The 72,089-nt window shown below is 32.1% G+C and overlaps 5 protein-coding genes, 1 long non-coding RNA gene and 1 pseudogene across 15 annotated transcripts in view; 2 read left to right on the top strand and 5 right to left on the bottom strand.

Moving 5' to 3' along the window:
* Positions 1–591, bottom strand: part of LOC105777067 (receptor-like kinase TMK4) — a 4,506-nt gene extending 3,915 nt beyond the window's left edge. For all 3 annotated transcript variants that reach the window (XM_012600125.2, XM_012600124.2, XM_012600123.2), the window contains exon 1: positions 1–591. This exon is cut by the window's left edge and continues 1,814 nt beyond it. In XM_012600125.2, coding sequence (XP_012455579.1) covers positions 1–434 — 434 coding nt within the window. In that variant the 5' untranslated portion in view covers positions 435–591.
* A 33,813-nt stretch (positions 592–34,404) lies between these two features.
* Positions 34,405–36,663, top strand: LOC105778589 (uncharacterized). 2 transcript variants are annotated; one of them, XR_008189701.1, is made up of 2 exons: positions 34,405–36,278; positions 36,373–36,663. It is a non-coding gene; the product is annotated as an uncharacterized LOC105778589 (long non-coding RNA). The 2 variants fall into 2 exon arrangements; XR_008189702.1 differs by having other exon boundaries at positions 34,405–36,283.
* Positions 36,664–42,087: 5,424 nt separating this feature from the next.
* On the top strand, positions 42,088–43,772 carry LOC105776562 (uncharacterized). Its single transcript, XM_012599288.2, has 3 exons — positions 42,088–42,795; positions 42,984–43,133; positions 43,286–43,772. The coding sequence occupies exons 1-3, from the start codon at positions 42,145–42,147 to the stop codon at positions 43,580–43,582; spliced, it is 1,098 nt and encodes a 365-aa protein (XP_012454742.1). The 5' UTR covers positions 42,088–42,144; the 3' UTR covers positions 43,583–43,772.
* On the bottom strand, positions 43,646–47,007 carry LOC105776565 (pentatricopeptide repeat-containing protein At1g62930, chloroplastic-like). 2 transcript variants are annotated; one of them, XR_008189933.1, is made up of 3 exons: positions 45,109–47,007; positions 44,818–45,008; positions 43,646–44,412 (listed from the first exon to the last, which is right to left on the bottom strand). XR_008189933.1 is itself a non-coding variant. In XM_052622140.1 (2 exons), the coding sequence occupies exon 1, from the start codon at positions 45,942–45,944 to the stop codon at positions 45,234–45,236; it is 711 nt and encodes a 236-aa protein (XP_052478100.1). In that variant the 5' UTR covers positions 45,945–47,007; the 3' UTR covers positions 43,646–44,412; positions 44,818–45,233. The 2 variants fall into 2 exon arrangements, 1 of the variants encoding a protein (XP_052478100.1); XM_052622140.1 differs by having other exon boundaries at positions 44,818–47,007.
* Positions 47,008–49,909: 2,902 nt separating this feature from the next.
* LOC105775377 (dehydration-responsive element-binding protein 1B-like) lies at positions 49,910–52,262 on the bottom strand (annotated as a pseudogene).
* Positions 49,910–54,613, bottom strand: LOC105776561 (pentatricopeptide repeat-containing protein At1g63080, mitochondrial-like). 6 transcript variants are annotated; one of them, XM_052622138.1, is made up of 4 exons: positions 51,674–54,613; positions 51,318–51,416; positions 50,645–50,742; positions 49,910–50,547 (listed from the first exon to the last, which is right to left on the bottom strand). In XM_052622138.1, exon 1 carries the CDS (start codon positions 54,057–54,059, stop codon positions 52,605–52,607), a length of 1,455 nt encoding a protein of 484 aa, XP_052478098.1. In that variant the 5' UTR covers positions 54,060–54,613; the 3' UTR covers positions 49,910–50,547; positions 50,645–50,742; positions 51,318–51,416; positions 51,674–52,604. The 6 variants fall into 6 exon arrangements, with proteins under 6 accessions (XP_052478098.1, XP_052478096.1, XP_052478099.1 ...); XM_052622136.1 differs by having other exon boundaries at positions 49,910–50,742; positions 51,674–51,751; positions 51,839–54,613; XM_052622139.1 differs by lacking the exon at positions 51,318–51,416 and having other exon boundaries at positions 51,674–51,751; positions 51,839–54,613.
* Positions 54,614–56,510: 1,897 nt separating this feature from the next.
* LOC128033918 (pentatricopeptide repeat-containing protein At1g62930, chloroplastic-like) lies at positions 56,511–58,161 on the bottom strand. Its single transcript, XM_052622418.1, has 4 exons — positions 57,938–58,161; positions 57,622–57,746; positions 57,239–57,503; positions 56,511–57,133 (listed from the first exon to the last, which is right to left on the bottom strand). The coding sequence occupies exons 1-4, from the start codon at positions 58,159–58,161 to the stop codon at positions 56,551–56,553; spliced, it is 1,197 nt and encodes a 398-aa protein (XP_052478378.1). The 3' UTR covers positions 56,511–56,550.
* Between the last annotated feature and the right edge of the window lie 13,928 nt (positions 58,162–72,089).

Raw genomic sequence — 72,089 nt, 5'->3', positions numbered from 1 at the left:
AAACCGGCATTGTCACTCAAACTCAGCTTTTGCAAGCTGGTTAATTCGGAGAAGGCGTTTGGGGATATAGAGGTGAAGGCGTTGCTGTCAAGGTAAACCTCTTGTAAGCTGGAGAGGTTGGCCAAAGATGGGATGGTCCCGGACAAGGCGTTGCGTTGGAGTGACAAAGTCTGGAGCTCCGACAAGTCGGCGATGTCGGGGGAAAGGGTCCCAGACAGGGATTTGGAAGAGAGGTTGATGGAAGTAACGCTGTTGGATTTGTCGCAATTTATGCCAGGCCACTTGCAGTAGTTGTCTGAAGAAGTGGAAGACCACCCAGTGGGAGGAGGGCGGAAGGATGAAGCTATCTTGAGCATGGTTGCGCCGTCGTCCCCGGCGGCGAGAAAGGCGGAGAAAAGGAGGATGGGAAGGAGGATATGGTGGCGGTTAAGCATTTTTGCTTTTGGGTTAGTTTCGGAAACCAAAACAGTTGGATTATCCAACAACGATGGTGTTTGTTGGATTGTTCTTTGAATATGGTTTTTTTCTTTTTTTCCTAACAGTGAAAAGAAAGAACAGTGTTTTAGGGCAAGGGAATACTTGGGGGAAAGACAAAAGAAATAATGAAAGGGAATTTTCTTAGTTGGAATTTTTTTAAAAGAGAGAATATCTTACCTGTTTCTTTTTTTTTTTCCTAAAAAAGTTAATATGTAAAGTACTAAAATAGTTTAAATTTCACATACATCCCTATCAATTTCAAATATGAGCAAAATGGTCCATCTAAAAATAAAGTACTTATGTCCCGTACTTTTAAAAATGGATAAGAAAAAAATGAAAATAGCGTCAATTATTATCCAATCCAACTCTGAATTTTGACTTTTTTAAATATTATATAATAAGAAAACAAAAGTCCGTACATTATTAAAATTAAAAACTAATAAAATTATAAAAAAATGTTTTAAAATTTTATATATGAAAAATAAAAAACAAATAGATATTACTAAAATACTCCAAAGTTTTGAGAAAAAAAATTTTGTAAATAGTATCGCGTAACTTTTAAATTTTAATAAAAAGCGTGAAAATTCTAAAACAAACTATAAGAATTCAAAAGATCATAAAATCCAATATATGTGTATATATATATATAAATGTTCGAAAAATATCTTCAGAATATGAAAACAAATAAAATAAAAGCTCCAAAGTTTGAAAAATTATAAAATTTTCCAACAAATATTTTTCCTCAAAATTAAAAGGAAACTTTATATAATATATATGCAAAAATATTCTAAACTTTATAAAATTTAAAAATAATAGAAAATAATGAATTTTTGAAATTTTAAAAATAAAATTAATTTTACTGAATATTTATATATTTTTATTTTATAATTTTTGAAATAATTTTGGAAAATTTTAAATTTTAAATTTTATTTTTTCAGAAATTTGGTAATTTTAATTATTTTATTATTATATAAGTTTTTGAATGTTGGGCATTATTTTAGAAATTTAACAATGTTTTATTAAATTATTAAAAATTCAAATTTATACAATACTGTTTACAAAAAGAAAACTATCAAAATAAATATTTTCTTTTATAGAACTTTTAGTACTTTGTTCATATATTTCGAAAATATAAGTTAAAGATTTTTAGAATTTTTTAAATATTTTTAATATTTTTTGGGTGTTTATGTGTATCCTTTAGATGGGTGAAGCTGTGTATTTATATGATATGGTTACTATTCATAGATGTGATTTCGTAGGTAGGTTCCATGCATGTCGGCACGTACTCTACTCTAGGTTTAACATGTGTTTATACGATGTGGGTTCGCCTATGTGATGGTGTGTGAATCCACATCGTGCGGTCTCATAGAGGGGTTTGAGTGTCTTACATGCTAACTCATAGTGTCACGCAAACTTGAAGTGCGAACTGTGTAAAACTCGACCTAGACCCAATCAGGTTACGAGTCGGTAATAGTGAGTATCATAACAATTTGTCCCCCACCTGGTTTGAAGAAGAGTTATAAAGTGACTCTTATTGGAACCTGGTTCTATGAGATGAGAAGTAACACAAGAAGAAGTTTATTAAATACACTTTATACCTTAACTTGCAACATACACTTCACCATGTGTCAGGAAGGGTTACAACTATACGCAACTGATTGTGCCCTTATTCTCGGATATATGAATCGTTAAAGTGTAAAAAGCCCTTTTAAAAGGAAGTTACCTGAGCCCTAAAAATTACATTATTTGAATTAGAGATTTTGGAGAAGAAACCATTGTTGAGAAGAAAAGTTTCAGAGGTAATTTCCCTAAAATTTCCATCGTTCTTTTAATTTTTATCAGTTTTATTAGAACACCATGGCTAGGACTAGAAGAAATGGTAGTATTATTCAGAACATCCCTTCACGACGCCATGAAGCAAGTACCCCATAAAGGCTAAGGCCTATGTTTGCACCACGGAGGTGGAAGAAATGAATCCTATTTTGGCCGCTTGAGGAATACAAATACTAAACGTTTCTTATGACTTCTCAATCCCTAAATTGTTAAATCGGTTGAGCGACACCAATGACGGTAGTTTTTTACTTCCACTGCATGTGATAGAGGTAGGTTTCCATTTACCACTCCACCCTTTTTTTCTCACTTTCTCGATGAATACAGGGTAGCTCCGGGGTTGTTATCTTGTTTTTCATGGTGGGTTGCAATGGCATTCTTCATTGAGTGCAATCAGTGGGAAGAAGTGCCATTGATTATCATTTTTCAGAATTTGTACCAATTGAAGGCCTACAACTGAGGGGTTCGGTGGGTTTATTTTATTTCTCACCTTGCGAAGATGTGGAATCCATCATTACTAACTGGTCTTCGAACCTTTGCCTAAATCATTGCAAGTACATATGGGTTAAGTACAAGCTTAATAGTGGCTTTGACTTTCCAACTGAGTGGTCGATACTTGGTAAGAGTATGTGTCTAACAAAGCAAGAAATTATGATAGAAGTAGGTTGGGGATAGTATTATAGACTTCACAAGGGTCGCGTGCTAGATTTTGAGGAATTGCTAACTATCAGGAACATGTTTTAGCACTGACTTTTAAATCTAAGTCCCAATGGATGGAGGCAAGTTAATGTTGATGATGGTGCGGACACCGTTAGATTACTACCCGTACAGTTCGTCTGGCCACATAATGCTACTAATGAGTTAAGGCTTATATTGTTTAAGAGAAAAGAGGGACCTAGAAATTATTGTTATAGAATTTGTAAATTAAAGCCTCGTCCATAGTCTTCGAGATCTTCAGGGAATGTAGAAAATGGTGAAAACCCCCTTATGTTAACTGTTGGTACTGATATTACACTTGTTGGTGATACAGGCACAGTTCGTGGTATTGAAGAAAGTTAAAAAGTATCCATAAGCTTATCCAAGAAATCAACGAATGCATGGGTATGCGATCTTTTATGTAGAATGTGTGAAGTGATCCCTCTAGTACTACTATTGGGGAAGGGAGTGCGAGCAGTAGAAAGAAGCAAAAGACTATTGCGGGAACTGCCAACATTGTACTAAGTAGTGAAGATGAGTAGTCCAATAGGGGAGTTTCGTCGAAATAAAAGGAAAGATCATATTAGAACATCTAACAACTTAGCCCTTTATTACTACAGTTCCTGCCATAATTTCATCTTCTCTCGACTCTCCTATTGATCCTCTACCACCACCAAGACTAGCAGTTGATGATGCCTTTGGAGTAATTGTTGATTATGGCCTTCCTAGTGGCTCTATGAAATTCACTGCTTCTAATGGTGAGAAAGGAACATTATTTCCATGGAGCAAACATCTCAGCATGCAAAAGTTTCCCTACAGTCCTAGTGAGGTGAACAAACAATGGAAAAATTCCATGTCTGAAGAAGTGAATGAGCATTTCTATCCTTCTAGATCGTCAAGTTGTACAAGGAAACCTTCATTGTAAGAGTTTTTTCTTTCCCTCCAAGTTGTCTTAGTTGAAGCTAACATGGTCAGTATGGGGCTCGTTGAGGGTATTGGTGAAACAAAATTAAAAAAAGAAAGAAATTGAAAATGTTTATCACTCTACCATGGGGTACTAAAAAGGGCTCGCGAATTATATACAAGCTTGGATGAAGAGAAATAGAAATTGTTGGAGCAGAATAGAAGACTACAAGAGCGTCTCACCTTTATTGAAAAAGAGGTTGAAAAGTTACATAGGAGATTGTAAGTGAGTGAGCCGATAAATGTGTTTTTGGAAGCAACCATAAAAAGTATGGATGAATAACATAGAGTTGCTATGGCTAATCTGGTGAAGAGCCATGAAGAAGCTTTAGAGAAGTACAAGAGGGAAAATATGCAAAGCTTCCAAGACTACTTACCTGATTTAAAGTATAACTTCTTATTGCAAGCTCAAGTAGTTGACGGTCCCTTTGATGCTTATAAGGTAAATTTTGATGCTCTTAGTAATTTCACTGGTGCTCAATTAGATTTCGATGTTCACTTCCCTTCTTGAGCAGCTTGGGAAGAATTCTTGAAAAATGGAAGAATTCCAGCAAACTTTACTTCGCTGAAGATCCTGTTGAGACTAATATGGCTCCCACAGCTGAATGTGAAGGTGATGGAAGTGAAGGAGAAAACGAAGAAGATGATGAAGTGCTCGTCGATCCCCAAGATACCGGCAATAATTCTTAATTTCCTTATTTTTATTGTACTTGTTTCTTTTGAATATGAAATTAAAATTCTTTGTTTGTTTTGATTTGAAACGGTGTTATGTTTTGACTGCAAATTTATTTAAGCAAACTACACAATCAAGTTGTTAGCATAAATGAGCTAAGAAATAAAGATTGCAAAATCAACTAACATAGGTTGCGATTTGAACCAACGAACTTTAATAATATTAGCTACGATCTTAAATCAGCTAGGTCAAATAAAATTATTCATGGTCTTAAATCAAATGAACTTAGGTTGCGATCTTAAATCAACGAATTGTTCGGAGTTGTGATCTTAAATCAACTAACTCAAGTGAAATTGTTCATGAGCTTAAATCAAATGAAATTAGGTTGCGATCTTAAATTAGCTAACCTTAATGACATCAATCATGATCTTAAATCAGCGAGCTATTCGGAGTTGCGATCTTAAATCAACTAACTCAAATAAAATTGTTCATGATCTTAAACTAAATGAACTTAGGTTATGATATTAAATCAGCGAGCTATTCAGAGCTACGATATTAAATCAACTAACTCAAATAAAATTGTTCATGATCTTGAATCAAACGAACTTAGATTGCGATATTAAATCAACTAACCTTAATGGTATCAGCTGCGATATTAAATTAACGAGTTGTTTGGAGTTGCGATATTAAATCAGCTAACTCAAATAAAATTTTTCATGATCTTAAATCAAATGAACTTAGGTTACGATCTTAAATCAGCTAATCTTAATGATATCAGCTGCAATATTAAATCAGCGAGTTGTTCGGAGATGCGATCTTAAATCAGTTAACTCAAATAAAATTGTTCATGATAGATAAAATAGACAACATTTGCAAATAATGTATCTTTAATGAAAAAAGGATAGATCATTCATACATAAGATTTCATTAAGTGGCGTGCATTCCATATACGTGGTAGCATAGGAATCTCCATCTTTGTTATTTTGTAAACTTCATAACCTATCTTTTCTACCACTTTCTAGGGTCATTCTCAATTTGGGTTTATTTTTTCTTGTTGCAATACTAGAAAATTGACATTGATATTTCTTAAAACAAGATCACCAACTTGAAACTTCTTGTTCTTGACTTTAGAATTATAATATCGAGCAACTTGTTGGGCTTGTACAGCATTCTTAATATATGTTATCTCTTTCGCTTCATCAATGAGATCTAAGTTGAGTCAAATGACCTCTTGATTAGAACCTTCGACAAAATGAATTGTTATATGAGACCGCATCCAAGTGAGGATGCAGTCTCTTCTAACCAAGCACCTTTGGCATCATCAACCTTTTTATTCAAAGTTATTAGAATCTTTTTATTCATTGCTTTTACTTGACCATTTGTTTAGGGAGTCTTTACAGAACTTTGAGTGACAGCAATCTATAGATCCTTATAGAAATTTTTTAATTTTCCTTGAAATTGAGTTCCATTATCTGTTATAATCAGGCGTGAGATGTCAAACCCACAAACAATAAATTTCCAAAGAAAAGACTTCATTTCTCTCTGTGATTGTAGCTAAAGCTTCAACTTCTATCCATTTAGTGAAATAGTCTACAACAACTACTATGATTTTCTTCTGAGCTGTAGCTATTAGAAATGGGCCCAAAATGTCTATTCCCAAATTTGTAAATGGCCAAGGGCTAGACATTATTTCAAGTGTTTTACTGGTGACTGCTGCACCTTGAGCATATTTTTGGCAAGAATCACAAGTGTAAACCATATGGTGTGCGTCCTTTTGGATAGTTGGCCAGTAATTCCCCTATCCGAAGACCTTTTGTGCTAGCTTAGTTTAGCGAGCTCCTTCTTATTGAGATGGTGAACTTCTCATTGTAGAGCTTGTACAATTGGGGTCATCCACGTTTCTTCTTAGTTCAGACTAAAAATTTGTTGGACGTCACAGTTTGGGACATCTCTACATTCTAACAAAAACTGTCATCTCTGTTCAATAGTAATAGAAAATGTCAAGTTTGATAAAATATCAGCTTTGGTGTTCTCCGTTCTTAATAGTTGTCAACATGTGCTTTATCAAACTAAGTGAGTAGCTGAGCTGCTAGGGAGTGGTATTTCTTCAAGTTTGGCTCTTTTACTTCATACTCACCATTAATCTAATTCAATACAAGCTGAGAATCAATATGTATGATCAGCTCCCTTGCCCCTAGCTGTAGAGCCAATTGTAATCTTGAAATTAGTGTCTCGTACCCCGCAACATTCTTAGATGCTTGAAAGTAAAAAGATAGTCCATATAGCCACTCATTTTCATCAGGATCTACTAGAAGATCACCCGCTCCTAACCTAGTCTTCATTGTTGAGCCATCAACACAAACTGTCTAACACTTTAGCTTTGCAATTGAACTCATTTGCCTCTGTGACGAGCTAACTACTACATCTTGTGTGATGAATAGAAAAAGAATTTTAGAGGCAAATGTGTATTTATAATAAAACATCGTAAGACAAAGTAAGTATTTGTCAAGTAAAATTCTAATAATCTTGTGTGAATGATAATGTTCGAAATTAAAAATTACCTGCAAGGTTTGATGATTTATTAAAAGAGCATTCCACCATAAAATTGATTAAGATTTGAGCCTTGATCGTTATTCTTGAGGCATATTATATTCCAAAATTAGCTAATTCAATTCCACATTTGGTCATTCTACCTAAATTATCTACTCTAGACAGAATATATTTGACAGGCTGATTAGTCATGACAATCATAGGATGAGCCTGAAAATAAGGATGCAACTTGTGAGCTACCACAATTAAAGTGAAAATAAGCTTTTTTTGTCTTTGAATACATTTGTTCACCATCTTGTAACACATTGTTAACATAATCTATTGGAAATTGGCGAACCCCTTTTGCTTTGATCAAAACTGTTGCTATTGTTTTATCCGAGGTCCCCAGGTAAAGATAAATAGCTTTCCTCACACGCGGCAACGTCAAAAGCAATGAGGATGTGAGATATGACTTGAGCTTTTTGAAAGCAACCTGTCATTCTTCTGTCCAACTAAAAGAAGTTTTCAAGGCTTTGAAAAATGGTAAGCATTTATCTGCATTCTAAAGACGGACCTGTTAAGTGCAACCACCCTCCCCTTTAGGCGCTAAATATCCTTGAAGGTCCTCGGAGGAGGCATATCTAAAATGGATTGAATCTTTTCTAGGTTCGCTTCTACCCCTCTCTGAAACCAATAAGCCTAGAAATTTTCTCGCTCTTACACCAAAAACACATTTCTTCATATTTAACTTCATGTCATGAGCTCGCCAAACAGCAAAAGTATCAGATAAGTCTTGGATATGTCCCCTCAGAGTGGAGCTCTTTACCAAGATTTCATCAAAATAAACCTCAACACTGCATCTAATTTGCTCTCTGAAAATCTTCTTAATCAATATTTGGTAGGTCGCACATGTATTCTTCAACGCAAAAGGCATAACTCAATAGTAAAACAAGTTTTCTTCTTTGATAACGGCTGTTTTATCCTGATCTTCTGGGGCCATAAAATTTGGTTATAACCCGAGAATGTATCCAAAAAACTCACGAATTTATGACCTGAGGATGCATCAACCAACCAATCAATCGAGGGTAAAGAAAAACTGTCACTGGGGCAAGCTTTGTTAAGGTTGGTGAAATCAATGCATATTCTCCACTTTTCATTAGCTTTTTTCACCATTACAACATTCGAAACCCAATCAGGGTATGCCACCTCTTTGATGAGCTCTGCTGAAAACAGTTTTCCTATCTCCTGCCTTTTGGCCTCCATGACCTGTGGAGCTAATCTTCTTTTCTTATACTTAATTAGCTTGATCTCGAGAGATAAGTTTAACCTATGAACGATCACTTGAGGATCCACACTAGGCATATCTGCAGCTAACCATGCGAAAATGTCGGAGTTCACTCTTAAACACTGAACCAAGTCATCTTTTTCCTCCTCTATCAATGCTGAAGAAATTTTTACAAAATTATATGTGTTATCATACAACAACTATAAAGTTTTCGTGACTTCTACTGCTTTTGGCTTACGAATTCTTTCCTCACCTCTAACATCCAAACTATCCAAGTCTAAAACTTGACCAACCACCCCTGTCTGCTACGAAATTTGTCCTTACGACACCTGTTCGTGTGTTTGTTTGATTGATAACATGTGGCACTGCCTAGCTGTTCGCTTATCAGACTTCATAAAACCTATCACCGTCTTTGTAGGAAACTTAATCTTCATACAAAAGGTTACAACTATCATATTAGCCATTCTCATTATAGGATGTCCAACAATGACATTATAGGCTATTGGATAGTCTACTACAAAGAATTGAAAAAAAATTTATTGTGGTGTACTCGCTATTTCCCAAGGTAACGGGTAAATTAATACATCCTTTCACCTTGATTAGGTGGTTCACAAAACCATACAAAGGGCTTGCCATCTTTAAAGCTTGCTCTATCAACCCCATTTTTTGGTATGTATCCCAATTATCCCCTCAACTTCACTGCCACTATCAACCAAAATTCTCTTTACCTCAAACCCTGTCATAGTTGCTAACACAATCATTGGATCATTTCCTTCTTCATTACACACCAAATCTTTGTCCTCATCATTAAATTCCACTTTCTTTTTTTCTTGTTAACGTAGCCTTTTCAGGGAACTGATTAACATTACATTTCTAAGATGAGCCTTTCTCTTTGTATTAGAGATCGTCCACTCTTCATTTGTACCAATTATCATTTGTATTGTACCTTTAACTTTTTTCTTACCCCTATCATCACCTCGTGAAGTTTGACCTGACAATGTAGCATCTCAAGCCACAAAATCTTTAAACTTACCATTCCTCACTGCTTTTTCAATAACATATTTCAAAGAAGAATAACCTTCAGTCTTACGTCCTCCGTCATTGTGAAAATTACACCTATCCCTTAAGTTTGACCTTGACTGATTACATAGCATGGGTGGAGGACTTGACAAGCTGCCTAAACTTTTAACCTGGCTAAGAATATAGGCACGCGTAGCATTTAAGGGAGTATAGGTTTCAAATTTGCCATGAGGAACATACCTTATTGTGAGCTCAACCTCAAGTCTTTGAAATACCCTCGACAATTCATTCTATGAATAACTCATCTGTTGTCCCCCTTCTTGTACATGTAAACTCTGAGAAAGAGGGCCCTGATGACTGTAAACTCTCTGTCGATTTTTGAACTGTCTGTCATCCCTCCGAAAGGTATTGCGAGCCACTCTCTTAATTTCTTCTACTTCAGTGAACTTATGAGCTCTCTCATACAAATCTACCAAACTCTGTGGCCTATTATCAGTGAATGAATATTTCACATGTTCATTCTGAACACCCATGATAAAGGAATCAATAACCCACTGATCCTCTAAATTTTTTGTGTTTAACGTTGCTGCACGGAAACATTTAACATAATCTTGTAAGGATTCCCCATCTTTCTGCTTTACTAACATCAAGCCCATAAGAGTACTCATTATTGTTTTATGAGCTCGAAATCTTCCCAGGTTCACTTGGCCCAACTGTGAGAAGCTCTAGATGGAACCCTGGGGTAGAAACAGATGCCAATATTTTGCATTTCCTTTAAAGGTCGTCGAGAAGGCTTTACACTTATCAACATCATATGCCCCTAGCACATTCATGTAATTGTTATACTGCACGAAATGTGCATGAGGATCTATTCTTTCTTTGAACATTTCCTTTGGAACCTTAAACTCTGCCGGTAGACTCATAGTCGTTATCTTAGGAGCCAATGGATTGTTAGAACAAAATAACCAATCCATATCCTCGGCATCAGGATGCAATACTCACACATCTATACGCAGAGTGTCCATTTCATTCTACCACGGTTTTGCATGTGCCCTTACATCCTCCTCTTAGGTAGGTGTGACATGCTCTTGAAGATTGGAGTTGTCAAATTGCATTTTCCTTCTCAATTATCCGTTCTGCCTTAACAATTCCTACTGAAACACTTGTTGCTGTTTGAACCTAGCACTTTGTTGGGCCATTTGCACCTTCATCAACCTCAGCTGCTCTCGCAAACTGAATAATAGTTGTGGCGATGCTCCCTGATCAGAGGGAATAATGATCCCTAACCAGATGAAGTGTTAAGATTGAATGAGTTGGAAGAACCTACATGGCCTGAGTTACCCAAATTCTCTAGTCAGTCAGCAAACCAACCAGCAAAAAGGTCTATCTCACTAGGTTGATTGCCAGTGCCAAAACCTATTGCCTGGCCTGAAGAAAAATTAGTAGGGAAATTCTCATTGGGGTGAGTCATTTTATTTCTTTTAGCAATCTAAATATCTGAAAATAGGAAGTCTGTCCACACTCACCGCACCAAATTATTGAGTGTTTTTGTGCGCCCTTTAGATGAGTGGAGTTGTGTATTTATATGATATAGTTACTGTTCATAAATGTGATATCGTAGGTAGGTTCCATGCATGTTGACACGTACCCTACTCTAAGTTTAACACGTGTTTATACGATGTGGGTTCGCCTATGTGATGGTATGTGAACCCACATCGTGCGGTCTCATAGAGGGGATTCGAGTGCCTTATAGCAAACTTGAAGTGTGAACCGTGTAAAACCTAACCCAGACCCAGACCCAATCAATTTACAGGTCGGTAATAGTGAATATCATAACAATATTATATATATTTTTGGTAAGAATATTATATATTTTTAATGTTTATTATTTTAATGTATTTTATTTTTTCTGATTATTTTGAATTATTGTAATTACATTTTTAAACTTTGGAAAATTTTAGTAATTTTTATTTAAATAATTTTTTAAATTGTCAATATTTTTGTAATATTTTTAAAATATTTTTAAAATTTGAATTTTACTTTTTGAAACTTTGAAAAATGTTACTGCTTTTCTATAATTATTTATGATTTTTGGGGTTTTAGAATTTTTCTAGGTTATCTAATATTATATAAATTTTGAATTTTAAATATTTTAGAATTCAGCCAACCATAGTTGAATTATTTAATGGTCACAATATTTAAATATTTTTTCTTGTAGAATTATATAGTCGTTACACAGTTGCTGTAAATGTGGGGGAGTTGTTATGGCAGAAAAAAATGATAACTTGCATATATTTCACTTTTTATGGCAAAAAATTTCTTCAATTTTATAATCATGGAAATTTTTCGTCCACCAAGTAGGGGTGAAATACTACAATGTGGATTGAAGGAATATTAAAACTATATATATTTGATACATTTTCAATAATGTTTTAGACTTCACAAGTAGAGTTAGGGGTTGAAAAAGTGTTTTATGGTTATAATAAAATATAAAAAATATTTAAAAAAGATACACATGACAATTTTTAAAATTGCTTGTGAAATAAAAAGTACATTACCAATGTACCAAATACTAACCCTTAAAAAGTAAAAATAAATTAAAATAAACATGTATCATATACTAAACTCTAAACTCTACTTATGGAGTTAAAAAATTCCAAACCGTAGTGGACAAAAAATAGACTAAATCCATAAATATAAGATAATAAACTTAAAATATTAATGTTTTAGTTTTACTTAGGATTAAGTCATATTTTGGTTTAAATTTGATAATTTTTTTTTCACATTGGGTTTCAATTCTTTTTGTCTAAATTAGGTCTTGAATTTGATAATTATTCTCATATTGGAACCTAAACTTTTTTTTGTCCAAGTTAATTCTTGAAAATTTTAAAGTTCAAGCCCCAATGTGGAAACAATTGTTAAGTTCGGGGCTTAACTTGGACAAAAAAAATTTAGGCACTAATATGAGAAAAGTTACTAAGTCTAGATCCCAATGTAAGAATAATTACCAAATTTAGAACTTAATTTGGACAAAAAAATTCAGATCCTAATAAAAAAATACTAAATTTATGTCTCAAATAATGATTTAACCCAAAGGTATTTGAAAAGTGGGTTTAGGTTTGAAAAAAAATTGGATGTGCATACATTTTACATTAAATCAAAATATATTTTCATTTTCATTAATATTAATCATTAACTCATTAAATATTTTTTACTTGTGAGGTTAAAATTTTGAAGATGCACTCTCTTTTTCTTCATTATTTTCTATTAAAATAGAACAAAGTATATCATTACCATACAAAATAAGAATTTCGTACATAAAATAACTATTGAAATTCCTTAATAGATGTTGTTCCTAACTAACTAGAATAAATTATCATTCCAATCGGTATTGTTTAATTTATGAGTTAAATAATTAGTAAGTCAAAAGAATTTATTTCTCAATTTAAAATTTCGAATGAAATTATTTTTATTCCCAATAACAACTTCTTTAATTATAAGCATACCAACTTTTTTACATCATATTAGAGCCATCGGATGAATTAAAATTTATTGTCTTAATTTATTGATAAACTTTGAACTTGTTAATTTTATATTAAAGAAAAAAACCCTTAAATCATATATTTTTATTAAATTATTTACCATTAGTGTAATATTTCTTTAATATTAAAATTAATTTTCAATATTTAAAAACTCAATTAAATGAATGGATAAGTTAAATGAATAAAACAAAACTAGAAATCTTTGACATTCAATCCGTTATTTCTAACTTAAATTAGTATGGTTTTCTATCCACGCTTCGTGTTGGGTTCATCATTTTGGACTAAATAGTTAAAATTTAAAAATTATAATATGTTCCAAGTTTTTAAACTCTCGTATATTTAGAATTTAATCCCTATATTTTTATTTTTAGAAGTTTTATACATTTTAATTATAATAAAATATTTAGAGTAACCAGTGACATTATAAAAGTTGAAGTACTAAATTATGTTAAAAATTAAAACTTAAATTTGAGTATAATAAGGGACTGAAATTGAAATTTGACCCTTTTATATAATCTAAAGAAATAAAGGGATGAAAATTGAAATTTAACGATTACTTTTAATAATGTAAAAGAAAGAACACTTAATCAAAGAAGGCCTTAGGGCCTTGTATAGGTTTGGAATAAATACAAGTCTTGATGCAGACTGAATTATAATATCTCACTTCTGCCAACTATAATATACAATTTAGTGCAGATTCTTTCCAGGGCTCCACATTTTCCTTTTAAAAATATAATAAATACAACTACTTATAATCTCTCCTCACCCTTAAATAAGATAATAAATGCGTTTTAGTACACTCAAATTTATATTTTTACTCTAATAAGAATATCAATACTAACCAAAACTATTAAAGATGAGTACAAAATACATCAATTTCATATTATAAAGAATACTATATTAATATATAAGTTAATGACAATAAGTATTTTGTTTTATTTTATCAATTTATGTATTTGTGTTGTGATTGTGTATTCAAGTTGGGATTTTTATATTTATATGACTTTTGAGATCTATATATTATTATTATTACTATTATTATTTAAATTTATAATTGAGTTAGCGTCACAAGTTGATTGGGCATCAATTTGATTAGTGAAATTATGAAAATGTTCTTTCGTAATTAAAATAAGATATATTATTCGAATACTTTAGTTCCTATATATATATATATATATATATATATATATTTCAAAATTCAATAAAAATTTTGCATGTGCTGAAATTTGAACCCATACTATTTACATTAGTAAAATCTTAATTTTATCGATAAACAAAAGCTTATTTTAATAAAATATTTACATTTTAATTGTATTATGCATAATTTATTGCACCCATCAATTGTATATATTGATAATGTTGACTAGTTTGTGTCATAAGTTAACTCGACACTAACTCAAAATTGATGACAATAACATGATAAACAATTATAGTGTATTCAATATTCTTAATATTGTGTATTTACGTGTTTAAATTTCATTTAAACTATTTTTATTTTAATATTGTACATTTTTCATGCGTTATTATTAATTAGTTTCAAACCATACATTTTATTATTTATTATATGCTATTTTAAAACTAACATTTGTGTTTTAAATACGCAGTTTCTACAAGCATGAGTATGATAAAATTTCTAGTATTAATAATTTATGTTATTATTGCAAAAGAAAACTATAACTACAACTTCAAACAAAAGTAGGATATCAACAAGAGGAGGATTCATTTACACCGATGTAAAACTAAAGTAGTATTACATTTGTCCTTATATTTTTATACAATTAATATTTTAACAATCCAACTATCATATTTCATTTATATAGATGATGCTAACTTAAAATTTCTAATTGTTTATTTTATAAAAAAATTTTGAATTGTTCCATAAGCATTAATATAGATATTTTTTAGATCGAAATGATAGAAATATTGAATTGCTTTTAAAATTTTCATGCATGACAAGTATAATTATATTGATAAATTCAACGGTTTAATAATTAAAATATTAATTTTACAAAAATATAAAAAACAATATTAATTTAATTTTACATAAGTATAAATGAATAATTGAATATAAGCATATATTTTAATAATTATGGTGATAGTTTATAGAATAAAATCATATGGTGTCGAATACCACGTAGCGGCGTAGAGCGATAAAGGTGGAATTAGGTGGAGGAAATGCGGTGCGGTCCCACCAAAGGGACAGCACAGCTGTTTCTTAGCTTAAATACATACATATATAAAACAAATCAGCTACGCCAACGCACCTGCACCGCAGTTTTTGCCCTTCTTTGTTTCATCCGAATGCCTGAAAACCAATGGCCTTTTTTATGCCTTCAGCTCCTGTAATTTTTGGATCTTTAATATTTAGTCCCTTTATTTTTATTTCTAATAAATTTTTTATGCATTATTTCCAATAATTTAATCATTTTATTTTCTAATCTGAAAATTAAATTTCAATTGATATTATTTTAATGAACTTTTGTTAAATTTGAATATATGCTATTTTAATATTCAAAATCTTAATTTAAAATTAAAGTACACTTGGTAATATATATAAATTTGACATATGTCAATTAATAATATTATGAGTTGGACTTTCATTTTTAAATCAAACAAGTGGAGAAACTAAACTTCTGAAATTAAAAGCAAAGAGATTAAATTTCAAGTATTTGAAGAGTACAAGGACTAAGAGCATAATTATACTTTTACTCTCCTTTGCATATGGTTGGTCTTGTGGGTAACCGTTCTTTTCCGTTTTCATTGTCTTTAACAACTAGGGGTTTTTTACCCAAATAGGATAGAAAAAAAAAATACTGAAATGAGATATCAGAAAAAAAATTTACCAAAATAGGTTACTTTTTCATTGGAGCCTATTTGGTAGGCGTCAATGAATAAAATAATAATAATAATAATAAATTTAATAAAATATAATTTTATATTTTTTTAATATTTTTTTGAAAAAAATACGGGTCGGGTCGGGTGGCGCCTCTCAAGTAGGCGCCAATGAAGGAGCCTGATGGAGAGCGCCAATGGTAATGTATTTTTTAATAAATAATTTTGTTTATAATTTAAAAGGTTTATAGTTTGTGAATTTTTAGGATATATTTTAGAAAATATTGTGAATTTTTTATTAATTATTAATTATAAATTATCTATATTTAGTGTTTATAGTTTAGATTAGAATTTTGTATGAATATTTTAAATTTTTGTATGAATATTATAATTTTTTATGAATATTGTAATGTTGTATGAATATTGTAATTATTTTATAATTAAATTTGTATTTATAGTTTTGGATTAGTAATTTTTGTATGAATATTGTAATTTTGTATGAATATTATAAATTTTTGTATGAATATTGTAATATTATAGTTTTGTATGAATATTACAATTTTTTGTATGAATATTGTAATTTTGTAATTTTGTATGAATATTATATTTTTTAATGAATATTGTAGTATTATAATTTTGTATGAATATTGTAATTTTTTGTATGAATATTGTAATTTTGTAATTTTGTATGAATATTGTAATTTTTTGTATGAATATTGTAATTTTGTAATTTTGTATGAATATTATAATTTTTTATGAATATTGTAATGTTGTATGAATATTGTAATATTATAATTTTGTATGAATATTACAATTTTTTGTATGAATATTGTAATTTTGTAATTTTGTATGAATATTATAATGTGGGGATATATTGTAATATTGTAATTTTTGTATGAATATTGTAATTTTGTAATTTTGTATGAATATTATATTTTTTGAATGAATATTGTAATATTATAATTTTGTATGAATATTGTAATTTTTTGTATGAATATTGTAATTTTGTAATTTTGTATGAATATTGTAATATTGTAATATTGTATGAATATTATAATTTTTTATGAATATTGTAATGTTGTATGAATATTGTAATATTATAATTTTGTATGAATATTGCAATTTTTTTGTATGAATAATGTAATATTGTAATTTTGTATGAATATTATAATGTGGGGATATATTGTAATATTGTAATTTTTTGTATGAATATTATAATTATTTTATAATTAATTTGTTAATAATTTGGGAAAAATTCACAATATTTTGTTCACCATTGGCGCCTCCCAAATAGGCACCACCATTGGCGCCTCCCAAGTAGGCACCACCATTGGCGCCTTCCAGATAGGCGCCAATACTATGTATTATACGGGTTATATACTAACCCGGAAAAGTATAAATTATATTTTAATCAAAATTTTATTATTATTATTATTATTTTATTCATTGGCGCCTACCAAATAGGCTCCAATGAAAAAGTAACTATTTTGGTAAATTTTTTTCGACATACTATTTCAAGAAAAAAATTTTTCTATCTAATTAGGTAAAAACCCAACAACTAGTTTAGTAATAAAACTATTTTATTCAATAAGTCAATTTTTATATCACAAAAGTTGAATTTTGCTGTACTTTTTATTAAATTTAAAACTAATTTATTTATTTATTTTTTCATTTAACAGCATGCTTGCAGTGAAATATTGTTTTCGACTTTAAACCTATAACAATGCCAAGCAAAGTTTCAATTTCTTTTATAGGTTTGTTGAGTATCAAATCCATCTGGAGAAATATTTGAAGTGTTGTCTGTCCGGTAATTAGTCAGACTTTCAATAATGGTTGGTATTGTCCTTAGGTCGTCCCGGAGTTTTGTTTCCTATCTTTACTGAAAATTGTGTACGATTCATAAAAGGGGAACACTTTAAGGCAATGGGTTGTATGTAGGCACACAATCAATCAGTCGCTCACCATGGGGATGCGAGTATTTGGCTTATATCCCTTAGGTTGGTGGTTCAAGTCCCCTAAGTGCATGTGACAATATAATTAATATTACACACTATATTGACACCTCAACTGTGAGTCTTGCAAGTCGTATCACTATATCTCCACTAACTGAAGCACTCTCCCTCCATGAACCTTACAAGGCTCTTAACGAAGGTGAGAGACAAAACCCGACATGAGGATAATAATTTACCATTGTTGGAAGTTCGACTGGCTGCCTATGGAAGATACTTCAAAAACTTCTCTTGAAAGAGTTTCCTTCTCTCAACAAAGTTAAATGAGATTATTGGTGGGACTTAAAACTCTTGTATTTGCTAGAGTGTTAACGGGTATTCAATCCACTTAACTAACTATATGAACACAAAATTCCAATTATTTGTGGTTAAAGTATATTTAAAGTACCTGCACTCTTTGTACATTAGGAATTTAGTCTTTCTATTTTTATTTTTAGGATTTTAGTTCTTTTACTTTTCAAATTTCAATATTTAGGTCCAATTGTTAACACCGTCAATTTTTTTATTAATTTCATTAGTGTGACATTTTGAAATAAAAAATATTATCTTGGTAGCAATGCATCAACACATATGATGTTGTAATGAACTTGAATTTAACAAAAGAAATTTAACAATATTAATAATTAGACTTGTATTTTTAAACAGAGTTAACTGCACCAAACATCCCCAAACTATGACCTCATTCTAAATTGGTCCCTAAACTTCAAATCATTCTAATTACATCCTCAAACTATCTATGTTATAACAATCAGGTCCTTCTATTACTAAAATCGCCAATTTAACTATTTAATGACACATCGGATCTTATACAACATAATTTAAAATGAAAATTTTAAGAAAATGAATATTGTAAAAATAGATGTTTTAAAAATCTTAGCTTTGAAGTTTTTGAAACTTTTACAAAAGCTTTATCATTCACTCTTTCTTCTTCTTCTTCTTCTTATTTTTTAGTTTTTTAATTTTAAAAGTTACATGACAACATTATATTTTTCTTTAAAATTTTCATTTTAAAATTATCTACATAAGATTCGGCTCATCATTGAACAGTTAAATTAACAATTTTTAATAATGAAAGGACCTGATTGATATAACTTTGATAGTTTGAGGATGCAATCAGAACGTTTTGAAGTTTAGGGACCAACTTAGAACAAGGGTCATAGTTTGGGGAAGTTTGGTGCAATTAACGCCTTTAAATATGAAAAATTGAGAGACTAAATTTCTTGAGATAAAAGTAAAATAACTAAATTCCAAATATACAAACAATAGAAGTAGTTGAAGCAAAATTTAACCATTATTATTATTTTTATAATAATTTGGACAGGTAACAAATAACTAACAATAAGGTTTATTTTTTTTAAAAAAAAACTCCATGAACAATAATTACAAAAGATTGACATAATTAGAGTGAACCAAATTATTAGAGTTTTAAGGTTTTTGTTGGTTGAATATGAGTAGTAATTTACACAAGCCATTGATCCTCCACTTTTGACTTCACCCTATTAACTGCTCATAAACCCGGTGGGATTGGCAAGTTGAAAGCTCCCATCCAAAATTGCCCAATTTAAACATGCCATTCTCATTAATTCCTACTACTGGATTGTTGGTTTGGTGTAGTCAAGGGCTGCCATTCCCACCCACTGATTATCAGCATAGCCTTTCCCTTACATTTTGTTAATCCAAGACCCTCCCACCAAACCAATCCCTTGGATTCATATCCATTTTCCTCCATTAAATATTCCATACAGCCTTTTAAATTTAAAACATAATTATCAAACTATTTTAATACAATCACATCTCTCATTCTCCCTAACAATATTTCATTAGAATTAATTTTTTATTTTTTATTTTTACCACTTTTCATCTATACCAACAAATATAAAATATATTGTTTACTAAATTAATTCTCTATAACATCTTATTATATTTTTTTAGTAAAATTAGTTCCACTTTTAAATAAATTAAGATATCATTTCAATAAAATATATTAATATTATTTTATTAAATAAAAATCATCTTTAATAAATGAAATTATATTTCTAAATTTTATTAAAGATATAATCTAAATCTCTCTTACTAATATTTTTATCATTAATATATTATAGTTTGAAATTTAAAAATTTCAAATATTCTCAAATGTTGTTATAGGCATATAACAACCATCTCTCTAGAACATCCAAAATTTTGACATATAATTAAGAGGGTTGATTGTATTAAAAAGGATAAGTTATCTTGTTGGTCCCCCAACTTTTAGAGTTCTTTTGTTTTGGTAAAAAAAATCCTTATTATTTCATCACTCAACTTTTAGGGTGCTTTCATTTTAGTCAACAAGCGTTAAATCCTTAATGGTGGCTAATTGTACATGCCAAATCATGTGCACATCATATTTACACTCTCATTTTGATCACCCAATTTTTAGGTCGCTTTCATTTGGTCTCCGAATTAAAATTTTGTCAAATTGTACTAGTTTATCTCATTGTCAAGATCTCTAATTTTTTTTCAATCTTAAAATTTTAAATTTCAAAATATCAAAATCAATTATTAATTTTTTAAAATCTCTTGATAATGCCAACCGATTTGTTACTATAATTGAAATTAATTAATCAATTTAGTCTCATTCTAAATTTTAAGGGTAAATCTCAAAATTATACATGAACTTTAATTTTGTGCAATTTTATACATCAAATTTTATTTGATCCAATTTTTGTAAATTATTAACACAATTATTGATATAACATCATTTTATGTTTATATATTGCATACATAAATAATTATATTTATCCAATGTAAAAATAAATTGATGTATGCATTTCTTTAAATGTGCATGATTAAATCAAAATTAAAGTTTCAAGTATACGTTTGAACCACAATTAGAGTTTCACGTGTATAATTGCACCAAATTAAAGTTTATGTATATAATTGTACATTAAATCAAAGTTTATGTATAATTTTGAGATTTATCCCAAATTTAAAAATTATTTTATGTTTTCAAATTATCATTAACAAAATCAACTCAAATAACTCATATTTAACAATTGTCTTAATTTTTATTATTATATGATCTTGAATCTTCTAATCTAAGCTAAAAGTAAAGAAAAATAATTGTAATTAATTAAATTAATTGCCTGCTTTTCATTTGGGTAAAGAAGTGATGAAAGATAAATTTAATTAATTGCAATGATTAGTTCTTTGCTTTTAGTTTAGCATGGAAAATTTAGGATCATATAGTCAAAAGTAATTTGGGCTTCATTGACAATTATTAAAGATGAGTTATTTGATTTGATTTTAATTTTGAAACATAAAATAAATTTTAAATTTTAAATTTAAAAAGCGATCAAATTAATTAATTTTAGTATTATAGTAAAAAATAGGTTGATAATATCAAGGGATAAAATTTTTTTTCAATAGTTTATTTAATCGACTTTGATGTTTTGAAATTTAAAATTTCAATATTGAATTTTTTTACCTCAATTAATATTGAAAAAGGGTTTTTTTTTGGGTGACCAAAATGAAAGTAGCTTAGAAGTTGGATGACTAAAATGGAAATGTAAACATGATGTGGCATGTACAGTCAACTGCCGTTAGAGATTTAATGTTTGAGTGATTAAAATGAAAGCACACTAAAAGTTACATGATAAAATTACAAGAATTTCTTTTTAGATGATCAAAATGAAAATGGCTTAGAAGTTGAGTGGTGAACCGAGTAGTTTACCAAAAAAGGAAAACCATTTCCCTTAGCCAGTTAGCCTATGCTTCTATTTAAATACTTATTTTCATGCAATAAATATTAAAATGTACTTATATTTTTCACTTGATTTCTTTTTGTGTTTTTATCAAGTAAAGCTAGTTAGATTTTAATCTTTAATTCTTTTGTTTCATATTTGATAAGTATTTAATTTAATGGTACGTTATTAAAATTAATAAAATAATTAATACTTATAATCTCGTAAAAATCACAAAAGATATCTTCGTGATTATTTTTTTTATCATTTTAAATTATTTATAATCTCCAAACTCTTGAATTAAAAGGCATCATACACGCAAATAAATTTAAACTTTGCAATGATATTGATATCAATTAAATTAATCTTAATTAATTTGTTTTAGTTTTTTTTCAAAATGTATTTTGAAGGATTACTCCAGATTTTAAGTTTCATCACTTGATATGTGTTGAGCTTTTTGCTCGACATTTGTGGTATTTTATTTTAGGGTTTTTTAATCTTATATTTGACATGTATGATATGAGGTAAGTTAATTTAGAATTTATATTCAAATTATTATTATTTAAATAAAAGAATGATTAGCACCATAGAAAAGGCATTCATAGGCTAGGTTCAACTTGAAAATATTGCATTTTTTTTGGTTAATGTTGGAACAAAACCAAATCAAAAAAATATTGCAATATTCTTTCACATTCACTCTCGAAAGAAAATTGATTGTGCTTCTGTGATATTTTGTCGAGTTCAATTTCGTGCCCACAAATTGGTATCAAAGCTTGGTTCTTTTATTTGGTAATCATATAAATTAGCACTAGTAAAATGATTTATGTTGAATGACATAAATTATCAACTTTGGAAGAACAAAATAAAACATGTTTTGCATCTTTTTATTTTTGCTACTCAAAAACTTGAGTGAAAAACTGATCAAGATTGAGAATTTGAGCATCAGCAAGCATGTAGTTTAATTTGGCAATTTGTTGAAGAGAATGTCTACAATCACATTGATCAAGAGACACATGCAAGCATATTGTGGAATAAACTTGAAAACTTGTATGCTTTGAAGTTAGGCAGTAGCAAATTGTTTATGCTCAAGAGAATGATGACATTTAATTACAAGGAAAGGACTTCTATAGTCGATCGATTGAATGAGTTTCAAGGTTTGTTAACTAAACTACTTGGTATGAGAATCAAATTTGATGATGAGATTATGGGGCTTTGGTTTCTTGCTACTCTACTAGACTCTTGGGAAACATTTTGAATTTCGCTCATTAATGCTACTCCAAGGGTATTATGGCATTGGAAATTGCTAAGAGTGGTGTTGAATGAAGAGGTGAGAAGAAGGTCTCAAGATTCTTCATCATATTCCAAGGTTCTAGTTACTAAAAGTAGGGGAAAAGCAAAAACAAAGGTGAAAAGGGTAGAGATAAAAGTCAAAGTAAATCAAGATCAAGATACAAGGATCTTAAGTGTCACCATTACGACAAGAAATGCCACATTAAGAAGTATTGCTACAAGTGTAAATGAGAGAATAGAGACGATAGTGATAAATAAGAGAGAAGGGATAATGAGAAATCCAAACATGTTACTACCGCTACTACTGATGATTTGTTAGTCCTTTGTGATGAGAATTTGATCAACCTAGTATGCAATAAGACTTGTTGGGTGATAGGCACTAGTTTTTTGCTTCATGCTACATCACGGAAGGAGTTCTTCACATCTTATACTCCTAGTGATTTTAAGGTATCAAAGATGGGTAATGATGACTTGGTACAAGTTGTTGGCATGGGAGATGTTATCTTGGTCACTGATAACAGAACCAAGTTGACACTTAAAGTTGTTAGGAATGCACCATATATTCGTTTGAACTTGATTTCTGTAGGAAAGCTTGATGATTATGGTTTTTGTAACACTTTTAGTGAGGGGAATTGGAAATTGAATAAAGGCTCCTTGGTTGCAGCTTAAGGGAAGAAGAGTTCGAACTTTTATTTGATGTAGGCTTAAACTTTTTGAGGTATGGTGAGTGTAATAGAAGATGATGGCTCAACAGAGTTGTGGCATATGTGACTTAGTCACCTGAGTGAGAAGGGGATTAATTGTTTGGTCAAGAAGAATCAACTTTTGGGCTTGAACAATGCTACACTGAAGACTTGTGTTCATTGTCTAGCTAAAACTAGAGAAGAGTTTCTATAGCAGCTCGTTTTCAGTGAAATAGAAACAGTGGTTTTGGGACCACAAATCTGATGAGTAAATTATTATTTTATTATTATTTTAAAGTTTATGGGATGTTAGTAAGGTCGTTTTAAAATTTTGTTAAGAAACTTTGACGTTTGCATGCTTAATTAAGGAAAAAGGACTAAATCGAAGGTGTAAAAGTAGAGTTCTACTAGTTAAAGGGGTAACATGGATATGAAAATTTAAATTGAATGGATTTAAATGGTAATTATACCGTTCATAAGGATAATGGACAAAAATGGGCATGCTTTAGTTAATTTTTAAAGGTTAAAAACAAAGGTTAATATAGTAATTAGTAAAATCATCATAAAACAATTAAAATAAAATTTTAGTGCTCATCTTTATGAGCGTTCTTCTCCACCGAAAATAGGTTTAGAAAACCCCATTTTTGAAGCTTGAAAGCTTGGTTGAGCTCTTGTGATTGCATGGTATGAATTTTAACTCTGTTTTTAATGATTTCTATGTTTTTGAAGTTGTTGTAACTTAATCTAACTATCCTGGGGATTAATTTGTAAAATATTTAAAAAAATAAGGTTATGCCATGAATGCTCTTGTGTGAGTCTTGATACTTAATGGTAGATTATGAGTCATTGTTGATAAATAAACAAGTTTTGTAAAGTGATTTTTGATAGAAATTGTATTTAGGGACTTATTTGTAAAAATGGTAAAATTTCATGGTAAATTTGTGCAATGATGATGTATATGGATTGATTTAGGTCCCTATAGAATTTTACTAGCATGAGAAGAGGATTAAAATATTTAAAATTCAATTTATGAGTTTAATGACTAAATTGTAAAAAGTTAAAATATTAGGGACAACATAGTAATTTTGCAAAAATATGAAATATGGACTGAATTGAATAATAGAGTCATTAAATGGATTGAATTTGTCTATTTAGATCAAGATAGACTGCGTATGGATTTGGATCGAGGAAAAGCTAAAGCCTCAAGCTAGTTCGACTTCGTTTTACGCCTTAGTCGTTGAGGTAAGTTCGTAGTGTTTTAATATGTAAATGAATTTCTATTTGTGTATTTATATTATGATGTTTTAATTATTTTTTATTTGGAAGAATATTGTTGACTTGCACATACATGCCCCTATTTGTACTTCGGTACCCCTGAATTGCATATACTTGCCCCTATTTGTATTTCGGTATCCTTAAATTGCACATACATGCTCCTGTTTGTACTTTGGTACCCCTGTATGTACTTTTGTACCTTGTTTAGACTTCTTAAATTCTGAAGTGAATAATATATGAATCATATTCAATTTATTGTTAGATTAAATGATATGCTACATTCTTATTAAGTTCTATAAGCTTATTCGTTCTTGTGAATTGTTTTGTAGATCATTGTTGCTGACATTTTGGACGGATCAAATCTTTAGCTCACACTATTGATAGCACTAGAAAGAACATAGGTTTTCCCCCTACTTATTGGTTAAATTGTTCCTATTTAGTTAACCTTAGCATACATTTTAGCATTTTCAGCTTAGCAAATTGCATTTTATAACTCAGTGAATCCTAACCTATTTTATCCTTAAATTTGCTATCTTATTGCATTAATTTCGCTATATGAGTTAATTCTAGATTGCGTCCAGAATTGTCGCCGCACCTAACAGATGTCCGCAATGTCGCTGCATGGGTTAATTCCAAATTGTGTTCAGAATTGTCACCGCACCTGACAGCTGTCCGGATAAGAACCAAAATTGCGTGAGCTATCTAGTTTGGTATAACCCACTTGTACGAACAATGACAGAATAATTTTAGGGAAATGACACTTGTGCTATGGGGGAGGACATAAAAGGTGGACATGAGAGGAAAAAAGGGCCTTCTTGAGTTTTTTTTTCTCTCCATCATCTTCATCATCTGACCTTGGAGCTTGTAGCCATGGCAACTTAAACCTCTCATGGGGGAGCCAATATGAAAACCATATGCAGACTAGCTCCTGAAGAGGAGACCTAAGTGCGGGACAAGAGGGAATAGAGAGATTTAGTCGAGTTGTCTAGGGATAGTATTCTCCATTCGATTCTTTCTTATTTCTTTCCAAGTGCTGGTGATTACTCTCTGATTTCTGATTGTATGGAAGTAATGATGAATGCTTGGTGAATTGTTATCTTATTTAATCTTGCTTTTATTGTTTAATCTTAGGGTTTGAATGTTTTTAACACAGAAGTGTTATTGCAGCAACTGACACTAGAAAGTGCAATGACAGTTTGAGCCAACAAGCATTACAACGAAAGTTGAGTGAGGATTAGAGGAATTTTGTCAACTTGTTCTTAATATTTCCATACTGCCATCATCGAAATGTGAGGTTAATATGCATGGTTAAGTCTGAGATTAAATAGATGAGTAACGCTAAGTAAGATATACATTGAATTTTATTGCATCGATAATCACCTATACTTTTATACCTTGTGAGCACTTAGTATTCTGTTTAAGATTCATGTTGGGGATTCCAGTTTATCATTATCATATTTTATTTTATTGTAACTATCCTCATAATTTATCTCGTTATTATCAAGTTATTACACTGACATTAATAGACAAAAGACATCGATCCCTTTGGGATCAATATCCAACAGACTTACGTCTGTCTACTATACTTGCATCAGCAGCGTACGCTTGCACATTATTTCTATGACGTTAAACAACTGATCAACTATCCATCGATATGGGTAGTTTTTTGTATCTCCTAGGGTAGTGACATGTATAAACATAGGTAGTTGAATTTATGGTTGAAATGTATTTAGGATGTTTGAAAGTGGTGTTTGATGAATATGTATAAAATAACTAAATGTGTTTGTGTTTTGGTAACATATATGCATAATAAGCTATAATGCTTGTTTTAGAAAGTACCTTTGGTCACTTTTGGTAATGGATAAGAATGGTTTATTAGTAACATTAATGGTTTGTGTCATTGTGTTATTTCATGTTGCATGTTTGAATATGGTAAGATTATGGTATGTTTTGAAAGGTGTTGGCATTTGTAGTTGATGTTGGAAATAGCTTGGTTTTGGCCAAATTCATGTCCACACACGGCCTGGTGACACGGACGTGTGTGACACACGGCCTAGTGACATGACTGTGTGTCCCCTGTAGGTTTTATTGCATACAAGTTAGGTTGTTACACGACTTAACACATGGCCTGGCACACGAGCGTATGACATAGCCGTGTGTCTCCTTCTTCTCAAGGTTCTCTCAATTTCTGGATCAAAATAATATTATTCAATTGTTGAAATATCTTTACTCATGCAGCAACAAAAAAAATCGTAAGAAAAAAAATCAAAACACTAATTAATCTAAACTAACAAAATTTAAGAGATAATAACACACCAAATATTTCATCAAAACTGCTGATCATCGGCAACGACGCCAAAAACTTGTCGAGTGTGAATGTGTAATGCGAATGTGCAAGTATACACGTCAAATCAAGTAATAAAGTGATGAATGAGTATCGTCTCCACAAAGATTAGAATTGACTAAAATAATTGGTTATGCTATTACTATGAAATTGAGTAATTAAATTGTGCAAAAAAAAAAGCAGGTGATTAATTGATAAAGAGATGTGATGGAGTATTAATAAACTCAATTATGACTAAAAATATGCTAGGGTAATTAAAATGTTGTGGCAATTCTCAAAGAATAAGTGGAAAAGAGTTTGTAATTTTGAATGATAAAGGTTGGGATTACTTGGGTTTGTTTTTATAACATAATAATGCTATGACAAAATCTTGACCATTCTATTACTCAGGGAATCACTACTATAGTCTGCTTCTTTCGAAAGCCAAACTTTAAGCTATCATTTTGAGTTTTAGTATGTCTACAGAACTCAAGAATGATATCCAGATTTTTCTTCCTTTCCCTATACAGATTACAACTTCTATGTCTAGAGTGCTACAAATATTCTTTCGAATACTTGCCTGTATCAACTGATTATAATCCAATCTAATTATTCTTTTCAGAATTAAATTAGATCTAATAACATGCTACATAGTCATCTCTATCTACAATTTGCATGCATGCATTAAAAATAATCACCAATTGAATGAAACAATATTTAACTCAAAATCAAACCATGGGCATTAAAGTTAATAAAAATTCACCCAAAATAATTCCAACCCAAAGAAAATTATTTCATGGGCTGAACATTCGAATCCGTAACAAAACCATTCAACATCATTATTTAAATTCACGAATCACAAGTTCAAATCAGAAAATAAAGACAGAACTGCAGGAAGTTATTGCTACTACAACTTTCATTCTTATAATGAGATTTGATGCAAAACCCAGGGCAGATTTCTCTTCCCTTTCCTTGCGTCTATAATTCTTTTACTCTGTAAGCTATTACCCTTTCCACTCTTTCTCTAAGAATTCACAAGAATCTAATGTAGAGAGATAGAAACTATTTTTTTCTTTTTTTCTCTCTCCCTCTTCGCAGACACCTTTTGCTTCCTCTTTTTTAAGGTGGTTTATCTGGTACAAGTACAACTGGCTGAGAGTGACGTGGACTGGGTGCCGCATCATCTTCCTGGAACTGTCGTGGCATTCGTGTTGGCAATCTAACTAACATTTTGTCATGGAAATATTTCACTTCCTTCATTTTCCTATCTTTTTTTATTTTCTCTTCTTCATCCTGCACCTGCTGCCAACCACAAACAATACATTTCTTCCTCAATAATAGAAGTAACAAATGATAACATGTATAGCGCAATCCAAACTTTGTTATGTAATATTCCAAAAATATCTAAAAATACAAACCTATTTACTTAATTACAAACAATTAATTCAATCTAGAGGCTTGGTATATAACTTTTTTCAAGAGTTATCAATCACATAGCTAGAACAACACGGATCGCATAACCAAAACAGAACAGATCGGAATATTGTAGAGATTTTCATAATGATAGTACAACAGAACACAACCAAAATAGGATAGAACAGAACAGAGTAGAGTGAAACAACGCAGAACAAAATATGAATGTTTATGCTGATGTAGTATTTTCAAAACTATTCAGAATGTAGATTTATCAGAAAACATCCTACTCAACTCCGCTATACACCAAAATAAAGTTCCCTAGAACTCGTACAACTGAATCATACCAAGAGATAAGTGTGGTAATTGCCACCTGAATTTGTAGTCATAACTACTAGACCAGATATATGTGGTCAAGCCATTATATTACATCCAAGCTGCTAGAATAGAATTATGGATAAACCACCAGCTAATGCAGATCATTAAACTATCAAAAACTTCGTCCTTTCACATCAACCAAAATCTCATGCAATGTGTCATGGCATGTATATACAGAATCAGAGTGATGAGCATGTAATTCATGCTATCATTCAATACAGAATCAATAGACATGGTAGTCCATGTTTTGTAAAACAGACTTATTAAACCTCAACAGATCATATCAGATTTGCCATGAAGTCACATGCATTGGTTACAAATTAGAATCTGAATCAGTATCAATCAATTTAACACATTCAGATATCACATACCTTAACGCATCTAAATAGAGGCACACTATACATTAGCAAGTCATCATTACTTAACTTATATCAGAATAGACATACATATTGATAGTAGATTATACACTAACGGATCAACAAATACTGACGTTTCTAGCTTAATATAGATCATACGGACCCTACAGAAGGCCTACATTCGATCCGAAAGACAATCATGGCAATAAGGAAAATTTTAAAATATTGACCGACACGCCCGTGTGGATCCATACGGCCTGGTTAGCTAGCTCGTGTAGTCTACACAGCTTTGTACACGTCCATGTGGCCCTTTTATTATCACACACGACTCAACACATGGCCTGACACATAGTCGTCTGACCCAAAATAGTGAGTTACATGGTCTCTCACACAGCCCAGCACACGTTCGTATGACTAAATCCCCAAATTCTCTCACACGACCTGAGCACACGTCCGTGTCCCTAGCCCATGTGTCCCTAATGCAAAACAATCTCGAGCACGACCTAGACACACGCCTGTGTCCCTAGCTGTGTTGGCCAAAGCAGTGCCTACACGGTCTACCACACGGCCTGGCACACGGCCGAGTGGCGTCGAAGGCCATGTTTTTTGGCGTTCGAGAATTACAAAAATTAGGGTTTCAATTACCCACTTGATACGATCTCGATGTAGAATCAACAATGGCAATACTAGAACCTAAAAACGATACTCAAATGATCAATCAAACAACTTATCAAATCAAATCGCTAACTAGCATTCAAAGCCGAAATTATGTTGAAGGACTTCGACACAAAATCTCAAAATGGAAACTAACGCTTACCCTCGCACAAAATCAACAGCACGAAACTTAAAACGCTGAAGGATCTTGATTAACTGCCTCTTTTCCTAAAAACAAAATCAATCAAATATTGAACGTAGGGTTCAAAATGAAACAATAGTAACTTGAACCTCGATAAGGTATAGACAAAATCAATCAATAATAGAAGAAAACAACGACGAAACTTACTCTATAGCCTTTCAATCGAACAAGAACAACCCAATTCTTCAACAAATCCCACATCAGAACTAACGGAAAGACAAAAGAAACAAAAAGGAAAGGAAAGAACGGAGAAGTAGAAGAAAGAAATAGTATAATGTTGGGGAGAAAAAAACATAAAAAGAACATATTATAAAATCAAGAATTTTAGTTATCACAAAAGGCTACATAAAAAATATATATTTCTTATTGTTTGCACAGATATTCGAATATAAGACTAGAGAGTTTACAGATGCTCAACCATTAAACCAGCAAACTCATTCTTGACATCAATTGATTGAAGATATCTTATAACAAAATTTTCAAGAAACAAGATTCGAACCCAAAACCTCGCACACAAAACTAGAACACTTAACCACTAAACCAGATCAATTCACTTGTCATAATTTCGCAACCTTAATTCAAACTCAAGACATAATCACCCTTGGTTTCACTACTCAATTTCTTCTAACCCAGTTTTTGGGATGTTACATAAAATATGTCATAAGTCCCTGTACTCTTTGTAAATTTTGAATTTAGTCCCTGTACTTTTATTTTTGGGAATTTAGCCATTCTATTTGTTAGATTTCAAAATTCAGGTCCAACTATTAACACTATTAAAGTTATTTTTTTAAATTCAAGTTCATTACAACATCAATTTTTAGTTGCATGGCTACTTAGTGAGTATTTTTATTTAAAAGTGTCACATAAACAAAATTAACAAAATAATTTTTAACAATTTTAATAACTGGACTTGAATTTTGAAATTTGAAAAGTAGAGAGACTAAATTCTGAAAATAAAAGTACGAGGATTAAATTCTAATTTATGAAGAGTACATAGACTTATGACATATTTTAAACTTAATACTATAAAATATTTATTTTAATATAGTTATAATTGCAATATATATTTATTATTAAAATATTAATGTAAATATTTTTAATAATGTGTGAAGAATATTATTTAAACTTTAAAATTATTATATTTAAAGTTTATTATTAAAATAAATTCTAATATTAAATAATTTATTAAAATAGTAAAGTATATTAATAATAGAAATAATTAAATATGTATTTTAATAATATTGGAAATTTTAATATTTGATTTTAATATTTTCAAATTTTAAATTTTAAATTTATTAATGTACTATTATTATGCTTGATTCAAGTTGATTTTCCTACAAAAAATTACTTATAAAGGAGCTTTTTTCCGACAAAAAGCTTACATTTTTAAAAAAGGTAAGTCATTTTAGAAGAAAAATGACTTATTTTCCGTTAACCTATAAGTCATTTTCCGTTGACCAAGTTATTTCCAAAAATGCAGAAAACATTTTTTATAAATAATTTTCCACGAAACAAACGCACCCAAAGTTTGAGTAGTGTTGCATCACTTTTCCGTTACAATTTAGGGTAGCTTGTTGGACAAGGCGAAAGTTTAGGTGTAATACCTTAAAATATATAGGGCTAGATGAAATAAATAATTAAGAAATGACTTAGATTAAATGGTTAAGTAGTTTGCATGCTTCTTAATGATCCTAAGTTCAATCCACTTTTTTTCCATTTCTTTTCTTTTTTAATTTCAGCAAATTATGATAAAAATCACACCAAAATAAATAGTATTTATAGTGAAAACTTAGAAAAAGTGGGTTCAAATTGTTAAGCCTTATAAGTTTCTACTTTACAAACCAAGTTCAATTCATGCTAAAATCCTCCATTTTCCTTTTATTTTCAGCAAAAAGGTAATGTTTCATCTAGACCCCTCAAATTTAGAAAAGTCTAGGTATTTAATCTCTTTTCCTGATCACAAAAGAACTATAGCTTTCTTTTCCAATTAAACTAAAGTTTTGCTTTCTTTTTCCTTATTTCTTTCTCCTTTTCTTTTTCATCTTTTCTTTGCAAATAATTTTCTCTCCAACTGCTAAAATTATCCTCCATTTTCCTTTTATTTTCAGCAAAAAGGGTAATTTTTCATCCAAACCCCTCAAATTTAGAAAAGTCTAGGTATTTAATCTATTTTCCTGATCACAAAAGAACTATAGCTTTCTTTTCCAATTAAACAAAAATTTTGCTTTCTTTTTCCCTATTTCTTTCTCCTTTTCTTTTTCATCTTTTCTTTGCAAATAATTTTCTCTCCAACTGCTAAAATTATCCTCCATTTTCCTTTTATTTTTAGAAAAAAGGGTAATTTTTCATCCAGACCCCTCAAATTTAGAAAAGTCTAGGTATTTAATCTATTTTCCTGATCACAAAAGAACTATAGCTTTCTTTCCAATTAAACTAAAATTTTGCTTTCTTTTTCCCTATTTCTTTCTCCATTACTTTTTCATCTTTTCTTTGCAAATAATTTTATCTCCAATTGCTAAAATTATTATTGCATGTCGAATCCGAAATCAATCTCCGTTCAATCCATTCTTCCTATTGGTTTAGCGTAACGTCGTCAGTTCGTCTCTAATCTTGCCAAGAATTAGTAAGTGCCTTGTTCGTCAATTGAACTTCAAGACTCGTAATATCATTATCTCGAAACTAACTTTTCATCCATTCAATCAATCTTTTCACGATTTCTTGCTCTCAGTAATCTTGATAGATCTTGAAAACAAACCTTAACCCGTGTTTAAATGTTATTTGAAGAACTTATTACAGGTGCATCGAACCATATTTGAATACAGGGGATGTTGTTCGAGATCCCGATGACACATGCCACACGGCCTAGGACTCTTCAGACAGCCTGCCACACGGTCGTACCTCCCATATAAGTTGATTTTGCAAATTCCACACAGCCACAGTCTGTCACTCGACCTAGTCACATGGTCGTGTAACCACTCCACATGGTCCAAGGCTCCACACACGATCCGATCACATGGTCGTGTGTCTCCTATTTTTTAGATTTTATAGTTTTGCCCAAAATTTTATAAATTGTTCAATTCAGTCCCTGCATGATCCCTAAATTGTTTTTTTAGTATTTTATCTCTTTTAATTAGGTCCCTAAAATTATGAATAATGTGGGATTTATGATTTGATTGATTAGATTACTACTATATGTGCATGATTTGTGACGAATACATGCCTTCTATGACTGGATTACTAATTTTTGTTATCGTTACTCATATCATCGAATTACCGATTGCATGAACAAGCATGCCTACTATATTGATAAATTGAATATATGACAAACATATCTACTTCTACTATTGATATAAATGCATGTTTAACCATGTTTACTGCTTCTATAATGTATTGATACTCGCATGTCATACTACATTGCATGGGGCAGGACGCTATGGAAGGAGGAAATACTGGCAATTTTAATTGCAAACACTAGTGGTTTATCCACAAACTACTGGCAACTATTATCTGCAAACCCGTTATGCATTCACAGCCACTGGCAGTGTATTAACTTGCAAACATTAGTGGTTTATCCATGATTTTTACTGGCAATTATTATCTGCAAACCAGTTGTGTATTCACAACTACTGGAAGCGTATTAACCTGCAACACTTGTGGTTCAACCACAAATTGGAGTGCCCGGGATATAAGAGTTCTGGGAAACTCTTACTGTGGAGTGTAGCGGTGGAGTAGGACCTATCTTTACTGTTAAACTGAACTTGTATTATATTGCATCGACTCGCATAAGCATGGCCGTTGAACTGCCTAAAATACTACTATATTATATGATTGTTACCGCATTGAATATTGTTACTATTTACTTAGTTTATTTTTTTGCACTGGTTTTCTTATGAGGGAACCCACACTGAGCGTCATAGCTCACTCTCTCTTTAATTTTCATCCTTATAGATAACCTATCAAGTTATGATGCAGACATGACATCCGGAGGGTCTCAACTCGATTGTTAATTACAAACTATGTTTAGGTTCATTACATGATTTATTTTGTTATTTGAGGACTGTAATATTTTATTTTGAGTTGTGATATGAAAATTAAGATTTGGGTATTTCCTTATATATATAGCGAATGACATTAAGGATCCATTTGTTTACCTGTAAAAGCTTTTTCCTATATTTGTTTGGCTGAAAATGATTTTCTACAGTTAAAAATTTTATAAAACACAGGAAAAAGAGGTTTTTTTTTTTAAGGAAAATGTCTTACCTTTTTATTTGGATCCTATTCACATCCCAGCATCAGAACTTGCTAAACGCTTTCTCCTTCTCCTTCTCATTCCCCTTCCCTTCATTGCATCCCCGACCTAGGATTCATCTCTGTATAAAAAACAACCAGCAATAATTTCGTTAACGAAAAGAAAAAAGCCCTATCCATTTCTAGTCTTTCGATAAATGAAACTCTCAACAATTCAGTGATTTTTTCTCTTTAATTTTTTCGTCTATTTCCCTTCAGCGATTTGCCACTTCAAACGAAATCAGTTGATTCAAGTTTGAAAGTCAATTGTCAAAATAGACGGTGAGACAATTAACTATGGGAAATAATGAGAAATTGAGAACCGTTTTAGAACTATATGATTTGTTTGCTTGCTTCTTAGCAAAATGTAATAACATTTTTGTTTTCATATATTCGTTTTTCCCTCTGGTTGTTCCCCGATAATAATTGAAAAGAAACCTTTTTGAATCGATGTGAGATTAAAGTAAGTATTTTTAATTAATTCCCAAGCTTCAATAGATTTATTAAGTTGGCAATTCGGTTTGTTTGTATATTTTTTAAATGAATTTTATTTTTTGTGGAATTAATTAGATGCGATCCTGATCAGGTTCAATTTGTGATAGAGTTAATGATTTTGTGTTTGAATTGGGCCTTTTGATGTGTTTGATTTTATGGGTATTTGATTTTGAACCACTTCTCTTTATTAGATTGTTTGTTTTATACTACAATGCTGGAATGGATGTTAGCAAAGATGGGTGATTTGTGGTCACCCTTAATTTTGTAAAATGGATGAAATGGCTAATTCTTTGTTTGGTAGGATTACTTATTTTTATCCTCTGCTTTGTGTTTCTTGATGCATGATGAATAGTGTTGTGTGCATTGCCTGAGTGTATTTTTTTTTAATCTCCTATGTATGAGAAATAGACATTGAGAAGTTAATTATTTATGTGCTCCTCCATGCACAAAAAATAAGGAAGGGGAACACTTATGGAATGCTTTTAAATCGGTTAGGACAAAAGAAAATTCAAGTAGGTTAAAAGGTTAAGATCATGGTTTGAATTTATAAGACAGATATTGATTTCACTTGGAGTTTGAGGTCTCCGGCTTTATCAGATTCCAACTCCAATATTTGGTCTTCAATCAGCAGAATCAGGAAATGGTTAAAAGGTTAGTCCTGTTCTTTGCTTTTAGAATGATCGAGTGTATGGAAAGAATGACATGAATGGGATTTCTGGTCTCTTTTGTTGTTGCCTAGGTATGGAGTGTATTGATGTGAAAAGAGTATCATGTTGCAGTGCGTAGACGGATTGAAGCATTTATTTACTTTAGTGTTGCAATGATGTGATAATGATTTGTACAAGCAATCAAGAGGTCTTGTTGATCCTGAACTTCTTGCAAGAGAGACTGTTTGTCTGTTATCATTTTTTTCTTTTCTTTTTAAATATTTTTCTATATTGCTTATGTAATTAATTCAATGCTTTTGCTTGATTTAACATTTGTTCAGTCTTTGCCTGTGTTATTTTAGTTCTTAAGTCATTCTACTGAAATTTGTTTTTTGCTCATCTTCATGCAGTTAGTGTAAGTAGAAGCACTTTATGAGCTTTTCAAGAAGATAATCAATGTTGTTATAAATGATGGGCTGATTAACAGGGTCTTTGTTGTTTCGTAGTTCCCATTTTGTTATATAATTGATATCTTTTGTTATGTTTGTCAAGTTTTTTGGCTTGATGATCACTCCTTGTCTTGAGTTGGTTCTTTCCCTCTCATCTTTGCAGCATTTAAGTTTTATTTATATTACTATTTGGCAAGAGGAGTTCCAATTGGCGTGATTCGAAACAAGCAAAAAGGAGAGTTTATTTGCTGGTCGGGTATTTTTATCTAATGTTAATTAATAATGTCTCCGTCCTTAAAGAATAATTCTTATTAGCTTGTTAATGCATTTCTGATTTCATTGCAGATATTTGACTTGTTTGATACAAAGCATAATGGAATTCTAGGTTTCGAAGAGTTTGCTCGTGCTCTTTCTATCTTCCATCCATTGACGATAAGAATGATTGTATGTGTTAAATATTTTAGTTATTTGTATACTTCGTCTCTTTGTTTACCTCTCTTATTGTAAGTCATAATCTTGTTAACATAGTAGTTGGATGTAAATGACTGGTATGGAAATGGAATTATGGACTTTTGTGCATAGACAATGTATTCTTGTGTATATATATTTTCTTAGACTAGGGATTTCTTTTTGTAATTGATTTTTTCCTTTGAATCCTTTTCTTTGGTACCGGTTCTTAATGTTTAATTTGATGTATTTATTTATAAATAAATCATTACGTAAATTTAAATTTGATAGATATCAAATAAATTCAATCAAACAATGAGAAGACAATAAATTCTTAAATGTATGTTTGCTTCACTTAAAACAGTTTTTATAAAATATTTTAGAAAATCTGCCAAATAACAAAAAATATTTTACATGATTCATCCAAACACCGGAAAAGTAAGTCATTTTTCGAAATTATTTTCGAAAACCATTTTAGTCAAACAAACGGACCCTAAGTTATTTTTAGGATATCAAGTATGATTATTAATTTGTTATACATGAACCCCAATTTTATTTTAAACATATATAAAACATAGTCTTTCCGCTGCTAAATTATAATTTAAATTTCGAGAATAATTAATCGGTATTTAACTAAGTTTTATACCAAAATTAAACAATTGTTTTAGAATAATTGTTTTCAAAACTTTGATAGCTTACTGGATCAGTTTTAACGATAGGTAACATTAGGCACCCAATTGAGAATTTTTTATTTGAAGTATGGCATTATGAGATGAAGTACAATTTATGGGCTTAAATAGTAAATTAACCCAAAGTTTAACTATGATCATCACTTGGCCTTTAAGTTTGGCTGTAGAATGTTATGTTAATAGTTGGTGTACACGTGGAAACCAGAGTCGGCTGTTTCACTTCGAAATGAGAAAAAAAGAGAAAGAGAGAGAGTTAAGTCGGCTTAACTTCAGCTATCTATAAGAGCATAAGATGAGAAGAAAAGGCATCGCTCCTTAGTTAAACACAAAACAACAATGGGAAAATCCTCAGGCAGAAAAAGCTGGAGTTTCTCAGCGATGGAGATGGACGTAGCTGGGCAGCTCATGCAGCTTTGCCAACACTACATTAGCAGCAGCACCGCTGAACAAAGGAGACAAACCAATCCCGGGCCAGGATGCTTGAACAAAGATCGTCCGCCGCCATTAATGGAGGAGCTTGAAGAAGAAGAAGAGCATCTCCAGCCAAAAAAAAGGAGGTTTAAGTCCATTGATTTCATTTACAGCTCTACCAAGCCTTTGATTCTTAAGAAAATGAAGGTGTAGATTAAGCTCTGACTCTCTTCCGATGCTTGGATCTGCTTAGTTTTTCTCCAGCACTCTAAAGCTTTTGTTGAGGGTTACTTTTGCACCAAAATTTTGTATTATCCTTAAATATTAAATTAATGTAATTTATAGTTGTAGATATTAATTAAAATATTACTTTTGAGTTCCAAGTGAGTTGCGAGATAATTATATGAATGAATATATTTTTAGACCAAATCATTATTGATTTAATATCTAATAATATATTGTCGATCTAAAACTTAAATGTTGGGTTAAAATATGCTCTAATTTCCATAAATTTAAAATTTATTCTTTGTATTTTATTTCTAAATTTTTTTAGATTTTAAAATTAAGTTACTTTTCAAATCTTTAAATTATTTTATTAAATTTAAGTTTATTTGTTAGTTATATTACTATTAAATTATTATTTTTAATTTTAAAATATTAAAAATAAAAATTTTATTTTGAAATTTGAAATGTGAAAATAAAATTCAATTTTATAAAAATAGAAAGATTTATTAACTTAAATATGGTTACCCAATTAACTTTGGTTTTCACAATTTATATTTATTGATAAAGCAGTAGATTATTTTGATAACGTGGCAAAGGTGAGATGAATTTGAACAAATTAAAGATTTTGGTTAGAGAGTTATAGCGTAGATTATTAAATAATTTTTACATTTTTTATTTTTATTTTTATATACATCTAATAAAAGAAAACATTTCTTTTATACATAAAGACGTCATGTGACACTTTGTTAGAAGGATTACGTCAGAGTGTTGACTGTTTTGTTCTGTATCATGCATGACTCCTGGGGGTGACGTATAATTGTATTTTGGAAATGAATTATATTAACAACTATTATTTTGATAGTACTTTATTTTTATGAGATTTTATTTAAACGTCAATATTTGGAATTAAATTATTATATTTTCTTCGATGAAATTTACTTACTAAAAGTTTATACGTAAAATTGTTTGTACATTATTTTAAACCGTTAATGATGACATTATCTTTAACTTTGTAAAATGTTATAAAACTTTTGCCAGATATTTTAAGGTTGGTTTGATTTTAAGTTGTGACACATCATATTCGGATCCAATTATTAGGCCGGGTTTGGCGTTTTACAGAATCACTTCGTCAAACATCTCATTTAGAGGTTTGACAGTAACAGAATTGTTATAGACTTCTGGTGGAAAAAACTCTAAATTTGCTTAAAAGTCGAATCAAAACGCTTCTTCCAATTCAGAGCTTGCAAAGAGTACATAACACAAAATCAGCAAGAAATTGAAGAAAATCAAGCCAGAAAACCCCTAGAATCAAGAAGCAGCAGCAAGGAACAAAGAGAATTATAGCATGCCAAAAACCTGCCAATGAGTGCTTAAAAAAAAAAAAAAACCAAGAATTGAACAATTACATGTAAATTTAACGTATTTTGGACATAAAACTAATTCATATCAGGTGGAGAGCATTTAAAAGTAAAGCCCTCCCAATCTTATATCGAGTTGAGAGCACTAGAAAAATAAAGCTTTCCTAATAAATTTTGATAGAAACTATTATCATCTCAACCAACAATTTGTTGAGTTAATGCATTATTTACGCCTAAAGGTACCTTAAATTATCACTTGTCAATTTAACCTTTTAAGTTTCAAATACTATTTTTATTAACCTCAGATGTTTTTCTATTTTTTGATTTTTTTAATTTTTCTTTTGAAATACATTATTCTAATTTTGATTTCTTTCTTTTTTTAATTTTAGCCTCCAAAGAACTATAAAAATTCTTTTAATTTAGCAATATGCCATGCTTCATGTGTTCTAGAAATAATTCAATTTTTTATATCTTACATTTTTTTAACATTTTCAATCTTTCTTTGAATTTTATGTATATATTTTTTAAAATTTATAATTTCTAGATTTTTTGTAAATGTTATTTATTTAAAAAAAAGAAATTGAGGCATTTTCTGAATTTTTTCTATTTTTATTTTTCTTATATTGTTTTGAATTTTCATTTTTTTATTTTGTGTATCTTTAAAAAATAAAATATTTTTAATTCTTTTCCCAAAAAGTGAAATTTTAGAAACAAATAGAGAAACATTTAAGGTTATTAAAATGTAATATATATATATATTGTGTTTTTTCTATATTCTTTTCTACATATTTCTCTTTATTTTGTATTTTATTTATTTAGAAAAATTATATTTTACAATTTCTGATTTTTTATAACTTTCATAACTTTTTTCTGATTTTTTAGTTTTTTTAATTTTCTCATTTTTTTCTATTTTTGAACTTTTTAAATAAAATAGAAATTGTGCAATGTGACACACTCTCGGGTAAACTACACCATTAGTCACTAAACTATAGGCAAATTTTTATTTTGGTCAATTAACTAAAAAAAGATACAATTTAGTCAGTAATATTTTCGATTTTTTTTGCCACCCGATTGTTAAGTGGCACTTTTTTAATTGGTATAATAATATTGTCCCTTATTATATATAATGATAAAAAAATTGAAATTCTTTCTTAAAAATGTAGAAAATTCTAAAATTAAAAATTATATAAAAGTAGATAATTTTTTCAAAAGTAAATAATGTGAGAGAAAATGAGGAAAATTTATTTTTAAACCTTCCAAATTTTCTCTTTGTATTATCTGTATAGAAATATCCAATACCTAATCTTAAAAATTAACATAGAAAAAAATAGAAATATTGAGTGTTGGGTATCGACTCTTATAAGCAACAAACAGTAACGAAAAAGAGAAAAGGAAATTGGGCATAAAGATAATTTAAGTGGAAAACTCCTCCGGAGAGGATAAAAACCACGGACAAAAAGAGGCTTCGGGTTTTCACTAAATGAATAAACAAATGAGAGTACAATATGGAGAAAATAAACCTAAATGTACTAAACGTACAAACTCAGACCCCAAATAAAAAACATTAACTTGGGAATAGAATTCTCTCCATAATTACCACGAAACTGTCACCGAAGCTCATATGCGGTTACATCTTGTCGCCCTTAAAGAAAAATCTTTACTGATTGGCATGTTTGAACCCGGGTTACAAAGGCCCTTTAAATAGACTAAGATTAGAGGGTTAATCATACTAAAATGCGACTACTTTAAGTCTAAAATGTGACTACTTTAAGTCTAAGATTAGAGGGTTAATCATATTGACGCAACGTCATGACTCTCATCGTATGGTGTCGCCCCTGCTCTTGCCTTAAGAGATTGTCGCCTCATCTCAACAACTCTCGTCGTGACATCGTCCCTTGCTCATCGTGTTGTCACAACGTCACATATCTCCTCATTATGACATCGTGCATCTGTCTCCGATAAAGTGTCTGTAAAACGTTCGATAAATGCGAGGCACACCCCACATTAAGCAATATTATTGCCTCTCCAATTTTTACTTCTTTTGTCTCTTACATAGCTTTTTTTCATTATAAGAAAAAAAAAGAATATAATTTGTTTTTACAATTTGGGTTTTGAATGAATTGGAAATTTGAGTTGAGTCAAAAAGAAAATTATGTGGTATATTTTGTAATTTTTTCTTAAAAAATGGCATTAAGTTGATTTTACAAGCTTCTGTAATATCAATTCAGGATGTTCTTCAAGGGCATAGAACTCAACTTGAAAATGTTACTAATTTGATTTCGAGGAACACTAAATAAGCATGTAATGATCTATCTTTTGTTTTGTTTTGTATTATTTTAATTTGTCATTGGATTCTATTGAATGATAATTTTCTTTGTTTCCGTACATATTAGTTCTTCGAGAATTTATTTTTATAGAATTTTTATATGATTTTCTATTTTAAAATAATTTTGACTTTTTAAATAATTTTATATAGAATTAGAATCAAATCGACGTAAAATACAAAAGCTAAGGACTAAAATTGTTATTATACCAACTAAAAAATGTCACTTAATAGTCAAGTGATGGAAAAAAAATCGAAACCGTTAGTTACCAAATTGTAACTTTTTAGTTAAGTGATTAATAGTGTAGTTTATCTTTTTTGCAATAGAAATAATAAAATCGGCCTTTAAGATATCGGGTATAAAATTTGAAAACTTCAAGCATCAAATTGATATAAAAAGAATATTTAGGTATCAAAGTGATAATTGGATGCGTAAATAATGCATTAACCCTTTTCCTAGTAGTAGGCTATTTCAGTTTATTTACTAAAAAATTAAATTATCACTCATGAAAAACATATATATAAATAAATATCCCACATGATATAACCGTTAAAGGTTCAAATTTCAAAAACCCTATCAATATAAATATATCCGTTAGATCTCATTTAACAATATTAACCACAATTTTCAAAGAGATATTACCTAAAGAGACAAAAAGAAGCAATGAAACACCACCAGCTGAGTTCGTCATCTTCTTCAATGAAATCGACCACCATTACCATGGAAGATGATGTCCGTACCGAAACCCGAGACAGCTGCTACTTCCCTGGTTGCAGAAAAGACGCCAATTGCAAGTGCGAAATCTGTTTGGCCAGCATCAATGCCACTCTCGATCTCATGCCCTTCAGCGTTCAAAAGAGTTCATTCACTAAACTCTCTGCTTCCAAGCCTAAATACGCAAACCACTCTCCCATCTCTTTCGATCCTTCCATTACATCCACACCCACATCGAGTTCTTGTTGCTTGGTGGAATCTCCGGCTCTTAAATCAACTGCCAGATTAAACTTGAGAGAAAACAAGGAGAAAAAGAAGAAGAAAGAGGAGGGGAAAAAAGGTGGTTTCCAAAGTGTATTTTGGAAGTTATTAATGGGTTTGAATTTGGTTTTCGTAATGGAGGTTGGGTTTTCTTGGGGTGTAGGTGGGTTTTTGAAGCCTGTTTTGACAAGCGATGTTGCGAGAAGCATTGGTGAAAGGGCTTCAATTATGCAAGATTTGAATGGAAAATTGAGGATCTTGCAAAATGAGTTGAAAGGATTTCATAATCTCAAGGTTTCTAATTGCAGCAATACGGATTCCGTATGGGAAATTGATCAGGTTCAAACTTTTTTCTTTTAATTTTCCCCAAGTTATGTGCTTAAAACCTATGGCCTATTACTGTTACTCGAGGGCATCTTCTACATATTTGAGGGTGTAATTACTTGTTACCATTTTTATCTCTGTCCAACACAAATATTTTAATGAAGATTGAAAAACCGTGGTAACTTTTGGAGTAATAATTGCAGGGTAGTTTGCTTCTAAATTCGCGTTGTTTGTTGTATAAATCGGCAATGGAAGAGGTCAAGATTTGGGGGTGGCCTTTGCAAACTGCTGGATTGCTTACTACTGGGTTTTCTTCCAAATCATTTACTATCTTATCTGGCAGAGTAACTGAAGTAAATGACAATCTACTTATCCTTGTTTTTCTTTTTGATTAATATAAAAAGGACCCTTAGGATCAATTTGATTGTCATTGCTGCTGCCTGTTTTGGATTTGCTAGTGCTGATGTTATCATGAATTTTCTTCTTCTTTTTTTAAATTTTGCAGTGGTCCAATGGAAGGAATGGATTTATTATAACAAGAAAGGCAAATGCATCATGGGTACAAAGCAAATGGGGTGCCTCCGTAATACAAATGGATCCCAACACATGGATCTTTGAGTATCGAAGGAGCTGGATATTGGACAACCCCAGATTAATTTCAGCAACACTGCTGGAGCTGTTGAAAGATAGGTTGACAAAAATGGTGAAAAAGATGAGTGAAGAATTTTTGCTCTTCTTTGTTTTTGATATCCAATTCATTGAATTTTCGAGAAATGAAGATCAACTTATGATCCCAACTTGAAAGAGGGCTAATTCTGGATTTCAGTTATCCACTTCTCATTCCTTATGAGCAGCTTTTTATTAGTTTCATTTTTCCTCCAAATTTCTTTACGTGAATTTGGTTCTGTTTATGACTAGATACTTGAATCATTGTGTGATTGATGGTTCATTAAGATGCTAGAAAATACGATCATCATCAGTATTGGCCAGAATTTTTATTTCAATGTCCAATAATGAAGAAAAAAGTCTCATCTCCAAAATTCAAAAAAAAAAATGTAGTTACATTGCATTATATTATTCCTATATCCCCCTAAACCATGAAACCAATTCACATGAAAAGGCCCACCCACAATGCCTCCAACAGCCAAATGAGGCCACCAGCACAACCGGTTGTTGCACCAGCTGGTCTCTGTGATGCACATATATTGTGGGTATCTTTTCCCCATACCCCACAAGAAAGCTCATTTTCAAATGGCTACTACTGCTCAGGACAAAAACAAGTTTTTTACTACTAATGTTTAGCTGTATCTTTTACATAATAAACAACCCTTCTAGTTCAAATGAACAAAGAAAAAGGTCGACTTCCTTACGAGAGTAGAATGAATCAAACAAGGGACAACTAGGAAATTTTGTCTAAGGTGGAACCCCCCAAGAAGACCCTGTGAAAAAGTCCCTTGACCTAAGATGAACCTGCTCAGCTAAAGGATGAAAGGCAACTTGCAATATATCTCTTGTTATCAACATACCTGTCATCGACCAAACTTGGTTTGAATGAATGCCAAAGCAACAGGATGCTACAGAGCATTCCATTCACTGACCTATATAATGCTACCTGCAGCACAAATCCTATCCCTGTAAACAAAACTGATACCAAAGATCAGAGTGAATTCAGCTTATACGTAGCTTAGCAATCTGCGAGTATGCTACTAATGGTCTGACAGCAATATTTCCAGTTCATTAGTATGAATGTATACTGTATTTAATCTCAGACCGAACAATTTGGTAAACTAGTCTATTATAACTAGATATGAATTAAGGAACTTTCTTCTAACCATTTCTTTTTGTTGAACTAAAAATCTACATAAACAAATATGAATCCAGTTCACAGCCTTAAAAAACAATTATCGTCTGATACGCTGGATGCAGCTATTTTCTCAAAAACTCACTAGATACTAGAAGTAATGTTTTCGTAATGTATTCCTACACAATGCAGATAAATAATAAGCATTTTAAGGAAAGAGAGAATCCAAGAGGCACCTGCTCAAGTTGCTGATTGAGACCAGCCATTTGCTTCAGCCTTTGGCAAGTGAAGCTTTGAGCTTTTTTTTAACTTTTTCAGTTTTAGCGTTGAGGATTAGCTCACAGTATTCTCATTGGTGCTGAATACGAGCTCCAATTACCAGGAAACAGCCATCCCAATGAAGAAAGGTAAAGGTGAAGGTACCAATCTAAGAAAACATTTCAGATCAAGATTGATTCATCAGATCATAAGATCAGATCCAAAAATAAAGTGGCAGTGTGTAAATCTGCAGAAAAGCCCTCACTGACCATTTCCTTAAGAACTTGTGTTGCCTTTGAAGTATAGCTGTTTCAAAGAAACCCCTGGATCATTATCTCCCATGCTCCTAAACAACAGGTAAGCTTCATCAGGCAATCCCTCTTTGCAAAATCCGTTAATCATTATAGAAATTGTAAACACTGGGCTTCAAACCATTGACTGAGAGTTTATGAAATAATTCCTTTCCAACTTCAATATACCCAGATTTGCATAAGCCATCAATTAGGATATTATAACAGACAGTATCAAGTTCCAACTTGCTGTTCCGCATTGCTTGAAAAAGTTCCAAAGCCTCTTCGAGTTTATCACTTTTGCATAAACCATTCAACAAAAATGAACAGGTCACTACATTTGGAACTTGTCCAAAAGCAATCATCTTCCTCAAAAGTTCACATGCAGATGAAACTCTCCCTAGTTTACACATACATTGCATAAGAGTGTTGTACGTGACAATATCCGGGTTTGGTCCTTTTTGGGATATTTCATGAAAGAGTTCCATTGCTTCATCTATCCTTTGAGCTTTGTAATATCCATTGATCATGATGTTGTAACTAAATATATCAGGTGCACAACCCTTCTTAATCATCAACTGAAATACCTTTCTACCTTTATCCATCTTGTTTTGCAAGCAATGACCATTTATTAATGCACTATAGGTAACAACATTAGGCTCAATGTTATGCTTTATCATTGCGTCAACAATATCTTCAGCTTCAGAAACCATTCCTTCCCTGCAATGCGCATCAACCAATATATTATATGTAACAACATCAGGCTCAATGCCTTGCTTTATCATTGTGCCAACATCTTTAGCTTCAGAAACCATTCCTTCCTTACAATACGCATCAACCAATATATAACAACATCAGGCTCAATGCCTTGCTTTTTCATTGTGTCAACGGTATCTGTTGCCTCAAAAATCTTCCCATCCTTGCAATGTGCATCGATCAATATATTATATGAAACTATATCTGGTCTAATGCTCTTAACCTTCATTTGGGAGAAAAGGTGGAGAGTCTCATTTAGTGATCCCTTCTTACAGAGACCGTCAATGACAGTGCTATATGTTACAGTATTGGGGTCGAAACCTTTTCATCATTCCTTAGAAGCCTGACAGCTCTATCAGTATTCCCGGTTTTACACTATTTGTACCGTAAACAATTAAATTAGGTTGATACCCATTTTCAACCATTTCATCAAACAATCTTACAGCCTGAGAAATCTTACCTTGCATCAAAGTGGAAAAAGTTACAACATGAGGTTCAACACCTAACTTCAGCATGTTCCCCAAAACAGAAAAACCAAGATCAATTTGACCTAATTAACAAAAGCAGTTAACCAAGATGCTCAAAGAATAAACATCCCAGGAAACTCCTAATAATTCCATCTGGCTACACATCGATACAGCAATGGCATAATGTTTCATTCTAACAATGGCAGCTAATAATTTAGTGAATTCCACAATTGATGGCTTTGGGTACCTCTGAATCATCTTATTAAACAAATTAAAAGCATCATCAACATTATCAAAGCGATAATACTTTTTTTGGATTTCCCCTTACAGACATGGAATTCTTAGTGAAAGGTTGGATGTGGGTAGCAATGGTTTTAGAAGAAGAAGAAATAAAAGAGCAAAAAAAAGAAGAAGAAATATGCTTTCCACCGTTAACAATAGAAGGAAGAAGTAATGAAGAATGAAGCTTACCCATATATTGAAATTAAGCAAAATGGAAAAGCAAGAGAAGTGAGGTTGAAATAAAAGCAGAGGCGGTGGCGGCACTACTAGAAGAATGTATGTTTGATACTCAAATAAACAACTCCGAGGAGAGTAGGGGTCGGGTTGAAGATGTTTTTAATGAGAAGCATGGATGAAATGAATGGGCTTTCCTTTTTTTTATTCGGTAAAGTAAGAATAGACAATATTCTATGAGCAAAGTTAGTCCCTTTTATAAACCATTGGAGAAAGTGTTAGTATCTCTCTTGGAATCTCCTCAAAATTTTTTGTACGCATAAAGGTCATTTTGATCAAGCAATCATCAATTTTATTATTATAGTATTTAGGAAACTGTTGAATATCTAGAGTTCGCACTCAACAAAAAAGAATTATGAATGGCTTTAATCACCTTTAAATTATCGATTTGTATCAATACATCATTATAGCGCCATGAGAACTAATCTATCAAGAATACCTCACAGTTTAGCATCAAAGGTTGAGCATTTACCCAATTATTTGTTGTATCCCATAATTCATTATCCATTTTGATTTCTTATGATTCCCCTTACTGCAGCATCACCTGTGACAATTTGAACTGCCCTATCAATGCATAAATTGATCCAACTTTCTAGCATCTTGGCTACTAAACTTTGTTCCTTCTATCTAGGTACGTCCTCCTCATGAAAAGAAACAAATTGTTTTTCCAAAATATATGAAATCTTAACAATCTCACCTATGCTTTAGGAGTCCTAAAAAAGAAAAAGGTTTTAATTTTTTCAAATACGCCATATAAGTCAAATAAACATGACCAATTTAACTCAACGATGATTCGATTTGCAGGATTCTACAAATTTGACTTAACCTAATGAAGAAGGTCCCCCATAAAGGAACTCCCATTGGATTCATCTGTGATAACTTGCCTCCATATTTCTTTAGTTGTTGGATAGTCACAGAGAATATGCAAAATATCTTCAGAATGATAACTACATATGTCACAAGAGGTATCATACCCTATTCCCCTCTTAACACGTTCCATGTTAGTCATCATCTTTTGTTTTAAAACAAGCCATATAAAGAATATGACCTTTTGGGGCCCCTAAAATTTCCAAGGTATATTCCACTGCACACCATTCGTTATCTATGACAATTTCTCGAATATGCCAATAAGCACTTTTGAGAGAGAAAATACCATTTGAAGTCTGGGTCCAAATAACCCTGTCAGAACTTGCAGACGGGTAGGGTGGGGGAATACCCACAATACGTCTGGATATTACCTCTGGCAACCATAGACAAAATAAAAACCAAGTTCCAAGAACCTAAAAAATATAAATATTTATAAAAATGACCCAATTTGAAAAAATCTACTATGTCGGGCGATGCTGACACCCAAGCCAATCAATGTGTAATGATTGTTTGCTGACTGGGATGGGGTTTTAAAAAAAATTTTGGTGTCGGCACTGTAATGGTCGGCACACATATGTATTTTTTTTGGTCTACTTTTTGAAAAATATGGGTATTTTCTAGTTAAAAAAATATTTTTTATTAGGTGTCGGCTTCTACTTGGCCAACAATGGGAAAAGAAATTCAATTTCTTTTTTTTGTATTTTTTTTGTGCCGGCATGTCAGGCAACAAAATATTTCTTTTGGTCCCATGTTTCTCGAGGCCGGGACCCGGGTAAGAAAAATAATTTTTTTGTGTCAACCTCCTAGTTGCCAGCACCGGTATTTTGTCAATAAAATAATTCCTTTTTTGGTGTCGGCCTTCCATCTGCCAACACTTGTGCTTGAAAAAATGATTTTTTTTGTGTCGACTATCTTATTACCAGCCCAAATAGGCTATATATTGAATTTTTTAGTGCTTTGGTTGAGGGGGTTTTTTTTTTCTTTGCTTTAACAATTTAAGAGAAAAAAATAAAGAAATATTAGTGTTTTGTTGAAACATTCCCCAAATTTTGTTGAAGATGAATAACCAGATGTTGTTAGTATATGTTTATTTCGGTGGAGAAATGATAAATACAACTGGAAAAGGTTGTGTAATTATAAGTTGCCAAAAAATATAATGAGATTCAATAAGCATGTAATGCTCGCGGAACTGAAACGGAAGATTAGTGTAAAGATAGCTACCCGTTGTGGGAAGCAAATGTCAAGATTGTTCTACAAATTTCCATTTTCAATAGATCCGTTGAAGTTCTCTTATATGGAACTTTGTAAATGATGTGGCCACAATAATCGCAATTTATTACCCACTTGAGATCAAGAACCCCAACCGATGATTAGTTAGGTGACCATTTTGAGTTTTAAAAGTTAGGTGACAAAAAAAAAACATCTAAGCATAATTAGGTGATCTACAATGTAATTTATCCTATTTAATAAGTAATATTATTATATTTTTAATAAAATCAACCTAGTTTAGTAAATTTATTGATTGGTTATATGTATTAATAAAAATATATTTAATCCTTTTAAAAATTTAAATTTTTTTATATGTTTTAAATAATTTGTTATAAACATAAACTTTTTAAAATTTAAAAATAATGTATACCAATTATATGCTTTAAAATTTTTTCTTTTATAATTTTTGTAAAATTTTATTTTATGTTCTCTCTTTCCAATATAATTCACTTTACTAATTTTTACATTCTTCATCTACCATTTTACAAATTACATTTCTTTACTAAATTTCCCTTCACATAGTCTTTTTATTTTTTTAATATTTCTATAATTTTCAAAAATTTACCCAATAGATTAATGAGTAAACTACGTTTATAGTCAATCTAGAATAAAGTTACACTTATTTCGATCACTCTAAATTTTTTCTTAATTTAGTCAATTTAATTAAAATAATTTATTCAAATTAATCATTACTATTAAAAATTCATTAATCTACTATTAAATTATTGACGTGACACATTAACTTATTGAGACATGATATTTTTTTTACTTTTGATTGGAGCTAGAGACATCCCTATTAACCAAAAACACTTTGTTTTCTTTTTTTCTCTTCTCTGGCTTTGTGTTTTTTTTTTTTTTGGTCTCAAGATTCAGATACCGGACAAAACATAAAAGGCAATCCTATCTATGAAGTAAAAATTCCTATGAATGACTAAAAATATTACTTTTAAATAGAATAACTCCACATAGGTACATAATCATCGGCTTATTGTTATACCCATTTACCGTCATGGCCGGAACGAGGTGACATCAGCATATCGGCGGCCATATTTGCCCAAAATCTTTGTGTCCCAAACAACTCTTCTTCATCCAAATAAACCCTTTCTCCATCTCTATGTTTTCTCCTCTCTTTGTATCGTTTCTACAATTCCCATTCAATTGCTTAGCCGTTCTGAAACTCCGCCACCTTCGCCGTCGTCTTTTGGATATCCTTTGGGTTGGAAAAAGCTAGTAACGGAAGATTCCAAGCTGAGTCCACGAAGTTTGAACAAGCTGACCTCCCTCTCAGTGCTATAGTTGCTACGTGGTGAGCAAGCACTACCACCTCCTCCGTCGGGAAAGTTCCAAGCCAAATCCTTGACTTGTTATTAGGCTCCCTCACTTCAGAAACCCACTTCCGGGGATTCCTCCAGCAAACTCCACGGTATACCGGGTGTCTAGTCTCTCGGAATTTCTTTCTTCAGGCATCGACTTCAGAGCATAAACCATTGTTCTTGGTTAGCTCACAAGACTTCGGGTGAGTTTGGATGGGCGGTGCGTTTACCTGCGGTTAGTGTAAAAACAGCGGTGGCGGTGAGATTAGATACTGTAGCGATACTGTAACGTGAGACAAAAAGTAAGCTAAACGCACAGCACCGCACCCGATCGCCCATCCAAACCCACCCTTCACCACCTAGCACCTGAAAACCCGATCCTGATTCCAGCCAACGTTGGCATGACGCACTAACAGAAATGATACCTGCGGTGGCACATCAGAAGCAAATCAAACCCTTAATCATGACTTTTATCTATTAATTATTTTTATGAACCCCACCAACTCTGGTTACACAATTTCAACCCCCTAGATATGGAGTTACACAGCACTAAGGGAAAATTTTATTGATTTTCATAAAAACAAAAAATGAGAGATGAGAAAGAAAAAAGAAAGTGTTTTGGGTGGGATCGGTTGAAACATCGAAACCAAGAGGAATGAATGAATCTAAACTAGCCAAATGTTTAATTACCGACAAGTTGTCCTATGAATGAATGAACATTAAACCTATGCACCTCAACATTTAAATATCTATACTACATTGCATGACATGTAAGTTCATCCCAGAACGTTGACACAAACAATCTCATTACCAACTCATTTAGTTGCCTATTGAAAAACGAGCCAAAGATCCCATTACCGACAAGTTGTAATGAACATTAGATTTCTGTACCTCATGGTTTCATTATCTGTTGCATGACATGAAAGTTCATCCCAGAATATTGATATAAACATGGTTGCAAGCATATAAATCATATAATAGCTAAGATTTCATTACTGACTCGTTTAATTGCCTATTGTTGTTGTTGGGAGGGGTCAGTTGAAAAATTGAAACCAGGAGGAATGAAAACAGCATCAGGTCAATTCGACGTGGAACTGTCCTGCAAATTTTAATTGACAAACTTATACAGTTTAAAACAGCATATCTTTCATTTCCCTAAAGCTCCTTATTCCACACTATGAGAAACTATTAATACAAATTCTTAAACGCAGCAACTTACTGGAAAGAAAGTATATCTTCAAGTTATAAAGAACAACTAACTATATAATTGTGAATGTGTCTGAATAAAATCAATTTTATCATGTCACTCGAAAAACTAAAGTCCAATGCATTCTTTTCAAGAAAATTGCAACCTACCTGAATATCTAGGTCTAAAAGCAGGATTCACACAATTCTGCTCGCAGAAAGATCTTGGAAATGGCTCTTTAAATCCTCCTACAAGAATCTTGAAACATAAGATCTGAAGTAACAAGATGAAGACTAATCATGAATATTATATATCAAGGCTGACTATTTACCAACCTTTTTGGAAGAAAAAACTGGTCAATAGCTTTTTTTATTTTTTAACTCATAATACCACATGTAACATCCTCAGCAGACTTTGGCAGCAAATGAGATTAACCTAGAAAGTAAAACCTGAATAAATGTAGTACCAAACAAGTTAATGGTACCTATTTTCACAAAACCTCACTAGACATTAGAAGTAATCCTCTCTTAAAATACTCCTAAACTGAACAACCAAAGTATAAGCATTTTAAGAAAACAGAGAATCAAAGAGGCGCCTCCTGGAGTTACCAATTGAGACCAGCCAACTGCTCCAGCTTTTGGAAGGTGAAGTGTTGAGCTTTTTTGGAACTTTTTCAGCAAAGTGTTGAAGTGTTGAGGATTTGCCCACAATATTTTCATTGGTGCTGAATACAGGCTCCAAGTAGCAGGAAATAGCCATCCCAATGAAGAAAAGTGATGGTACAGATTACAGCTGCAGATAGAGTAGTTTCCACAACATTTCCCCCAATTTTTAGGTTTCCAAGGTTACCATGAGCAAGATTCTCACTTACTTGAGCCGTTTGAGAAGAAAACCTACTCAAAAAGATCACTGGTGAAAAGTGAAACATGGTGTATAACATTTATTTCTTTCAGCCTATGTTTAAAGTACATCAACTAAACTGAAAATAGAACTTAACACTCATTGTAGTTTCCATAACTTTTAACTTATCAATACAATTGGCTATGAACAAATTGATTCAGATTTCCAAGTGACGATCTTTATACTATCTAAGAGAACATTTCAGATCAAGATTGATTTATCAGATCGTAAGATCAGCTCTAAAAATAAAGTGGCGGTGCGTATATCTGCAGAAAAGCCCTTACGGACCATTTCCTTAAGAACTTGTGTTGCCTTCGAAGTATAGTTGTTTTGAAGAAACCCCTGGATCATTACATTATAACAGCAGCTATCAAGCAAACGATTATTATCTCCCATGCTCCCAAACAACTGGTATGCTTCATCCTGCAATCCCTCTTTACAAAATCCATTAATCATTATAGAATATGTGTAAACATCAGGCTTTAAACCATTGAGTGAGATTTTATGAAATAATTCCTTTCCAACTTCAATATGCCCAGCTTTGCACAAGCCATCAATTAGGATATTATAACAGACAATATCGAGTTCCAACTTGCTGTTCCGCATTGCTTGAAAAAGTTCCAAAGCCATTTCGAGTTTATCACTTTTGCATAAACCATTCAACAAAATTGAACAGGTCATTACATTTGGAACTTGTCCAAAAGCAATCATCTTCCTCAAAAGTTCACATGCAGATGAAACTCTCCCTAGTTGACACATACCTTGCATAAGAGTGCTGTATGTGACAGTATCCGCAATTGGTCCTTTTTGGGATATTTCGTGAAAGAGTTCCATTGCTTCGTCTATCCTTTTAGCTTTGCAATATCCATTGATCATGATGTTGTAACTAGATATATCAGGTGCACAACCCTTCTTAATCATCGACCGAAATACTTTTCTAGCTTTATCCATCCTGTTTTGCAAGCAATGACCGTTTATTAATGCACCATAGGTAACAACATTAGGCTCAATGCTATGCTTTATCATTGTGTCAACAATATCTTCAGCTTTAGAAACCTTCCCTTCCTTGCAATGCGCATCAACCAATATATTATATGTGACTAAATTAGGCTCAATGCCTTGCTTCTTCATTGTATCAACGGTATCTAGTGCTTCAAAAATCTTTCCATCCTTGCAGTGTGCATCAATCAATATATTATACGTGAAAATATTAAGTGAAATATTATTATCCACCATTTCATTCAAAAGCCTTGTTGCCTCCTCCTGCTGTCCCAAATCATACATTGCATGAATTAAGCAACTGTAAGTAACGATATCTGGTCTAATGCCCTTAACCTTCACTTGGGAGAAGAGATGGAGAGCCTCATTTAGTGATCCCTTCTTACAAAGTGAGTCAATGACAGTGTTATATGCTACGATATTGGGCTCAAAACCTCTATCTTCCATCATCCTTAGAAACCTAACAGCTCGATCGGTATTCCCAGTCTTAGACAAACCATTAAGTATTGTCCTGTAAACAATTAAATTAGGTTGATACCCTTTGTCAACCATTTCATCAAACAAACTCGTAGCATGGGAAATCTTACCTTGCTTACAAAGTCCATTAATCAAAGTGGACAAAGTTACAACATGAGGCTCAACACCTAACTTCAGCATTTCCCCAAAACAGAAAACCCAAAATCAATATGGCCTAATTGACAATAGCAGTTAACCAAGATGTTAAAAGAATAAACATCATGGGGAACACCTAATAATTCAATCTGGCTATACATCGACACAACAATGGCATAATGTTTCATTCTAACAATGGTTCCTAATAATTTGTTGAATTCCACAACCGAGGGCCTTGGGTACTTGTCAATCATCTCATTAAACAAAATCAAAGCATCATCAACATTATCGAAGTTTTTTGGGTTTCCCCTTACAGACATGGAATTCTTAGTTAAATGTTGGATGTGGGTAGCAATGGTTTTAGAAGAAGAAGAAGAAATAGAAGAGCGGAAAATAGATAGATGTTTTCCAGCACTAACAATAGAAGGAAGAAGTAATGGAGGATTAAGCTTACCCAAGTCTTGAAATTAAGCAAAATGGAAAAGAAAGAGAGCTGAGGTTGAGCGGCGGAAGAATGTATGTTTGGTAGTCAAATTTAGAACTCTGGGGCGGGAACGGGTCGGATAGAACTCGGTCTGACGATGGTGAAATGAAAGGGTTTCAACTATGCAGGATGTTGGCTTTTTTAAAATAGTTGATTTTCAAATTTCACAAGGGTCAAATTAAGCTAAAATATGTATAAAGATTAAATTTTAATATTATGTGAATTAATTACGAAAAGAATTTTCCTCCAATGGCTTCTAAATAGAGATTTAATAAAATTGACTTTAATAAAACATCATTAAACAAATTTACAAAATTGTATATTTAATCTTAATCTTAATTTTGGTCAAATTTTATTATTTGATCAAAGTTGTAGATTTTGTCTTTGTATCTTAATTTGTTTAATTTTAATCCTACACTTTTTGAATACTAATATTTCATTATTTACCCTAAAAATAATTATTAAATTTATTAAGTTAAATAATGACATTTTAAAATTTTATGTAATGCCTTATCATATTGCTATTTTCATAAAGTGAAGCCATATCATTTTATTTAGTAAATTTAATTATGAGTCAAAATTAAAATTTTAAAATTTAAAAATATAATGACTGATCAAATCCGTTAATTAGGAATAATATGGAATTAATAGCAGAATTTGTCCGATTTAAGCCAACGGTATAAGGACTACAAAACTTGACCCTTAAATCTTTTACTATACATTCAAACAAAAGAAAATCCCCCACGAGCATCCCTGTCTAAATTATCCAAAGTTTCTTCTGCTGTGAAAGACCCTTCTTCCCCAGAATATCACCTGTTTCCCTGAGTGTGAATCTAACATACACCTTCCACTCCCTATGCATTAGCATAGTATTTCTCCTGACCAGAGCAAACGAGCTCAGATTAGCCTCTTCGCAGTTCAGCAGCACAAACCGGTTTCATAATTTCATTATCTATACTACTTGACACCTAAGTTCATCCAATATAAACAGGGTTCCGAGCATATAAATCACATACAACAAAACCAGGAGGAATGAAATTAACATCATCCCAATTCCACATACAACAATACTGAAAATTTTAACTGTCAAACTTTACAGAACATATCACAAATAGGAATCCAGTTCACAGCTTTAAAGAAAGATTAGTGTCCGCTATTCTGGATGCGGCTGAGGGAGACTTTGGCATAACACCACAATTAACCTCCTCCACGGACTTTGGCAGAAAATGAGCTTAACCTGGAAAGGCAAATCTGCTTAGGTGTTGCACCAAATATGTTAATGCCAACTATTTTCTCAAAAACACACTAGAAATTACAAGTAATGTTTTCTAATATATTCCTAAATCATGCAGCCAAATAATAAGCATTTTAAGGAATGAGAGAATCAAGCAGCCACCTACTGGGGTTGTCGGTCAAGACCATCCAATGGCTTCAAATTTTGTGTTCAAGTGTTGAGGATTTTCCCGCAATATTCTCATTGGTGCAGACTACGGGCTCCAATTGGCAGGAAACAGCCATCCCAATGAAGAAAGGTGGATGTTCCGATTACAGATACAGACAAGATAGAGTTTCCAATATTTTTCACTCAATTTTAGCTTTTCAAGATTACTTTCAGCAAGATTCTCACTCACTTGAGAGGTCTGAGAAGAAAACATGCGGAAAAAGATCACTGGTGCAAAAACATTGCGTATAACATTTATTTCTTTCATCCTTAATGTTTTAAGTACATCTACTAAATTGAAAATAGACCTTAACCATCAATGGAGTTTCCAAAAACTTTTAACTCATCACAGCAACACAACTGGCTACGAACAAAAAGATTCAGATTCGCAAGTGATGATGAAGCATTTCAAATCAAGATTGATTTATCGGATCGTAAGACCAAATCCAAAAATAAGGTGGAGTGTATATTTCTGCAGAAAAGCCCTTAGAGACCATTTCCATAAGTTGTGTTGCGTTTGAGATATAGCTGTTTTGAAGAAACCCTTGGATCATTACATTATAACAACAGCTATCAAGCAAACAATCATTATCTCCGATGCTCCTAAACAACTAGTATGCTTCATCTGGCAATCCCTGTTTGCAAAATCCATTAATCATTATAGCATATGTGTAAACATCAGGCTTTAAACCATAGACTGATAGTTTATGAAATAATTCCTTTCCAACTTCAATATGCCCAGATTTGCACAAGCCACCAATTAGGATATTATAACAGACAATATTGAGTTCCAACTTGCTGTTCCGCATTGCTCGAAAAAGTTCCAAAGCCTCTTCGAGTTTATCACTTTTGCATAAACCATTCAACAAATTTAAACAGGTCACTACATTTGGAACTTGTCCAAAAGCAAGCATCTTCCTCAAAAGTTCACATGCAGATGAAACTCTCCCTAGTTGACACATACCTTGCGTAAGAGTGTTGTATGTGACAGTATCCGGGATTGGTCCTTTTTGGAATATTTCGTGAAAGAGTTCCATTGTTTCTTCTATCCTTCTATCTTCACAATATCCATTGATCATGATGTTGTAACTAGATATATCAGGTGCACAACCCTTCTTAATCATCAAGTGAAATACTTTTCTAGCTTTATCCATCCTGTTTTGCAAGCAATGACCGTTAATTAATGCATTATACCTAACAACATTAGGCTCAATGACTTGTTTTATCATTGTGTCAACGGTATCTATGGCTTCAAAAACCATCCCTTCCCTGCAATGCGCATCAACCAATATATTATACGTAACAACATCAAGCTCAATGCCTTGCTTTTTCATTGTGTCAATGGTATCTATTGCTTTAGAATTCTTCCCATCCTTGCAATGAGCATCAACCAATATATCATACGTGACAATATCAAGTGAAATATTGTTATCCATCATTTTATTAAAAAGCCTTGTTGCCTCCTCCTGCTGGCCCAAATTATACATTGCATGAATTAAGCAATTGTAAGTAACTATATCTGGTCTAATGCCCTTAACCTTCACTTGGGAGAAAAGATGAGAACCTAATTTAGTGATCCATTCTTAGGAAGACAGTCAATAACAGTGTTATATGCTACATATCGGGTTCAAAACATCTTTCTTCCATCAGCCTTAGAAACCTAACAGCTCGGTCAGTATTACCAATCTTACACAACCCAATAAGTATTATACTGTAAACAATTAAATTAAGCTGATACCCTTTGTCAACCATTTCATCAAACAAACTCAGCGTGAGAAATCTTATTCTGCTTACCAAGTCCATTAATCTAAGAGGACAAAGTTACAACATCAGGCTCATAATCGACAAAAGCAATTAACCAAGATGTTGAAAGAACAAACGTTATAGGAAACACCTAATAATTGGCTATACATCGATACAACAATGGCATAATGTTTCATTCTAAAATGGCTCCTAATAATTAGTTGAATTCCACAACTGAGGGCGGGCCTTGGGTACTTGTCAATCATCTTATTTAACAAAGCAAAAGCATCATCAACATTATCAAAGCCATCATAATTTTTTCGGTTTCCCCTTGCAGATATGGAATTCTTAGTGAAAGGTTGGATGTGGGCAGCAATGGTTTTAGAAGAAGAAGAAGAAATAGAAGAGCGGAAATTAGAAAGATGTTTTCCAGCATTAACAATAGAAGGAAGAAGTAAGGGAGGATTAAGCTTACCCATATCTTGAAATTAAGCAAAATGGAAAAGCAAGAGAGTTGAGGTTGAAATGAAGAGAAAAATAGAAATTAAACCTCTGACATAAGTACAGATTATGACACTGATTAAGTTTGTGAATTATTATCATTTACTTTTATTAAAGATTATATGAGTCATTGTACTAAGACTTTACTTTTATTAAAATTTGTATGAGTCATTGTACTAGGACTTTTATTAAAAGTTTGCCTGTTTGTAATATGTATTCAAGGGATTATTAAATTCCTTCTTATCCAGAATTCCTTCTCTATATAAGAAGAAAGAAAGCCCTCAGATGTAAGATAGAGAACTGTACAAACCCAAAATTTGCCTAGCCCATATGCAAATAAAAATAAAAAAACAAATTTAAACTAAAACCAAAATAAATAAAACAGACTTAAATTACCAAACCCAAAACAAACCAAATAACCTAAAAACTAACCCTAGCCCAAAACGAAAGAAAAAACAAAACCCTAGTAGCAGCCACCAGCAGCCGCCGCACGCCGTAACAGTAGCCGCCATTTTCGCGCCGTTTCTTCTGCATGTGCCGCCACGTTTGTACCTGCAAAACGGACTAGGAGAGTCCAAAAGTAAAAAAACAGTGAAAAAAGTAGAAAAAATAAAGAAATAAGTGATATTTTCAAGCTATAAAAGAGCCCCGATTTTGTATTCTTTTACATACGAATGAATCAAAAGAAAACGGAAAAAAGTCAATTCAGATGCAAGCCATTTTCGAAGGTAGATGTTTTACCTTCTGATTATTTATTTATTTATTTCTTTTCTTTTCTTTTTTTTAAAAAAATCAAAAATAAAAAGAATAAAAATCGTACCTTTTTTGCGAGTGAGGTGCCGATTCCGTTTTGATATAATTCTTTTTCTCGATTAATGTGAAATACACCCTTCCTTAAATTTTTAAGTGATTTTAAAATGATCATGTTTTTAAATTTCTTTTCGAATTTGTAATTTTTCGACATTAAGACATTAATTAATTGATCATGTACCAATTTTGGGCGTGACGAGGGTGCTAATCCTTCCTCACATGTAACCGACTCCCGAACCCGTTTTTCTTGAATTTTGTAGACCAAAATTATTATTTAATAAATCAAAATATTTTATTGAAATGATTAATCTCAGGGTGACCCGATCACACCTTGGAAAAAAAGATCGATGCCGGCTCCATTTTTGTTTTAAAAGTCAACCCCGTTTTTCAAAATAAAGATGGTTTCGACAAGAACGATAATAATAAAAAATACTAGAGTGCTTTTGTAAAATGTCTTGCTTTTGTGTTTTTTTTTACACTTTGGTACTTAAATCATTTTCTGTCGTAATTTAGTACCTAAAGTATCCAATGGGAAAGGGAGCCTAGTTTCTCATCTGTCCACTTGGGACAACAAAAACAAAGAACCTACTATTTTGTTAAAGAAGATGTTATGTGGACTAAATTAAGTTCTATATCTCTCTCGTTTCTTTTAATCTGATAAAGTGGTGATGAAGTTTTAAGCCAATAATAATGAGATTGTAATGCAGGTGTTATGTTAGATAAAATTGGAAACATTTTTGTTGGATGAAAATGCTGCGACCATGCTTTTGCCACTTTTAGTAGGTGTATTTATCATATTGGAAGATTATGACTCAAACTTATGCTACAGAGATTCTGAGTGGTGAAATAAGAAAGCAGCAGCAAAAGCAAAGTATATCTCTTAAGGAATAGTGGTGGGATAGTAGAGATAAGGCTGCTATAGCAGAGGAAAGCTAAGACTTCATATGCAAACAATCTGCTGCTTCTCATTGATACCTACTAAGAAAAGGAATGGTGGCATAAGGAATTATGTCTTAGGAGATCACATTTGGAGACTTCAGGATTGCATTCTCCTTTCGGTGGAAATAGAAAGTGGTTTTGATTACAACATCATACTGATGGCAGGGCAATTTGCTTCAACATTTATCAACTGGTTCATGCCCCCGACCTTTTAAGTTTTCATTTTCATCTATTCTAATTTCACCATGCCATGATTACTGTTGACACTATTTTTATTTTGAAAAACGGGGTCGACTTAGATTTTGAAAAAAACAAAAATGGGAGTCGCCACTGATCCTTTTTATTTAGGTGTGATCAAGTCACCTCAAAAAGTGGTTATTTTTAATAAGCAATTTGACTTCATTAAAACAACAATTTTGGTCCATGAAATTCAGAAAAACGGGTTCGGGAGTCAGTTACATACGATGAAGGATTAACACCCTCGTAACGCCCAAAAATTGGTACTTAGTTAATTAATTAATGTCTTAATGTCGAAAATTGAAAACTTTGAATAGATTTAAAATACAATCTTTTGTTTTTTTTTAAAAACTTATATAAAACAAGTTACTCGATAAGACCCTCTCATTTTGAAAAGAGAAAATGTCACACCCAATGAGTTAGGGCATGATATTTCACTTCCTCAAAAACGAGCTTGTCCAAAAAAAACTCGTGCAATAAAATTTAAAAGGATATTCAATTGTTTAAGTCAGATGAAGAAATTGCAGCCCAATACGTTAGGGCACAATTTCTCAAAATTCTAAACATTGAATATTACATTTATTATTTTTAGAAAAAATCCTCATCTCGAGAAAACAACGTGTCATATCCAATGCGTTAGGGCACAACGTATTGAATTCTCGATAATGAGCTTTTTATTTGTGTTTTGATTAAAGAGCATTCTCGATTATTCAGATTCAACGAAAGAGTTGGAACCCAATACGTTAGGGCTCAATCCTCTCGAAGATTCCAAATACCGAGTATTGCCTTTATTTTTCAAAATTTTCTCTTTATACGAATTTGGGTAAAAATTATAAAATATAAAAAAATATATATGTACATATAAGACAAATGTATATGTATGTGAATTATAAAATAAAAAATAAAAAAATATATAAATATACATATTTTAATATGTAAAAAGAATATAAGTATGTATATAAAATTATGAAACATAGAAAATATATAAAAGTATGTGTATATATATTTATAAAAATTAAAAATGTGTACATATATGTATATATTATAAAACGTATGTATGTATACATGCATATATATAACAAAATTTGAAATTTAAAGGCATAAAAATAAATAATAATGATACAAGATTAACGATGTCACATAATAGTATTAATAATATTAAAATAATTAATTTAATAAAAAACTAAAATAACAAATAGAGGATTAAATAGTATCAATAATCAAAGACCAATGAATTTAAAATAAAAAATATAAGGCAAAATAAAATGTAAACAAATTTGAAAGTAATGAATTTGAAAATGAATAAAAAGGGAAAAAAAGAGATTTGAAATCAACAATATACAAAACAATAAATAAATTATACACAAATCAACAAAATAAGAACAAGCCAAAGAAAATAAGAACGCAAGAGAGAGAGAAATTTGAGTGAATACTCTTAAGAATTATTATTACTCCCAACTCCACCCCTTTACAATGAAGGGAGAGGCCTCTATTTATAGTTGAGCCTCCCCAAATCTAACAGTACAGATCAATTACATCAACGGCTAAGATTAAAGGGTATCTACAAATTAAATCTCTAATATTACATAATCATATATTCTAATATTGCATATCTTATCTAAGATTGCATATATCATATCTAAGATTGCAAAACATATCTAAGATTGCATATCCTTGAAGATTATATTTCCATAAGCTTGTAGATGGACCTTCAAACTTTTCAAGTAATGGGCCATTCCGATCGGGCCAAATGATATAATTTTGTACTGGACTTAGACTTTGTTTTATTATTTTGGGTTTATTATTTTTTTGTAAGCCCGGGCTAAAATTGGGTATTACAATTACGATTGTGTTGTAGGAAGCATATTTTTGAAGAATTAATAAGTATCTACAAAATGTGGCTTATCTGTGGAAATTTGGTCGGTTAGTGCACTGTTATGAAATCAATTTATACTTTAATAAAATGGTGGTGCCAAAATTATAGAATAAAAATTTAAAGATTAAAATATCCTCTCAAGTCTCTGTATGTTTAGTGCATTTGGAATTTAGCCTTTTTTTATTCTCAAAATTTTAGTTAAAAGCCCTATTGCTATCACCATTTACTTCTATTAAATTTCCTGGCATTTATTTCTTCTAAGAAAAGAATTATGATAATTCTAAAAATAATGATTACTTTAAACAAACTATACTTGGGAAACTTGGCGACATTGTATGCTACCCATGGTTTGCCTTCTTTTGCTCAGTGCTTGATGCAGTAGGTTGCTTACCTTGGTGAATTAGTCAGCCATACAGAGTGTTAGAGTTTGTTAAAACAGTTAATCAGTTGTGGCTGTTTGTAGTCTGTTAGAAATTTTTAGTAGTCAGTTAGTAGCAGTTATCTACTGAGAGTTGTATAAATACATATATTGAGCTTCTAATGAAAACAAGAATAGATTCACATAAAATTCAGTATTAAGTTTTATTTTCTTTGTTGCTATTAGTTCTTTGCTAATATTCTAACGTCGGTTGCTCTCATTATGTCCACCAATGAAGGCAACTCCGCACTATCTGCCACTGGTCTTCATCCGCCCTCACAAGGTATTGCTAATAGTGTTTTCTACCGCATGGTTCAATCCTTTCCTCGCCACGACATTGTGAAACTGAAAGAAGAAACGTTCCTTCAATGGCAACACCAAATGAAATTGATCATTGAAGCGTATGACTTAACTGGTTTCGTTCTTGCCACGGTCACTATTCCACCTCGATTTGTTCCTGATGTAACAGGTCAAATTTGTCCAGCCCAAACCCAAACAAAACAAACCAAAAAAAGGTAAAACAAATAATAATAATAAAGAGTCCATTATTAAGTCCATTTACAAAAACAGATTGGCCCAAATACAAAAAGGGAAAGAAAACAAAAAAAACAGAGGACAGAAAGCAGAAGCAAAGAAACAACAAAAATAGAAAGAAAAAAACAAAAAAAACAAAATATTTATATTCGGCTATAAAAGCCAAACAAAAACCCTATGTATTTTACACATTAGAGAAATAGAATACAAAAAAAGGAACAGAATACTAAAAAGGTAGCTATTTTATTTTTTATTCGAAGCAAACATAAAAAAAAAAAAGGAAAACAAACAAAGGTTTAATTTTTATTGTTTACCTATCGAGCGTCGTCGTAGAACCCCTTTCTCCAACTTAAGAAGCCTCAGAATCCCCTAGGGTTCCGTCGAATGCCTCGTCGAAAAGGGGAGAAACTGAAAGGTTTCTTTGCTTTCAGCCGAACTTTGACAGATTTTCTGGGGATTTTAACCCCAGATCGGAGTTCCACACAAAAAGGGGCTCGAAGGGGATTTTTCTGGGTACCTTGGCCACCGGAGGCGGCAATCTCCCTTGCCGATAACCGGCGACCACGGCAGAGACCCACCGCCCCATAGCCGAACAGGGGGGAGAGCTTGAGAAAAAAAAGGGTAAAATGAATTTTTTTTTAAAAAAACTGGTTACAAATTACATTTCAATTTTTTTTACTTAACTAGAGCTATCTAAACGACGTCATTTCATAGTGGCTCCAAATGCCCCAAAACAATGCTGTTTTGGGAACCTTAAAACCCGACCTGGATCCTCTTGGGATCTGCGTGTTTTGAATGGGAGGGTCAAATTGATGTTTAGGTCCTTCTGCTTTTTTGCCCTTTTTAAATTTCGTCCTATATCTTTTTATTTATTTTACTTTTTATCCCTTTAATTGTATTTCCTTACAAATCAGTCCCTTGACCCACTGTTGACCCACTAAAGTAATGACACGTGTATTGAGGTTGGGGAAATAACACCCTAGGTCCCCGTTTTTTTCTATTTTGTTTTAATTTAATCCTTTATTTGTTTTTTTTTGTCTTTTGCAATTCCTACTTTAATTTTTTTTAAAATTTCAATTTAGTCTTTTATTATTTAATCCCACCCCTTTACTTTCTGCTATTTAATTTCCAGCACTTTTAATTTCCTTATTTATATTTTTACCTTTTAATTTATGTAACTTACATTTTTATCCTTAAGTTTCTTGATCATTTCATTTTAGTTTTTTTTTTTAAATGTTGATGTCGTTGTTAAATGATTATTATTGCTAATAAATGTTTTATGTTTAACATTTTGTCATTTCTAATATTACACAATCATGATCATAGTATTATCATACTTTCTCTTATTATTTTACTATTATTACCATATTATTAAGTAGTATTATTAATCGACTAAAATTTTTCCCACTACTATTTTTTATTATTTTATTATCATTGTTTTTACCCACGTAAGCTATTTTATTCCATTTTTGCCACTACCATATTATACAACACATGTAAATATTCATTCATTTTTATACCAACAGTCGAATAAATTAATCGCATATTACATTAAATGTTATGTTCGCTTTTGTACGACGTATATTTGGTAATTTAAATCGAGGTAATGTTTTTTATTTTGAGGATTTGAAAAATTGTGCCCCTAACATACGGGGTACAATTTTCTCCTTGAATCGAAATAATCGAACGTCCCTCTTCTTTTTTTTAAAAAAATTAATTAAAAATACATAAGATTTAGGAAATAATTAAACAGTAAGCGTTCTTATTCGAGATTTTGTGCCCCACTTTACGAGACATGACTTTTCGTCTTGATCGACCCGAAATGAGAAAACCTCCTCATTAAAAATTCAATTAGATAGGGACATTTTCAATACCATCAAATAACATCGCGTGAAAAGGATCGCATTTTAAATCCTCTTTAAATTCTCAATTTTTGACACTATGACACCAAGTAATCAACTAGGTACCAATTTTGGGCGTTATGAGGGTGCTAATCCTTCCTCATTCTTAATTGACTCCCGAACCTATTTCTCGAATTTTGTAGACTGAAAATCATTGTTTTGGTAAAATTAATATTTTATTAAAATGATTAAATCTCAAGGTGATCCAATCACACCTAATAAAAAGGATTGGTGGGGGACTCCATCTTCATTTTTAAATATAAAGTCAATTTCAAAAAAAGGGTTTTGACACCTAATTCAAAAGGGAAGTCTGTTCCTAATCTTGATTTTACCTACTTTAAATAGCAAGATAAGTTACTTGCTTCTTGGATTTTATCCACAATTAGTGGAGATATACTCTCGTCTTTTACAAGTACATCGACAAAACACGAGGTCTGGTGTAAGACCTCTCAATTATTTGATGCTGCCTCTAGTTCTAAGATCTCCAGAATCAAACATGAGTTGCATGCTTTAAAAAAGGGAAATCTTAGCGTCACCTAATATCTAGCAAGATTAAGCGTCTTTGTGATCTCCTTGCTGCTTCTGGCCACCCACTAACCGATAGTGAGCAGGATGATGTGGTTCTTGTCGGGATGTTTGTTGTAAGTCCTTCTGGTCTGTGAAAATCGTCACAAGCAACTTGCTCTTGACAGTCCGGTTCAGGTCAACATGGTAAGCTCTACCGATACGACTCATGTTTTTCCAACGATGGCATTGTCTTCGATGGGTGGCCGCACCGTCTATGGTGGCCGTAGTCGGAGTTAGAAAAGGCATGTTTAGTGTCAGATCTGTGGTCACCTTGGTCACTTAACCCAACGGTGTTACTACCGCTTTGATCGACTGTATGATGGTCCTCCAGCACCGGTGTTGTTGAGGGTCTTTCAAGGTCGAGCGGGGGCCTTTGACGCAGCAGTTGGGCAAGAAATGGATGCTGGCTTTTGACCTGATGCTGCAATAACAGGGTTTGTTAAACCTAATTTTGGTCCTTATTTGGGTTATAGCGTTAGGCCATCGATCAACCATGTGGCCCTTAATGGGCAAGTTCGTTTGCAGGCTGGGCCTGCGTGTGTTTTGCAAGCTACAAATGTGGATAGTCCTGTTGCTGAAGGAGGGGTTTCGTGGGCCTTGCAGCCTGACATGCAAAGACAGATTAGGCTTGCTCCTATGGCAACTACTGCTTCTGCGTTTTGGGAGTTAGGCCAAAGTGCTCCCATGGACCTTCAGCCGTGTGTTGGGCTTCCTCGAATCCCAGATTTCTCTAGGTCTAAATTTTCTAGTGAAAATACATGGAATGCTACTACATCCGGGTTTGCTTGTGAGCCGAATTTTGAGAATCCAACTATAAATCATGTGGAGCCATATGTTCCTTTTCCCGTAGAAAATAATGCTTCAACATCAAGGTACATTGAATCGAGAGCTACCAATCACGTCTGTCAAGCGGCTTCGGTATTAAATATATCCACACAATATTCAGGTAATATTCCACTTTTAATAGGTGATGGGACGTATGCTACTATTGCAAATGTGGGTAATACTACGTTTCTTACAAAAAAAATAAGGTGTTGCATTTATCTAATGTTTTACATGTGCTAAGTATTCGTAAAAAATTATTGTCTGTTTCACAATTTGCTCGAAAGTACAATGTTTTCTTTGAATTTCACCCTCTTATTGTGTAGGTAAGGATATTCAAACTTAGGTAATATTATTACGAGGCCACACTCATGATGGACTTTATCGATTTTCTCCTATTCCCATTGAAAACTGTGGAGATGTTGATATGTCTGTAAATAGTACTGAATTGGGTTCAAGCCACTCCAATTTTGATATGTTCGAATTGTGGCATCGTCGTCTGGGTCATTCTTCGGCACGTGTTGTTTAGTCAGTATTAAAAACTTGGTAATTTTGTTGCAAATAAAAATAAGCTTGCTTAGGTCTGTATTGCTTGTCAAAAAGGAAAATCTCACAATTTGCCTTTTACAGATTCTACTACGGTATATACATTTCATTTTGAGTTGGTTGTATTGGACTTATGGGGACCTAATGCTGTTGTATGTGGTAGTACTTGGTATTATATCTCTTTTATTGATGTTTTTAGTCATTTTACGTGGTTTTTTTTATTCAACACAAATCTCAAGCTATTGATTATTTCATTCAATTTTAGAGAATGGTTAAGACTTAATTTGTGAAAGATATTAAACAATTTCAAAGTGATTGGGGTGACGAGTTTCAATTATTCACATATGTGTTAACTCAGAATGGAATAATTCATTGGATCACATGTCCACATAAGTCTAAACAAAATGGCATGGTAGAAAGATAACATCACCATATTTGGACTCACATTGCTTGTTCAAGCAAACTTACCAATAAAGTTTTAGGGTTATGCCATTTTGTGTGCGATTTATTGAATAAATCGTTTACCCACTACGGTCTTACGTGATCAGTCCCTGGACTTGGTTCTTTATAGTAAGTCCCCTACTTATGGTCATCTTTGAATATTCGAGTGGTGTTGCTTCCCATATCTACGCTCATTTAATAATCACAAGTTGGAATTTTGGTCTCGGCCTTGTACCTTTTTAGGTTACAGTTCCCAACATAAAGGATATCAATGTCTTACATCTGATGGTAAAATTGTTGTATCTCGACATGTTATTTTTTATGAAAGTCGATTTTTGTTTGCGAAGTACTCTTCATCTTCTACCTCAACAACCGACTGTATTACCACATTTGTTCTTTTTGTATAGTCTCAGTCACATCACTCTGTCTCTCTTAACAGAGATGTCGACATCCAAAGTCCTGCGGCTTCGTCCCATAGTGCCATAGACTCGCTATTTTTAGAAAATAATGTCGGTGCCTTGGGTCCCAGTAGCAGCACCTCTCCCCCCACACTTAAGTTGTCACCTTTGAAAAATGATGTAGGTGCCTTAAATCACAGTAGCAACACTTCTTCCCCCACACTAGTGTTGTCTATCACTACAATAGATCCTCCACAACCACTAGGCAATACACATCATATGATCACCTGTTCCAAAGCAGATATCTTTAAACCTAAAGCTTTAGTAGTTGCACTGCTTGATTGTGAGCCATATACGATTGATGAAGCGTTTGCACAAAAAGAGTGGCGAGTAGTGGCTCAATATAAGTATGATGCTCTTATTCAAAATCGTACTTGGGAGTTAGTTCCTTTGCCACTAGGACGGAAGGCAATTGGTTGCAAATGGCTGTATAAAATAAAAAGAAATCTTGATGGTACTGTGGCTCGACGGAAAGGTCGGTTAGTGGCTAAAGGGTGTTCTCAGGTGTCAGGGTGTGTTTTTCGGTCCAATTGTTAAACCTGCTACCATTCGAACCATTCTGTCTATTGTCATATCCAAATAGTGGACGATTCGCCAGGTTGATGTGAATAACGCATTTCTCAATGGTGAACTCATTGAAGAAGTTTACATGCACCAACCCTCTAGGTATGTTCAACATGATGCAAATGGGCAACCTCTTATCTGTCGCTTGACAAAAGCATTGTATGGATTGCGACAAGCTTCGAGAGAATGGTTTGATAAGTTAAAAAATTTTATGCAACTTTAGGTTTTGTCCTTTCGAAATCCGATGCATCTTTGTTCATTCATGTCACAAATGATTCTTGTATCTATGTGTTAGTTTATGTGGATGATATCATCATTACAAGAGATTTATCTAGAAGCATTGATACGTTTGTGCAACAACTACACACTGAGTTTTCACTAAAAGACATGGGATCTCTTCATTATTTCTTTAGGGTTGAAGTCACTCGTTCAACCACTGGAAGTCTTCATTTATGTTAATGTAAGTATATTCATGACTTACTTGATTGGTGTCATATGACTTGTAATAAGGATGTTTATACACCTATCGTTAGCTCTCTCTTTTTTTTTCTAATAATGAAGGTATTTTGGTTGAAGATCCTAGTGAGTATAGAAGTATTGCTGGAGCATTGCAGTATGTTATTCTCACTCGACCTAACATTGCGCACGCGGTCAATCGTATATGTCAGTTTATGCATGCTCCAATGAATGTTCATTTTATGACATTAAAACGTATTTTGTGATACTTGTGTGGTACTATCGACTATGATTTGCTCATTCAACCCTCTGAGAGGCTTTCCTTGGTTACGTTGATGGTAATTGGTGATTGGATTTTTATAATTGACGATCTACCAAAAGATATTGTGTTTACTTTAGAGGAAATCCTGTCTCCTGCTGTTCCAAAAAACAGCAGGTGGTGTCTTGCTCCATAACCGAGGCTGAATATAGAGGGTTGGCAGCTGTGGCTGCTGATGTTACTTGGTTGGTTTCGTTGTTTTAAGAATTAAAGTTTGATTCTGCTGATGTCCCTACCATATGGTGTGACAACTCAAGTGTCATAGCAGTAGCGGCTAATCCGGTTCTATATTTGAAGTTCAAACATGTGGATCTTGATTTGTTTTTTGTTCGTGAAAAGGTCGCTGATGGTTCTCTTATTGTAGGAGAGGTTCTTTCCTATGATCAAGTTGTGGATATTCTTACGAAACCCTTGTCGACATCACAATTTTTTTGTATTTAACATCTTCTTAGAGTCTCGAAGGTTGAGAAGTTAGGTGAATGTTAGAGTTTCTTAAAACAATTAAGCAGTTGTGGCTGTTTGTAATCTATTAGAAATTGTTAGAAGTCAGTTAGTAGCAGCTATCTACTGAGAGTTGTATAAATACATATATTAAGCTTCTAATGAAAACAAGAATAGATCCACAAAAAATTCAGTATTAAGTTTGATTTCCTTTGCTGTTATTAGTTCTTTGTTAGTATTCTACCAGACCTCCTCTCGTGTTTGGTTTGTTCTACAAGGTGAACTCTGATGTGGGTCACTCTCATACACAAAGAAAGAAGTGATATGGCTAGTTCATAACTTCATAGCAAGTAAGAATCTAATTCAATTTTGGCCTAATGTAAATAATTTTTGGATAGAGGATATGTAATTCAAGTTGCTTGTCGGAATTTGATTATGGAAAAGATATACGCATTTCATGCAATTGCTTTAAATTTGAAAATGAGACTTTTTTCTTCATTACTAGATAAATTGAAAGTATAACATTGATGATTGTATTTTATTATATTAACAAAGTGGATGTTGAAAGATGACTATGATTTCAGCATCATTACAAAGGACGACTGATTTCAACTAGTCTTAAACAGATAATGATTCGATTTTCAAGTCTTAAACAACTTGTCCTAAGAAACAAGAACTAGATATTTGCTCAATGAGAAGAGACAAGGATTTTGACTTCACTTGGGGTGGCAAAAGGGGTAAGGTTTTCAATGGTGGGAAGCTCTTTTCTATGTCACTGGACAGGGTTTTAGGGTCTGGTTTTCAGTCCAAGAAAGAGTGTTTGTTTGGGAGAATTGCTATGCAACTCAAGCTTGGTGCTAGCACTATCACTACTTTACTTATTAAGTATGTTATGAAAACACTGTATTGAGTTTTTTCTTCATTATTTTTCTTTTTCCCATCAACTTCATAATAAGTTGGCTTTAGTTTTGATAGATTAGTTGAATGCTTAGTGTATGGCCTATAACAACCCGTTTTTCAGTGGTGTCGAAAATAGTGGTTTTGGGGCTACCAAATCTGACGAGTAAGTTTGTAAATATTATTATTTAATATTTACGAGCCAAAAATGGTTTTAAAAAGGTTTTGATTTGATAATTTATGTTATTTAAGCGATTTATTAAGTTCAAGTGGTAAGACCCTAAGGTTAAGTGATTTTAAAAAATGAGGTATCAAGACCTCGTTTCTATAAACCGAGAAGTAAATATTTTTATAAATATTTACAGAGTGTCATTAAGGTGGTATTAAATTTTCTTTGAAAAACTTTAATAATTCGATAGTTAATTAATTAAAAGGACTAAATCGTAAAAGATGTAAAATTTGATCACTATTTGATTTGAGTGATTAAATGATTAATTGATTAAAGAAAAGGGACTTAAATGGTAAATAGACCATTCAAGAGGTTAGTGGACAAATATGGACATGACATTGGTGTTTTATTTATTTATTAACCAAGGGTAAAATGATAATTTGATAATTAATTAAAATAAATAAAACAAAAATGTTTATTCATCTTTTACATTGTCTTCTTCACTGAATGGTTAAGGGAAGGAAGCCATTTTAATAAATTTAATTTTCGGCAAGCTTTAAGGCTAGCATGGTAAGTGATTTTGGCCCTATTTTTAATAATTTTTATGTTTTTGAGATTATTGCAACTAGGTCCAACTAGCGTGTACCTTCGATTTTGAAATTGTTAAAGATTTTGAATGTTTCCATTGATGAACCTTGTGATTTTAGATGTTAAATGATGAATTTGAAATGTTGGTTGATATTTAAAAGTATTTTATTAAGTGATTTTGATGAATTTTTCGATTAGGGACTAAATTGTTAAAATAGTAAACGATAAGGATTTGATGTGAAATTGTTACAAATATGGGCTGATATGGGTGCCATGAATATATTTTTTGTTATAAATTGGCATTAAAAATGGTTAATTTGCATGTTTTGGGTTTAGGGTCTAAATTGAATAAATGTAAAACTTTAGGGGCAATTTTGTAAAATGTTAAAATAACTAAATTGCATAAAGTACATTTTTTTACTGTGTAAATTAATATATTTAATGAAATTATTATTTTAGATCAAGATCGGGTGGAAAATCGGAGAGAATAAAAAATTACCAAAATGCCCCTATACTTTGTCATTTTTGCAATTTAGCTAGGTAAGTTCGTGTGAACTATAATTACATAAATGTTGGTTAAATTGAATGTTTTATGTGTTATTCTAATGTAAAAGAATCAATATATATGTTATTATGAAATATATCATGTCATGAGACGATGGAAATCTAACGACGTACGACGACTATCGAGCCCTATTTGAACCTTAGAAATACGTAGGATACAAATGACATTAGGGTTTACATGATTCAGGTGCTGGTCTTAAATGTCCTACCGATGGCTGAGGTCCGACATGTGTTGCAGATACTCCACAGCTCGTGTGAGCAGCATCATGTAGCAACATTCCGACCCACTGATTGTGTGAGTAGGCCCATTTTCACAGCTCGTGTGATCATACATGTATAGGAATTGACGAATTACAATT

Source organism: Gossypium raimondii, chromosome 10 (assembly GCF_025698545.1).
Source record: "Gossypium raimondii isolate GPD5lz chromosome 10, ASM2569854v1, whole genome shotgun sequence".
Taxonomy (NCBI): domain Eukaryota; kingdom Viridiplantae; phylum Streptophyta; class Magnoliopsida; order Malvales; family Malvaceae; genus Gossypium; species Gossypium raimondii.
Note: the sequence above shows the minus strand (reverse complement) of the source record. Positions and strands in the feature narration are given on the sequence as shown.

What these genes read in the sequence shown, in the direction of transcription:
- LOC128033918 (XM_052622418.1), bottom strand. Translation starts at nt 58,161, where the DNA reads ATGGGTAAGCTTAATCCTCCCTTACTTCTTCCTTCTATTGTTAATGCT. An exon ending in TATTGGGTTGTGTAAGATTG is followed by an intron (nt 57,504 to 57,621) that starts GTAATACTGACC and finishes TCACTAAATTAG; the next exon opens with GTTCTCATCTTTTCTCCCAA. An exon ending in ATTGAGCTTGATGTTGTTAC is followed by an intron (nt 57,134 to 57,238) that starts GTATAATATATT and finishes TAATGTTGTTAG; the next exon opens with GTATAATGCATTAATTAACG.
- LOC105776561 (XM_052622135.1), bottom strand. Translation starts at nt 54,059, where the DNA reads ATGCTGAAGTTAGGTGTTGAGCCTCATGTTGTAACTTTGTCCACTTTG.
- LOC105776565 (XM_052622140.1), bottom strand. Translation starts at nt 45,944, where the DNA reads ATGGTTTCTGAAGCTAAAGATGTTGGCACAATGATAAAGCAAGGCATT.
- LOC105776562 (XM_012599288.2), top strand. Translation starts at nt 42,145, where the DNA reads ATGAAACACCACCAGCTGAGTTCGTCATCTTCTTCAATGAAATCGACC. An exon ending in CCGTATGGGAAATTGATCAG is followed by an intron (nt 42,796 to 42,983) that starts GTTCAAACTTTT and finishes TAATAATTGCAG; the next exon opens with GGTAGTTTGCTTCTAAATTC. An exon ending in TATCTGGCAGAGTAACTGAA is followed by an intron (nt 43,134 to 43,285) that starts GTAAATGACAAT and finishes TAAATTTTGCAG; the next exon opens with TGGTCCAATGGAAGGAATGG.